Below are 70,213 nucleotides of genomic sequence, written 5' to 3' on the forward strand. Positions count from 1 at the left end.
TAGGAACATGGCTTAGGACTGTTTGTAAGGGAGGCAGAATTTAGTGGGTGCAACATTTCCCCTACACAAAGTTGCAGCGATGGGAAGCCTGTTGAATTTTTACCCGTTGTGCAAGAACCTTGCTAGGGTGAAAAAAGAAAGTTGGCAGAGAGAGACAGTCCTGCCTGTGGGCATGGGATTCGCCAGAAAACATTGCTCTGGTTCCAGCAGCTGTGGCCGTTCTCAATCTTTGCTACCTTAAAGAAGCTCTGAACAATTTCCTGTAGGAAAGGGAACCCGGATCCCGAGAACAGTCTTCACAAGTACAGGCCTGCAGTTCTCCAGAAGATCAGACTGCACCACTCCCTGCAAACATAGCGGGTTTGGCTCCAGTCGTGCCTAAGTTGGCAACTTCTGATTAAAATGAAATCGAACCATCATGCCTGGGTGGAGCCGATATGGAAAAAAAGGATGCCTGTTTGCCATCGGGACTAGTGCTGGCAAGCACAATGGGCTGTGCTGAGTCGTCTTTCAGTTCAAGCTGCCCTGCTTTCCCCAATGAATCATTCTCTACCAGCTGCCGCCTGTTACAATGAGGCTCCCAGGATATGGGACAACCGTGGACCTTCCTTCTGTGTGGATTTCTAAGGTCTCTGTGTAGCAGGGGGAGGTACATGTCGCCCTCCCGATGCTGATGGACTACTGCAGCTCTCATACCTGGGACCAGTTTGACCTACGAGATCACCTTACCATCACGTGTGCCCCCGCTACGGCTTCAATCAGTGGAATTGGCACTGCCACTGGTGCCGCATAATACTCGTGCCGCATTGGTAAGAACTCGATCATTTGGCATGGCAGCACCAGAAGTATAGGCGGGTTCCCACGAGGCAAGACACAGTGATAACAGCAAGAACCTCTATTGAACTAACAGAACTGGACAACAGGGGCAAAACAACTCCTTATATACATTTCTGAAGGCCTGGGCCACTCCCATTCCCAACATGATTGGCTGTCTAAACATCCAAGCTGCGAATCATGACTCAGAGTTTAAGGGCCAATGGCAGAGGCCCAAATCCTGAAATGTTCTGGGATTGGATATCATGTATCGAATCAGAACACAGGAGCTCCGATTCCTTAGTCCAGACTCAAGCTCAGGCCACTGAATACATAACAGCACCGACACTTTGGAACTCCCTGCCTATGGATATCAAGCAGGCATCTTCACTGCGTTCTTCTTAGAGGCAGCTGAAAGCATTCTTATTTAGACAAGTCTGCCTAAATGCTTAGAAAGCTGAGTCAATCTGCTTTGCTATTTTAACTTTTGTATACTTTAAAGCGTTGTTGCAGTTTTCAAAATTGATTTTATTGTTTTCTCTTTTTGCAAACAATTTGAGGTTTTGTTTTGTTTTCTTACAATCCAGCAGTGTGTAAATTTTATTAAATAAGTAAATGAGCCCTGAAGGTTGCTCATGCCGGCTAAGGTTGAACATTAGTTAAAATCCAATGACATTTGGCAGCACACGTGCCTGGTTCTGCCCAACTTTTCGTGGGGCTGCCGCAGCCTTGGGAAGGCCCAACAGGGTCCACCACAGCTGCAGAATATTGCCTCCCCCCAACGGCACCCCTGTTTGGCAGGCCTCTGTGGTATAGCCACAGGCTCTTGTGGTCCTTCTGCCAAGCGTTATAACATAGCTCTGCTTTTCAAAAACTGACAAGGAGTAAGGGCAAGGCACCATATACAGTGGTACCTCAGGTTAAGAACTTAATTCGTTACAGAGGTCCGTTCTTAACCTGAAACTGTTCTTAACCTGAGGCACCACTTTAGCTAATGGGGCCTCCCACTGCCGCCACGCCACCGCCACACAATTTTTGTTCTCATCCTGAAGCAAAGTTCTTAACCTGAGGTACTATTTCTGGGTTAGCGGAGTCTGTAACCTGAAGTGTCTGTAACCTGAAGCGTCTGTAACCTGAAGCACCTGTAACCTGAGGTACCACTGTATTTAAAGCGCTATGATACTATGGCTTTCCCCAAAGCAGCTGGGTTTCTTTCTGACAGCTGTGGTTTCTTAAGGGGCCTGAGAGGGTTTTTTGAGGGGAGATGCCTGTCCTCCACACAGAATTACAATTCTCTTTTTTAATATTATATTTTTATTAGTTTTCAAATACAAAAACAAATTTATACATTCCATACATCTTAATTACATCTTACTTCTCTTTTTTGACTTCCCTCAATTTGTCTGCCATTCCTTCCTATTGTTACTTTTTACACATTTCTGCCCTTTTAACCCTTTCCCCTCACAGAGCTTCCTTAAAACTTACAAACGTAATTTTGTTATCACTCAGTTTTTGCATATATTGGATAAACCTTTCCCAATCTTCTGTAAATCTTTGATCTCGTCGATTCCGGATCCTTCCTGTCATTCTGTCCAGTTCTGCATAATCCATCATTTTAGTTCTCCATTCTTCTATCGTAGGTAATTCCTCCTGTTTCCATTTCTGGGCCATCAATATTCTTACTGCTGTCACTGCATATAAAAATAACTTCTTTTCTTTCTTATTCATCTCATTACCTGTAATGCCTAGTAAAAATGCTTCTGGTTTCTTAACAAATGTATATTTCAACATTTTCTTCAATTCATTATAAATCATTTCCCAAAAGCATTTTACCTTCTTACATTCCCACCACATATGAAAAAGGTACCTTCTTTTTCTTTACATTTCCAACATTTGTTATTTATCTTATACATTTTTGCTAACTTTACAGGTGTTACATACATCATTTTCTTTTATAACTGTGCATGCAGTGAATCTTAAACCCAAAATTACAATTCTCAGAGTGCTTTCGCAGTCAATCCCTCTTCCCAGGAAACTCTGGAATTTGTAGCTCTGAGGGGAATAGGGATCTTCTTACAGCCTCTCAGTACTCCTAACAAGCTACACTTCCCAGGATGCTTTGGGGGAAGCCATGGCTGTTCAACGTGGTATCATGGAGACATAACTCAGCAAGGCAATCCTTCTGTGTTTTACACCCACCCACCTGTACCTGAATCCCATACTCCTTGAAGATAGATTGAAAACAGAGGCCACTGTTAATCAACTTTCTCTCATGAGCTGAGGAGCTTGGAGGCAGATAATAGCCTTTAAGGGAGCTGGAAGTGGTTTAGGAGAGGCTTGGCATGATCAACAGCCTTCAACTGCGTGATGCCCAGCAGATGGAAGGCACCAGCTGGCATCTGTGGTGGCTGCTGCACAAGGCAGCCCTCTCTTACCACTGCCTCTTGCTAAACCAGTTTTGCAGCTTTTCAAAACCAGTTACAAAACCTTGCAGCAGCTGCTTGACTGAAAACAAGGCTGGATGAGTGTTCACACGCAGGAGCAGCAACTCCTCATTCAAACCAACTTCCGTCCCTCTGGAATAGTTGTTACCTGCCTCCAGTTCTCTCCCTCTGAAAACATCCAATTTCTTTCTCGCTGCGTTATCTACCCACATCCGTCCACAAGAAGGCAGCAGTTCTCTTTCAGTAGGAAAGAAAGCATCGGTTTATTGCTGGTTCAAAGAGGCAAAGAAGAAGCAGAGCTGCTCTCTTTGCGATTGCTAGGCTAGAGACTCTCGAAAAAGGGGACGTGTGTGGCCCTTCTGCACACCCTCACGCTCCAGGTTTCGCAATTACAGAAAGTGGGTTGGAATTAGTATTGTGGATTTATTACATTGCGGAAAATTTCCTATACCATGCTAATTATTCCAGATCTCGAGCAAGTGAGTCAACTCACAAACTGCAAAGGAATCCAGCTCCCCCACTCACAAACCCCCAAAACTTATTTTAAAAAGACCTCGATTTTTTAATGGAATGTATGTATGCATTACATTTATATCTCACCTTTCCTTCAAGGAGTTCAAGGTAGTATCTCTCTCCTTTCCCATTTTATCCTCACACAACAACCCTGTGAGGTAGGTTAAGATAAGCACCTGTGACTGGCCCAAGGCCACCCAGGGAGTTGCACAGCTGAGCGGGGATTTGAACCCTGGTCACCCTAATCTGACACGCTAACCATGCCACCACACTGGGCTAGATGATTCTGTATGTTCTGCAGAGCCACGGGTGCCCCATACCTGCAGTATGGACTCCCCCGGTTGGATGGTGTTTCCCAGGTAGAATAGCCAGGTGATGGGGTTGGGTGGGGAAGGTCAGGGTTCCTGCACACCCCTTTATTTCTTGTGTAGGAAGGGGGGTTTAGCAAATCCCCTTATCCTCTCCCCTCCATCCCCCATCCCCTAATCCCAGGGCTGATATTTTAATGGAGATATGGGAGCAATCACTTTGGGAAGCAGCAGATTCTGTGGGGCCCTGCCTCATTCCTGCTCCTGATCTGCCTCTCTTTGTGCTGGTGAGCTAGTCCAAAACAGATGTGCTTGTGGGAAACCTCACTTTGCAGTTGCGTAGCGTGGGGGGTGCAGGGGGGGGCCGGCCGCACCGGGCGCAACATCTGGGGGGTAGGGTTAGGGGGCGCAAATCCACAGGTTAAGGGGTGCAAATTACTTGCCTTGCCCCGGGTGCTGACAACCCACGCTACGCCACTGTCACTTTGGGTGTGTAAACACTTAAAGTTGGCACTGGGGCCACTTATGGTGGTTCTGTCTCTGGCAGTGGGGAACCTGTGGCTCTAGCTTGTTTCTTGACTACCATCAGGCCTGTGACTGTTGGGATTGGGGAGTCCAGCAGCATCTCAGAGAGCCAAAGGTTCTCCAGGGCTGATCTATCAGACTGGAGCTGATGCGAGTCAGGTTGGCAAAGGCTGATCTGAGGCAACCCAGGGCTCAAGACCAAAGACCCCTTTTCTGTCCTTCACAACCCTTTTTGGCCAAAGCCATAATATTTCTTTACTCTTCCCCACAGAGCTCTGCAGTAGCACCAATGTCCCCGAGGTTGAAATCATCAGCCTGCTGGGAGAGCAGCTACCCCTGTACCAACTCCGGGCAGACACCGTGTTTGGGTACGACCACGGCGATTGGATTCACACGCCGCTCATCGCTCTCGATGCTGCCAGCAGCCTCACGCCGCAGCAGACTGAGGAAACCCTGGAGTATTTCTGTAAGTGACCTCCAGGGGAACCGGGACCCTAGGGGGCGTACGCACACCGTGGGATAATGTGAACACAGTACCAGATGCAGGCGACTTTTCGGGGTACTGTGTGCATGATGTCACCATCTCCATGTCAACCCTGTCCCATGCTGTTTGTCAATCTAAGGCTCATTCTGCTGGAATGGCTATAATTTGTCTGGTGCTGAGAATGCCCTCACTGCCTCCATGTGTATGCAGGGTGCTTTCTCAGGTCGCTTCCTGGTAGGGCAGACCTACTGGCTCTGCAGAGATGTGCCACTCTCCCTCACCATGTTTAACTTGTCTAAGAATCCAATAGGCAAAAGAGAAAGCCGGACAGTAACTTGGCCACCTCTGCAAAATACAGACACAGTATAGATATGAAGGCCTGTGTATACGTGCATTGAGGGGATTCGAATAGAGAATACGGTTGCACACTAGTCTGAAAACACACCTCCCCATGTGTACAGACAATCTTGAGAGCCTGTGTGGTGCAGTGGTCAGAGGGTTGGATTAGGATATGGGTAGGCAAACTAAGGCCCCAAGGTCTGGATCCGGCCCAATCGCCTTCTAAATCCGGCCTGCAGATGGTCCGGGAATCAGTGTGCTTTTACATGAGTAGAATGTTTGCTTTTATTTAAAATGCATCTCTGGGTTATTTGTGGGGCCCAGGAATTCTTTCATTGTTTTTCCCCCAAAATATTGTCCTGCCCCCCACAAGGTCTGAGGGACAGTAGACTGGACCCCTGCTGAAAAGGTTTGCTGACCCCTTCAAATCCCCACTCGGCTCAAAATTTGGAGAGATGTGCATTTCAAAAGATGGCTGCGTTTTGGTTTGCATATTCTTTTGGTAAAATGCGAATTTGGTTGGTTGGCCTTTAAATGTGAACTGAATCAAATTTCTCCCTAAGCCCTAGACACTTTTCAGTCTGGCTTTGGCACTGAAATGGCCTTGCTCCCTCTGGTTGATTACCTTTACTGGGAGGGTGTGACCTTGTTGATTCTCCTTGATCCCTCTGTGGCTTTGGGTACCATTGACCCATTGCATCATCCTGGATCCGATCTGCCGGCTTCTACATATTTTCCACAGGCTTCCAGCTTGTTTCCAGGGCTTTTCAACATCTCTGTGTGTGCAGGCACCAGCCATCCAGGTGTATGGAGTTGAGTGTTGGCAGCACGAAGATGATACCCAACCCTATCTCTCAATTCCACCTGAGTTAGGAAAGGCCATTCAGATGCAGGACCAGTGTCCAAAGGCAGTAATGGGGGCTTTGAGACTGAATCCCAGTGGCTCCCGGGTTCAGGAGTTGGGTAGGCAGCCTTTTGTGGATAGAGCTGTACTTCTCCTGAAGAGCAGGTGTGCGGCTTGGGGTGGGGGGGCGGGGAACCCCTTTTCAGCCTGAGGGCCACATACCCTCATGGACAATCTTTTGGAGGCCACATGCTAAAGGTGTGGGGGGGGGGACCAGAGACAAGACTGGGCATGGCCAGATGAAAAAAAACGAGCACAGCAATAGCTGTCCCTCTTAGCTTTGTACAGCAGGTGACATCCCAGCTATGAACAACTGAGAGGTTTCTCCCTCTACTTGCCAGCCCCTGCTTTGAGATCTGCAGGGGAGGCACTGCTTGCGGTTCCACCAGTGGGAGCGATCCATAGGGTGGCGGCACATGCCAGGGCCTTCTCTGTGGTGGCCCCTATATGCGGAACTCCCTCCCTGGGGAATTTTGCTTCTTCCCTCTCCCTGATGGCTTTTCAATGTCAATTAAAAGCATTGCAGTTTATTTAAGCCTCTGGCACGTAGTTTGAGGAATGCGAGTCTACCCAGGTCTGACTGCTAGATATTGTGCTTATGTTTATATGCAGTGGATTCTGCTATAGGTTTTTAACTAATGCTTTATAGTTTTGTTGTGATGGCTGCTTAGGGGTGGGTGGGATAACTTTGTGGGTGGCTCTGAGTTTTCGCGGGAGGAAAGGAGAAAACAAGGAAGCCCAACAAATGAATGGATATTCACTAGCATATGCCTGGTTAATTCCTTTGGTTGGCCTCTGGTTGGTAATTCTGAGAAGAGAACTCTGGGCTAAAATGGTGGTCCAGAAGGAGCTGTTCTTATGTCCTTGCCTGGGAAACTCGTTCTGAGGTGGAAGCGCCCCCTCCAGCTCAAATGAAGGCCAGCTGGCCAGCTCTGCTGGTGGCCCTAAATCAGTATCCACCCTACTTACCCTCTGGACAAGGTCACTGAGAGCTAATCGTGTCTTAACAAGGTTGGCCGGGGAGATTTCCGGACTCCTAGAACATCCCTGCTATTTCTGAGTCTGAGCTGCGGCATCTTCTTACTATCAGCTATTAAATACACACACCCCACCACCCTCCTGCTGTTCTGCCCTTCCTGATTCCACAAGGGACTAGGAAATTGCATTAAACGGGGGGGGGGGGAGAGCGTGCTCTGAAGGACAATGAACAAGCAGTTCCCCCTTCCCAGCTGTCTAAAGCACCCTCCCCATTCAACAAAAGTGGCCTGCCTTCCTATAAATGGAATTCCAGATGAGCATATAACGGTAGGTGGGGTTTAGCAATGTGTGCCTGGACTGTGCCACTGTGCTCACATAGAATCATAGAATTGTAGACCTGGAAGGGACCTCAAGGGTCATCTAGCCCAACCCCCCACAATGTAGGAATCTCATTCAATCATGTGAGCAGACTGAAGTGGCACCACCCAGGCAGGGAGACACACGGGACTCAGCTATACAGCTGCAAATAGAACGTTTTAAGTGTGTTTAAAGTGCATTATACAAATCTGACACTAGATGGTCGATGGTGAGCTAATGGCAAATTCAATATAAATTTCAAAACTTTTTTTATTAAAAAAAAAGCATTTCCACAGCAGGGTTGTTGTTTTTTTGTTTTGTTTTTTGCATATATCTAGATTCAGCCACACACCCCCAGTCCGTGCACACAATAAAATAGTGTGTCAGGGAAAAGGCTAGAACACCCTGCTACATTACTGTGTGCGAGGACTTTTTTGTATTAGAGGGTTTGTTTGGAGGATACTTTTTTTGCTTTCGCTATGACATGACCTCCTACCAGCAGTCTGAAGTAGTACAGCTCAGACACAGACTGCTAGCTGATGCGTTTTATATTGTAAACCGCCCTGAGACCTGTGGGTACAGGACGGTGTTCAAATAAAGGAGGAGGGGGAGGAAGAGGAAGAGGAGGAGGAGGAGGAACGGCTTGAATTGGCATTAGCTTCCCATGTATGACCCATTGTCTAGAATCAGTACAGTGGTACCTCGGGTTACATACGCTTCAGGTTACATACGCTTCAGGTTACAGACTCTGCTAACCCAGAAATAGTGCTTCAGGTTAAGAACTTTGCTTCAGGATGAGAACAGAAATCATGCTCCAGCGGCGCGGCGGCAGCAGCAGCAGCAGGCCCCATTAGCTAAAGTGGTGCTTCAGGTTAAGAACAGTTTCAGGTGAAGTACGGACCTCCGGAACGAATTAAGTACTTAACCCGAGGTACCACTGTAGTTGCCTTCTTACCATTTGGGGGGCTGTTCACGCAGCACTTTCTGCATCCGCACGAGCAGTTTGGGGGACTTGCTCCTTGGGAGTAAACTTGTGGCGTGCGGGGAAAACGAGTTGTGTGAACAGCCTTCCACTTACAGGTATGTCCAGCAGCATAATAAAGACCTGCTCCTTTCTCCAGTTGCCGCAGTCACCAGAATTGCCACCGGCTGCCTCTGTGCCAGGAGGGTTCAGCCGAAGATGTATTGCTACCCTAGGCCAAAATAACCTTGTCCCTCTCTCTCTCTGCATTATCTTTAGTATGCTGTACATGTTCTTTTTCTCTGAGTGGGTGGGCGCATTTGAGGCTGTGCATGTGTAGGATCGTGTGCTTAAAAGCATGGCTTGCATTGTGACACCCCCCTCCCCAAACTGAGCTCTCCAACTAATCTTCCTCTGCAAAGATCTCCCGGGTAGCTAAGCAGATTGCAGGGTAACCGAAACAGCACAGCTAATTATGGAGGAGGATTACCTGCCTCCTGTGCGCCACTTACCTCTGTCCGTATTTGCTTCTATCTATAGCTGTCTCAGCCACACAGGGCCTTCTGCTTCCCTTCTGTGCAGTGCTGGGGAAAGGTTGTAGCTCAGCAGGAGAGCATATGCTTGGCATGCAGAAGGTCACAGGTTCAATCCCCAGGGAAGTTTATTTGGCACCTTCATTTTTGATCCCCTAGAAATCCAAACCTCCTTCTAAAATAGAGGGTGGCTAACCCATGGCCCTGGATCCACATATTATGGGACTCCAGCTCACATCTTCCTTAACTAGCAGAGCCCAATGGTCAGGGATTATGGGAGTTGTAGTCCAGCAGACACATAAAGAGCCACAGGTGAGCTGCCTCTTCTCTAAAATGCAAACCTTGGTGATGTTGCTGTCTTTCCTGCTGCCCTGTCATTCTCCACAATCCTTGGCAAGAGCTCCCTTCCTCCTCCTCCCAGCAAAAATGTCTTCCATTATTAAAGCCCCTACGTAAATTATTCAGGACTCCCTCGAAACCTTTTCACGCTGCCTGAAACGCCACGTCTGATGGAAGCTCTGCAGCTGCCAAAACCCTTCGCTATGCAATATGTAGGTGACCTGGACATAGGGGACTGATATTGAGCCAACAGAACCATATAAAGTGATAGCAGCAGTACTAGCAGTTCTCCAGGGGTGGGGGGAAACTGATCATGATGGATTACTTTTATATAAAAAGGTGGGGGCGCTTAAATAATTCCTAGCTAACTCCAAAGGCAGATCCTTGGTGAGAGTCTGTCTAGGGTTTGCACAATGGGCTGCAGTGAAGTTGCAGCAACAAGCACACCAGCTTGACATGAACAGGCTCTTCCTAGAGACCTCGATTTAACCACTTCTCAAATGCTTAACCTGATCACACTGGGATCTGCTTCAGTCTCCTGCAACTGTCCCTAAAATACATCACAGGAAAGTTCCAGTCATGCCACCCTGAATTATTTCACTCCCCATAGAGTGCCTATGGAAATCTGATTGCTCTCTTTTGAGAAACTACCCTAGTCCCTCTAACGCAGATTGAAATCCTTCTCAAGAGGCGCTGCCCATATGCTGTACTGTTGTTAAGTACCACACCATGCATTCACACCAAAGTTAGGACCACCAACTTTTTTTTGTTTTGTTTTCTCCAGCTCCTTTGCCTTTAACAACAGCCCAAACTGCACGCAGTAGCAGGTGATAACGCTGATCAGTATTCCATTAAAAGACTCCTCTACATACAAGCGCAGGAAGGGCTCAGAGACTGGAAACTACTACCAGATCTCTAGTCCTTGACAATTTCTAGTAAAGGCAGACTGCCAAAACCTTATGTGTGTAAACATGCTTACATAAGTCCTTACACACTTTCCGGCATCCTTTGCTCAGACGCATGTAACACTGAGACGATTAAATATGACTATCTATCTATTCCTCCCCTCCCCAATGCATTGTTATGCATGGGGCAAAGATTCCGACTAATCTAGGCTACTGAGTACAAAATCAGCATGTGGTGGTTATTTTGGGTGAATTGATCAAGAGAGAGAGAAAGCGTGTCTGTGGTGAAATAGCTGAAACCACACCAACCCACACCCTCCCATTCAGAAAAAAATACTGCATAAAGATGGAGCTGGGAGTGGGATAGACCATTCTGCTGCATAACAACAGGGGGAGGCTAGCTGCTTCTCCCCCCCTCGTCCCCCGCCCATTCCCCATTTTCCATTTGCAACTCTACTACTCAAGCCTTTGGTTCTCAGCTAGCAAGCTGCGCCCTCTGTGCTTTGCGCCGCTCTTTTGACGAGATGCTCTGAGCTGTGCTAATGGTCTATTGCCGTCCCTCCCTCCTGTAGACCCCCCCATTTGTTGAGGCCACAGTGGACTCTTCCCAAGCAGGTGGACAGCAGACTCTATAAATAGGGGTGGGTAGGGGCAAGTAGAGGCTGCATTGCAAAACAGCGCAGGAGGGGAGCGTGGGTTGTGTTTGTTCCGCTTATACACGCGTTTGCAGCCCCTCTGCTCGCTTTGCACAACTGTTTGGCCTCTCGCTGGGAGGAAGGGAAGAGGCGCGTGTCCTCTTATTAGATTCATGTTGCCCACGGAGGTCGGGGAATTGCTGGTCTCGCAGGGGATGGAATTCTGGACCAGCCCTGCCTCTTACGACGAAGTCAACGGGAACACGGAGCTGGCTGATAACACGGACTTGATATCCCAGGAGCTGGAGGAGGGTAAGAAGGCAGGGGGATAAACGGGAGGTAGGGTTGGGAAGAGAGGGCAACGCGGGTGCGAGGCTTGGGCTCGCAGATTGATCTTGCTGTCTCTGACCTTCAGTCTCCTTTGAGCTCCTGAAGATGTTTGTGAGCAGACGACCTGGCTTGGTGGTGGTGGGGAGATTGCAAAGCATTGTCCCTGGACCCAGGCGCTATATGGTAGGGATTGACGATGGGTTTCTGGTTTTGTTAAGATAAAAATTATCCACCTGTGTCCTGAGATGGAACAGAGTTATTGGAAGGCTTGCCTGTTAGTCTTTTACTTACTGGACTTACGCATCACTTTTTTTCCTCCCTTTACAAAATGTAAAGCGACTTACAATATAATGCAATGCAGAAATTAAAAGCGAGATGAAACCAAAGGAAAACTAAAAACAGTGATAGACGTTTAAAAAGCAGGCCAACAAATCCCAGCCACCCAGAGAGGCTGGAGTGTCTGGACCCTCCTATACCTGACTACAATAGATGGTGGGGCAGGTGTGTGTCTGGGAGAAGCTGGCAGTTACTGCCTGTAACCCACTTTTCTTCCAGAAGGTTATCAAGGAGGTGTGACTGTTCTTTCCTGCTTTCTGTAGGGCTGGCATTCCCAACCCCACCCAGGCTCGGCCCCTGTGGCTTCAGCATCCACCTGACACACACATGCAGGTGTGTGCTTTCTCCACCACTTCGTTGTCACGGCTGAAATAGCCTCCCCGGTTTTGCTTTTCAGGGATGCTCTTGAAGGCCCCAGGAGCGCAGCCAGTTTCAAGGGACAAAGCTGGCTCCCAGCTCGATGGTTTAAACCAGTTTGTTGGAGCTTGCCTCTTCAGGCTGAGAAAAGAACCCAGAAGTCCCAACTGACTCTCACTTTACTCCTCTGAGTCTTGTTGGTTTTATTTAGCATTGCACTTCTATCCCACTCACAACCATCCTGTGGGGGAGATTGTGTAGAGAAACAAGGCCTGGCTCAAGGTCACCCAAGTGGCCAAGTCAGGATTTGAACTCTGGTATCCCAGGTACTGGTTGGACACTCTAACCGCTACACTGACACCTTCCTCAGTTGGGAGTAGAGAGAAATCTAGAGTCTGGGATCACCATTGTAGGTAGATGGTCCGTCCTGCCTTTCAACAGGTGAATTAGATCAAATGACCTTTGCAGATTTTTCCATCTTAATTCCCACTTCCTTCTCTTCACCACCCACCAAAACAAAGCTGGAAGTGAAACTTCATGATATTTGGAGTTTAAGATCCCATGCAGACAGTTAAACAAAAATTATATGGGTGTGTGGCAATTCATGACTGTTTACTGGCATCTCATAGGGAGGAATGGGGCAAGGCCTGATAGTTTAAAGAGCTCTGGGAGTGTTTTTTTGGAGTGAGGGAGGAGGAGAATAGCTGTTTTCTTCCCCTCAGAGTTGCCTCTCTATTAAAATGACAAAGAAGCGTTCCTATTAGACCCTTGTTTAAATGTAATTAAGCATGGTGATTTTGAGGGGCTGGGTGGTCTTGTGTGAAAAACAATGAAATGTTTGTGTGAAAAACAATGAAATGTTTGAGGTGAGCAGAGGGTTCCCTGATCTATAGAGAGAGAAGTTTTGTAAATAAGAGTTTTAATTAACATTTCCTGTAGAAGGATATTGGTCCTCTAAAAGCAGGGTAATCAAGGACAAGAGACTTCGAAAAGGGAGGCGCTCTGTTTTCTGTTAAAAAATAAATGAGGCGTCTGAGGATCTGCACAATCTCTGGGCCTCCTATGTTCTTTCATACATGTTTGTATAGGAATAAGACCTGGCTTTGGGAGAAAAATGTATTATGCAGGATCACTTGCCAAGAGAACTGGGGACAGACTGCAGGTTCCTTTCGTTGTTGAATATATATACATTTTTTCCCCCTGTGTTCATATACAAAATTGTCATGTGTTCAATGGGACGCTGGGAGTTCAATAGAGCTGAATTCACATATGCCTCTCTCGATGACTCGCCATTAGATTTTTCTGCACCTGCACTTATGGCTGCCTTGTAGGAAAATAAATTATCTTGTGGTTGAAAGGATTCCAGGTGATGGGGGAGCACCGCCTTTGAAGTTTGAAATGCAATGGCTCGTTCCCGCATGCAGTGTCATGGTTGGGTTATGACCGAACCGTTGAACTTGCTTGTATGAACTTGGCTTCATATTATTTTTTCCATGGGTTTTTAATAAACTTGGGGGTGGGAATGTCCACTCGATGATTCATAGGAATGCTCTGCAAAAAGCAGGTGTCCTACCAATTGTGTGATGGTCCCTGGGCAGCATAAGGTAGAACAGCCTTGCAGATAAGACCAGGAAACTCACTAGTCGAAGTCTTGGGTAATTTGTCTGAATGTGCTGCATTGTTTGCTAGGTATTGTAGTGTATCAGCCTTGGTGTGACCAAGGCCCCTTGCACCTCCAGTAGTTTAGCATCACTGTTAGGTTTTAATAGCTGACTTCTTTCTTTCAATTGGTGCTGGCTGGTGTCCTTTGGGGACAGGTAGAGCAGAAGACAGGGAGAAGGTGGAGCTGGTGCAAATAGGGACTGGTAGGGTGGGAGGCAGGGAGACCAACAGTAGGGGGCGCCAGAGCTAATGCCACCACGCCCTGATTGGTTGCAAGAAAGAAGGCAGTCAGGTAGCGGCTGGCTGAGCCTGAGAGCAAACTCAGGTGGGTGGGGCAGGCTCTCATTCACTCTAATGCACCATCCTTCTCTGCTAATTTGATGGCATGCATGTGTAAGATTGGTTGCTCTTTTTGTGTGTGTGTAAGCTGCCTTGGCATTCTATCTATATCATCTATATATCTATATATATATATCTCAGACTACAATGTACTGTTATTATTTTCTAAAACATCATTGGGGACAGTGTTCATGAGATCAGCCAATATGCTCATACCTATGTAGGATCAATACGTAAACCAACATCCAAACAATTCTGTTCCCAGCTACATGTTTCCTCCTTTTCTTTGGGCCTTTTGTGTCTCAAGTCAACCTGCTTCGTGGGCCGAGATTTGGGTTGACCGTCTGGCTGCGAAAGGGATCAAGGATGCCTTCTTCCCCCATCCCATTTTGAAGTTTACCTCACAGTAGCTGCCCATTGTTTCATTTATCACTATTAAGCTCCTGGATTAAGGCCTAAAGGCCTTAATCCGAAAGCTCAATAAAGATAAATACTGATTATTTATCTTCCTTCTGAAGTATTGAGGGGGTATTTTCTCTCCAAGGTATTTCAGGACCGTTACAATGAGGGACAGGAGGACAATATTTCTGTTTTAGTGCTTATTGATTTACTTTTTATATATAGAGAAAATGTCGGTTTTATTGCTGTGTCCTGCCCTGAGATCACTTGACAGTGAAGGGAGGGAAGGAAGTTTTGTAAATAAACTAAAATAATGCTGCAACAGAAATTGATTTCCTTTTGGGGAGACCTAGTGGCTGTGTTTTTCTTGATGTTTAAGAATTCTAATTCTGCTTTATGTGGGGTGAGGGAGTCATTTTCCTTCCAGCACACTGACTCTGGGTTTGGGGCTGCAGTTTTTTTCCCCAGCTTGCTGTTCCTAAGCCTATTGAAAGTGTCCTGGCTTGCTTGAAATGTATGGTGTTTCGTTATCTTGTGCTGTGTACTATATAGATTATTTGGTGTGATGTATGCGGGGGCAGGAAGGATGTGTGAAGGATTTAGCCTGGAGGCAAGACTTGAACTTGTTGATCTGAGCTCTGTGGACCCATTGGAAGCCATATTCCACTGTGGCTGCAAGGATTTCACCTTGATGAAGTGCTTAAAAAACAATGTTATTCATTAATCACATGCCTTTCTTTCAGGCTTGGACAGTTTTCGAAATTTGCCAGGTGCATTTTGCAATTGCCATGGGTCCAAATGTGACCACATGAAAATCTCTGGATGCCTCGGTTGGGAAAACAAAACTGTCACCTAGAGGATCTGAAATATTTTCCTTGAAGCTTGAACTAGTTTTATTCTGGATTGTTTTGTTTCATGTTTTAATGTGTTGTAAACCACTTTGAGATTTGTTCCTTAAAATATAAAGAGGTATAGAAAGGAAATGAGCAATATTATCAATGTTCATCCAGCGGGGAGGCAAAATGGCAGCTGGACGTTCCATTGTGGTGACTGTAACCTAGGTTTAAGGTACCATTTGGCGCCAACTAACATACCCGAGTTTCTAGCATTGCTACCTGGTGATGCCAGGGATTGAACATTCCTGCATCCTCCTGCAGACTGAGTGGTGATCTATGGATCACGAGTATTGCCAGCACTCTGGTCCTTGTTCATCAGGTCTTATCTCTCCTGTGCACCAACCCCACCAGAAAGGGAGCGACTTGTAATAGCAAAATTGTCGGGAGCAGACATGTCTGAAAGCTGGGGGTGTACCAATGTTTTAGAGTAAATAATGGAAGCTGCCTGATACGTGTAACGAACCACCCTTTGACAACAGGGTGCTCTCGATGCGCTAGCTATAATGTGTAAACCAGCCTTTCTGATGGAGGGCAAAAAATGGAAGGGGATAAAAGTGAAGCCTTTTATTAACATGCCCCTAAAGACTTCAGCTTTGGAAATCGCACTAGCAACAGCGCTTCACATGCCTTGCACTTAGTGATCCTCACCACACCCCTGCAAAGTAGGTCAGAACTGCTTACTTTAATGTTACGGCTTAGAAGAGGAGGCTGCCTGATGTGTTTTCAAAGGGAGCATATTTTGTAATGCTAGACCCGGAAAGACTGGAATGTCTGAATCCTTAAAATCTTGGACACTGACTTATTTCCTATGTTTGTGGTACAGAAGTGAAGGATTTGGTAGAACTGCAAGTCCATGCTGGCTATGCAGGGGAATAGCTAGGTGAACAAGGGCCACGGGCAACTGCGCAGCTGGCTTGTTTATCCCTGCTCTGCTGGAATTCATGCTCCAATTATTTCCAATTATGGCTCACATGGATGATGAGGTGCCAAAGGGAGGGGGTCCCCGTATGGCACGAAGGGGGCTGGGCAGGCGGGCAGGCAGGACCATCATGGCGTCTCCCCGCTGTGCAGACATGCCACTAGGCACGCACGCAAGAAAGGAGGCGGGGTTAGCTGGCTTGAATGGCAGCTGGGCAGGGAAGGACTGGACGTCCCGCCTGGCTGGGGGGGAGGGAGTGGACAGGGATCATAACCACTTTGACTGTGGCTCGACTCCATTGCGTAACAGCCTCATCCGAGAAGTGCATAATGGGATTTGATGTCGTCTCCGATAGTTCCAGCTAACCTACTTTCCTTGCGTCAGACGGACGTGGCTGGGAACAGATAGGCTTAGCTCTGCAGGGCAATGATCTGCAGTTGCTTGAACCCAACAGCGTAAGGGTGAGAAGCCGAGGTGAGCAGGAGGACTTATTTGGGACCGTGGCTCTGAGGGAAACTTTCAGAGCGCCTTCTGGATCTCTGGCGTCCCCTTGCTTGAACATTTCTCTGCTCCCTTTATTTCAGACTACAGTGGTACCTCAGGTTACATACGCTTCAGGTTACAGACTCTGCTAACCCACAAATAGTACCTCGGGTTAAGAACTTTGCTTCAGGATGAGAACAGAAATCGTGCTCTGGCAGCGTGGCGGCAGCAGGAGGCCCCATTAGCTAAAGTGGTGCTTCAGGTTAAGAATAGTTTCAGGTTAAGAACGGACCTCCGGAACAAATTAAGTACTTAACCCGAGGTACCACTGTATTAGCACAGTGCACAACTCCTGTTGGAACGGTTGCAGGGGCAAAAGCCCCCAAGCAGGGCAACGTGGTTCCTGGATCTTAGATCTCGATTTGATCCAGTGGAATGTGAAATATTCGTTCCCCCCCACCTACAGCAGATTGTGCTTGAACAAAATGGAAATTTAGAGGCAACTGTTTACATTCGATTTCCTAGTGGGATGGGTCGTATCTCTGAGGTGGGTCACATGGTTTGGCTGAATAAGGTCTCAGGTGGAACCCTGGTGTTTCCAGGCAAGGCAGCGAATCACTCCTGTCAGTCTGCATGGGCCGGAGGTAGCCAATGTGTTTTCCTCCACATGTGGTTGGACTCCAGCTGCCATAATCCCTAGCCATTGGTCATGCTGGGAGTCAGGAGACCAACGTCAGCAAGACAACAACTATCCTTGATATAGACAATATTGAGGTGGATGGATCAGTGGTTTAACTACGCATAAGGCAGCTTCCTAATACAGCCGAGATCTAGGCCCTCAAGCTACAGTTCCCCCATCAGCTTCACCCAACATGGCCGACATCCAAGAATAATGGAAGTTCTCCGCCATTGTGGAGAAGGTTTCTCCAGAGTTCCCTAACTACCTACTTCACGCATGACCTTGAGTGCCTTTTAGAAACAAAACAGTTTACTATTGTGCTGAAAATTTTGGAGAGTAGGTTGAATCACATTGGATGAAGCATTCATCATAAAGGCGCTTCAGCCCAACAGAGGCCATTGTGGAAACATATTCTTTTTGTTTTCTTCTGACAAACATATGTTGAATTCTTCCTGTCCCTCATTAACATACATCCACAGGGTGGATAAAAATAAATGTTGTTTTTTTAAGGTTTTTTTTTATTTAAATCAGATTTTTTTGATTTACATTGGATTTCTAAAATAAAATGCTTTTGGAGGAAAAATCTTTCTAAAGATAGTTTTCTATTTACGTTACATTATAGTCCAAAGGCTATTCAGCAGGAAATAAGGATTTGTTTTAAGTTTTTCATGTGTGCTAAAATTCAACAAACATTATACATTATACATATGCTATAATGTTACTGTTTTAATTAAATAAATTGTTTAAATTGTTTTTAAGGAAATGATTATTTTTCTCCTTCCAGTAAAGTACAGCAGAAAAGTTGTCCCAATATTAACAGTTAACTTATTAAACCTCACAATAATTTCATAATTATCTGTCAATGTATTTCTAATAGTATAACCGAACCAGCAATTTTTTATATAACTGTGAAAACTACTCTGAAAATTTATTATTCCAAAAATGAAACCTTCATCTGGTTGTAAATATTAAGATAATACCAGCAAGAATGAGTCTTCCTGTAAAAAAGAAAGAAAAAAGAATTCAATCAAGTCTTACTGACTAGTGATTTAAATCATGATTTAAATTGATTTGATTTCAATCAAACCCACCCTGTACTTCCATAAGACGCCACACTTATAGATAACCATTTTGTAATTGACATCCTGTTGTCGGTCCCTTTCGGTGGCTCTGCTGCACAGTTATTGGCTTTAAGAGGGGAGAGAGGTCACTTCTTTCAGTCTCTTGTATTTGGAGATGTCAGATTTTCCCTTGCAAAGAAAGACCATGAAGCCAACCTCTGTTAAGGAGCCTTGGGCAAAAGGTGTGTGTGGGGAAGTGATGCAAATCTGATTGGAACTGACACTGCCCTTAGAGAGAGGCTAAATAGGGCAAGATTGACTCTGTAGAGGAGCTTGTTTGAGCACCGGAAATGTCTCCTTCAATCCCATCTTGGCCTGGCCGTGTTTTTCCTTTTCTTCTCTTTTCCAGCTCGAGACAACGTGCATTTCACTTAACACCAACACGCTTCTGCTTCGGAACGGGACGTTACTTGTCCCTGCCAGGAACCAAATTTAGTAAATGCAATTTATACCATCTACTTGGCCCTTAGGCTAGAGCGGAGTATTTTCACACACTGCATTATAAAAACACCTTTGAAGCATTTCTTGTGTTGTATGTGAATATTGTTAACTGGGGGCTGGAAAGTGGGAAGAGAGCAGTTTATAAATGGAGCAAGTCTTCTGGCCTACGTAGCTGACATTGTTGTGTTACAGATGTGAGGGAATGAAAAAGGTAATTGTTACCTGGAAAAAGCTTAGGATCTGGAAAACCTGGGTTCAAATTCCCGTAGTCTTGAGGGTTCACTGAGTGGTTTTAAGCAAGCAGAGAAAGCGGGAGTGTCTGTGACTGTTACTCCTTGCAGAAAACCGGTTTCCTGTAGTGCAAGTTTTACAGCCACAAGCCCTTTTTTTGAGCTGCATGGTCTTGGCTAAAGAGGTGGAAATGTGGTTTGGGGTGAGTGTGTGTATGCTGTTATTGTTGTTAAAAAATAATTCAAAGGACAAAATCAACCTTCTAAGTTGAAACAAATGAGACAGGCAATGCAGCTGGCACAATACTGGCATAATGCTAGCAGAATGCTTGACTCTGTTGTTTTCACAATAAATTTGTGCGCTAAGCTTTGGGGAGTGTTCCCTCCTCCTGGAATAAAAGTTATCTCATGGCTGGGTGTGTTCTATGCCAGCACCGAAAAACGACTGATGATGACGACTATTATTAACAACAGAATTCAGCATTCTGCAAATCTCCACTTTCATGATTTAGTTGTAAGTCTCTGCCCATAATGGCTGAAAACATATGCTTTGAATAGTATGGGAGGTGCCTGCTGAACAGGGGTGATGATGGTGCAAGTTTCTTAAAAAACTTGTGTCATCGCACAAATTTGCATTATATTTGCACCTGCTTCTTTGTAAGTGTGAATGCAGATTTGGGCTGAATTTCAGACTTGTGGGGTGGAGGGAACCTCAAACTCTGGCTGTTGTTGTCAGGGCATAGGAGCCAACTCCTGGGGCTAAGGGGGCTTTGTCCCCACCTGTGGGTTAAACCACAGAGCCTAGGACTTGCCAATCAGAAGGTCGGCGGTTCGAATCCCCACAACGGGGTGAGCTCCCGTTGCTTGGTCCCTGCTCCTGCCAACCTAGCAGTTCGAAAGCACGTCAAAGTGCAAGTAGATAAATAGGTACCGCTCTGGCGGGAAGGTAAACGGCGTTTCCATGCGCTGCTCTGGTTCGCCAGAAGCGGCTTAGTCATGCTGGCCACATGACCCGGAAGCTGTACGCTGGTTCCCTCGGCCAATAAAGAGAAATGAGCGCCGCAACCCCAGAGTTGGCCACGACTGGACCTAATGGTCAGGGGTCCCTTTACCTTTACCTTAATAAAATATTTGAGGGGGCCGAACCACCCTAAAAATGATGGGCATTGCCATTCAAATGGTGTGTGTGTGTGTGTGTGTGTGTGTGTGTGTGTGTGTGTGTGTGTGCCGCATCATGTGATCAATTATATGTGGCAGGGCTTACCTGCCCCCCCAATATTTTATTCAAGTTGGCACCCTTGTATCAGGGCTTGCTCTGAAGAGCAATAACAGGCTTTTCTGAGCCCAGTGAATTGGATGTGGATTAGGCCCTCAGCCTTGCCTGAAATCTGTTGGCCACAACAGCTTGAGTACATATCAAACAAGCCTGGGCAAGTAAAGATTGCACATGTCTTGGGGGTCTCACTGGCACTCTGGTATGCAGTATGCCCAACAGCACTGTAAGCAAAGGTTGTTTTTTTAAAAGATCGTTTGTGTTTGTGAGTGTGTTTTCAGTAGACTTTCTTCTGGTGAAGGGGATAGATAGCACAGCAGCTGAGCCACTGCTTTGCATGCAGAAGTCTCAGGTTTAATCCCTGGTATCTCCAACCTCTTGCCTAATATCCTGGAGAGGTGCTGCCGGCTAGTGTCCACAGCGCAGAGCTCACTGGAACAATGCTCTGATTCGGTATAAGGCAGCTTCAGGCTAGGACCCTCGTACCTACGGGACCGCCTCACCCGGTATGCCCCACGGAGAGCCTCAAGGTCCATAAATAGCAACACCCTAGTGGTCCCAGACCCTAAGGAAGTTAGATTAGCTTCAACCAGAGCCAGGGGTTTTTCAACACTGGCTCCGGCCTGGTGGAACGCTCTGCCTCACGAGACCAGGGCCCTGCAGGATCTGATTTCTTTCCGCGGGGCCTGTAAGACAGAGTTGTTCCGCCTGGCCTTTGATTTGCAGCCAATTTGATTCCCTCCCCCTCTTTCTTTTTTCTTTTTCCTTTCTCCTCCTGTGATGCTGCTGCACTTTAATATTTTAATGTTTCAATATTTTAATATATTTTAATCTTGTTGTTGTATTCATTGCAACAACAAGTTGTATTCATTCAACTTGTTTTTATTATTGCTTGTTAGCCGCCCTGAACCCAGCCTTGGCTGGGGGGGGGGCGGGGTATAAATAAAAATTATTATTATTATTATTATTATTATTATTATTATTATTATTATTATAGAATGAATTAAAGGTGCCTCAAGACTCACTTTTTTGCAGGAGGGATATAACTGCATTTCCAAACTTCAGGTTTGCACCTTTGAAGTGGAATAATGAAGGACTCTATTGCCCTAGTGCAACAAACCCACTTTAAAAAAATGACCGGACTATTTGCTGCATGGAAATGCTGATGGGGTGTGTGTGTGAATGAACGATTGACTGAAAGACACACAAACACCCCAAAAGCAAATTGGGACGAATGCAGGATGAATGTTCGTTATCGTGCAACTGCCCCGTACGGATGCTCAGTAAAGGCTGGATATGGTCTGACCTCGTTGTAAGCTATGCACAAAAAAATCAGGGTGCATGTTGAACAATCAGGCCATCTTGAGGGGCCCTAACTTTTGCAAACTTAAGAAGATGCATGCAAAATATGTTTAATGTTCATAATTCATACGAATCATAGAATTCAGATTTACTTTGTTTAGGATTTTGCTCTTTGATCTTGTTGCTTTGTAGCATGAGGTACACTGCCCTAAGTTCTTCCTGCCTTAACAGGATTACTGATGTAGAGATGTCAACTAACTCTTTCCCCCCCTCTCTCTTTTCCCACAGTGCTCTGTTCTGAGCGGGTTAGCAGGATCACTAAGACCTACCATGACATAGATGCCGTCACCAGCCTCCTAGAAGAGGTAACCTTCCTTTGCTACTGACTATTTGAAGCTCAAACACTGTGCCAAGTCCTGTTCAAGTCATATAGTGGAGTAGGAGAGGTGAAAGAAAAAAATGTATACATGTATAGAAAAATGATGTATAGATGGTATTTAACTCCAACTAAATTAGCTAAGGGGACGCAGGTGGCTCTGTGGGTTAAACCACAGAGCCCAGGACTTGCTGATCAGAAGGTTGGTGGTTCGAATCCCCACAACGGGGTGAGCTCCCGCTGCTCGGTCCCTGCTCCTGGCAATCTAGCAATTCGAAAGCACGTCAAAGTGCAAGTAGATAAATAGGTACCACTCTGGCGGGAAGGTAAACGGTGTTTCCGTGCGCTGCTCTGGTTTGCCAGAAGCGGCTTAGTCATGCTGGCCACATGACCCAGAAGCTGTACGCCGGCTCCCTCGGCCAATAAAGCGAGATGAGCACTGCAACCCCAGAGTTGGCCATGACTGGACCTAATAGTCAGGGGTCCTTTTACCTTTACCTAAATTAGCTAAAATGTATAGAATGAGAAATAAGAATTGTTGGAAATGTAATGCTAAAGAAGGGGATTTTTACCATATGTGGTGGACATGCGATAAAGTTAAACTATTTTGGGAAAATATTTATAATGAGTTTAAAAAAATGTTTAGGTATATCTTCCCAAAAAACCCTGAAGCATTTCTGTTGGGTATGATAGGAGAGGAAATACCAAAAGTCGACCAGAAATTGTTCATGTATGCCACTATGGCAGCTAGAACTTTATTAGCCCAAAAGTGAAAACAGCAAGAATTACCGACTGTTGAAGAATTGCAGATGAGGATGATGGACTATGCAGAATTGGTAAAGCTAACGGGGAAAATCCGAAACCAGAGTGACCAAGTGTTCCAGAGAGAGTGGAGTAAATTAATTCAGTATATAGACAATCATTGTAAACATATAAAGACACTAGCAGGATTGAGATAAACCTCACAATGTTTAATAGAAGGAAACTTCTACATGTGCTTAAAGACTAAAATAATATTAAGGGAAAAAGCTAGAACTGAGATGGTAGAAATGTGTGGAAATATGATGTAGGTATACAAAAACCAGACGATGGGATGGAGGGAAGTTGAGTGGCTCAGTAGAGCTAAAAATTTGTAAAAGGAAATAAGATGTTATATTAATGTTAAAAATGGAAAACCAATAAAATATATATAAAAAGAAAGAAATCACATCTGGCAATCAATGTGCCCCTTTAGTTTCAAATAGCACATGGGTAGATGAGTCTAAAAAGCCCAGGACACAAATTTTCACATGCCCATCTAGCAGCTATGGTGGGTCATTTACCAGAAGTAATGTATTCAGCGTTTACTCTGGAGGTGTATACTCAATTCTGACCAAACTAAGCCTTCTGATGTATATTTTAATCTAGGAGGCTTAGTGCTCTGACATAGCTCAGTTGGTACAGCATGAGACTCTTAATCTCAGGGTCATGGGTTCAAACCCCACATTGGGCAAAATATTCCTGCATTGCAGGGGCTTGGACTACAGGGTTCTCCTGCTCCCTTCCAATGCTACGATTCTACAGCTCAACCTACCCATGAAACCCAAGGGGCACATTGGTTGCCGGAGGTGAAATATATTTGCATTATGTTTAGCTCTCCTACCCCACTAATAGAAGTGATGGCAGTCCCCAATAGATGGATAAAGTCAGCTGGCTATTCAACAGTCAGGAAAAGTCCCCCAAGAAGGATCTTGATTTGGAGTGGCATGGGCAAGAAGGGAGTAATAATAATAATAATAATAATAATAATAATAATAATAATAATAATTTATTATCTATAAATTATTGTTTGACCAAACTGCGGGAGGCAGTGGAGGACAGAGGTGCCTGGCGTTCTCTGGTCCATGGGGTCACAAAGAGTCGGACACGACTAAACGACTAAACAACATTATCTATACCCCACCCATCTGGCTGGGCTTCCCCAGCCACTCTGGGCGGCTCTCAACAAAATATTAAAAAGACAATAAAGCATCAAACATTAAAAACTTCCCGAAACAGGACTGCCTTCAGATGTCTACTAAAAGTCAGATGGTTGCCTTCAGATATCTTCTAAAAGTGGGTTAGTTCTTTATCTCCTTGACATCTGATGGGAGGGCGTTCCACAGGGTGGGCACCACTACCGAGAAGGCCCTCTGCCTGGTTCCCTGTAACTTGACTTCTCGCGGTGAGGGAACCGCCAGAAGGCCCTCGGTGCTGGACCTCAGTGTCTGGGTAGAACGATGGGATTGGAGACACTCCTTCGGATATACTGGACTGAGGAGCTCTTGAAAAGTGGATGTTTCAGAATCAAATTTCAGCAGGCAGCATGGAGCAGGGAAGGGAGAAGGAGGAGGCGAGAAGCCTGCTCTGTTATAACTGCTCCTGTGCTTCCCCCCCATCCCCACAGAAGGAGCATGACCTGGAGCTAGCTGCCCGCATAGGACAATCGCTGCTGAAGCAGAACCGGAGCCTGTCGGAACGCAACGAACTCTTGGAAGAACAGCTTGAATTGGCAAAGGAAGAGGTGAGGAAGCCCAATACGGTATCTGTTGCTGACCAGGGAGGAAGCTAACGCTACGTACGCGTACATGAAACGCAGGGAGTTTGTTTGCCCCCACCCCACCCTACTCGGGTTGGATAGAAAGTGGAGAGATAAGCTGAGGGCTGGGAGAAAAAGTGAGCTGGTTGTGTGTATGGCAGTAAATGCAGGAAGGCTGCGTGCAGGGAATATTTTTCTGTTGGGTGCATAGGGTATAGGGCGGTGCTTCTCAAGCTTGAGTCCCCAGCGGTTGTTGGGACTACAACTCCCATCATCCCTGACCACTGGTCCTGCCAGCTAAGGATGATGGGAGTTGTAGTCCAACAACTGCTGGAGACCCAAGTTTGAGAAACGCCGGTCTGTGAGCTGCAGCCAGCTGAAGTTTATTCAGAATAGGACCACTGAAATTAACGGAGCTAAGTTGGCCATGTCGGTGGGTCTGCTGTTGAGTAGAACTAGCATTGGTTACGATGCTGTAATTTACAGCAAGGGCGAGGACCCTCAGGCGTAGAGGCCAAAGGTGAGCTCCAGGCCTCTCTATCCAGCCCTTAGGACTCTCCCTAAGGGCCCGCCCCTCACCAACTCTAATTTGCACCCTCCTTGAGTTCTTTTGCTTGGCTGGAATGTGTCCTTGAACTGTAATAAGGCCTCTTGTTTGCCTGGATGGAGAGATGGGTGTCTGTGTATTAAAACTTCTGACTTTGCATGGCTGGAATGTAGCCTCCTCAATGAAGATAGGATGTATAGCTCAGTCAGTAGAGCATTGGCTTATTAATCTCAAGGTTGTGGGTTCAAGTCCCAAGCTGGGCAGAAGATTCCTGCATCAAACGGGGTTTAAGCAGATGACCCTTTTAGTCCCCTCTGATTCTTTGCTGTGCTCAATTTTGCCTCTGATACCATTGGTGTGCAGTCCCTGGAAAGTTGTCCACAAGGGAATGCAACCTTTGGGGCCTAAAAATGCCCCCCACCTCTGAACTACTATAAGATCTGAAGTTAAGGGGTAGAAGGGCTTTCAGATTAGAAGGTTTAACTTCTGCTTTTTTCTTCCATGGGACCCATTGTGCCTCTTCTCTCTCCCCCTCCCCACTTCAAGATAGCTCAGCTTCGCCATGAGATATCAATGCGGGACGAGCTTCTGCATCTGTACACCAACAGCACAGAAGAGAGCGAGCCGACCTCTGCCACCTCCACTCCGTGAGTATCTCAAGCTGGGGTGGAAGGGGAGACCTTCTGCACAAGTCAAACCGTGTAATTTCTGCTGCCGTCCTCCTGGCGAGGCCCTCCAGTGGCCGCAGCTGACTGCCCATCTTCCCCATGTAGTGAGATGAATCTGTAGTGAGACCAATCCATTGTGGGACGAGGAGAAAGAAACCCCACCTAGAGTCTTCGGAAATTCTGCAGTGTACATCGTTCACGCCAGCAGATCCGAAAAATAGCTAGCATCTCCCCTGTGCTTTTCTCTAATTGCATTAAATGCAAAATTAAAACAGGAAGAGCCATCTGTTTCTAACACGGAGCTGTTGTTCTTCATTTAACCACCAGGTGGTGTGAGAGATGCAATGGCCTTGCGGGCGAAGGGGGGGGAGGAAGCCGGAAGAAATACCGTATTTACTCAAATCTAAGGCTCACCTTTTTGGGCCAAATTACTTTGCGAAAACTAAGGTGCGCTTTAGATCCGATGGCACATTTACATTCGCCAGCAAATACTTTCTTTGGATTCAAGGTTCTGAAAATGGAGGTGCGCATGAGATTCGATGGCACGTTAGGTAAAGGGACCCCTGACCATTAGGTCCAGTCATGACCGACTCTGGGGTTGCGGCGCTCATCTTGCTTTATTGGCCGAGGGAGCCGGCATACAGCTTCCGGGTCATGTGGCCAGCATGACTAAGCCGCTTCTGGTGAATCAGAGCAGCGCACGGAAATGCTGTTTACCTTCCTGCTGGAGCAGTAGCTATTTATCTACTTGCACTTTGACGTGCTTTTGAACTGCTAGGTTGGCAGGAGCACGTTAGACTAAAGTAAATACAGTACTACAGTTCTCATGGTTGAACTTGAACTTGGGTGTTCCTCGCCCAACAATATCTTTTCTAGCTACATTGCCACTCACCTCAACTCCTGTGTTGTTGTTGCTATTATTATTATTATTATTTATTTATACTGCCCTTTATCAAAAGATCCCAGGGCAGTGTCCAACAATAAAATCACATTACAAAGCACCAATAATAAAAGGCACAATAAGAGGCAGCATAATAATAACAGCAACAACAGCCACCTACTCCCCCAAGCTTTAAAAGGCAATAGATTATTTAATGGCTAAAGGCCTGGGTAAAGAGGAATGTTTTTGCCTGGTAGCTAAAGGCATGTCATGATGGCTCCAGGTACTCCAACCATCTGCAAAACACCTCTTTCACCACTCTGTGATTGTATCCAGGCCAGATCCAAGCTAGGAGTAGGCCAGCAGAAGACTCTCCAGGTCAGAAGGCCTGGCTGCTGGGCGAGATTGAGCCCTGCAGTATCTCTGTTTCTAGAAATGAAACATTAATTCCAGGAGCCATCTCAGGCCACTGCTGTCTCCCCTCCCCTCTGCTCTTCTCATGACTACATCTCTTCCCCCCCCCCAACAGGTTGCGGAGGAATGAATCTGCCCTCTCTTTGCAGCAGTGTTTTCAGTATGACACCTTACAGCAGAAGCTCAAAGGGCTGGAGGAGGAGAACCAGAAACTGCGGACAGAGGTGAGGTTCTGAGCTGGGCTGGGCTGGGCTGCAGGTATATATGATGTGTATGTGAATTGTCTTCTCTATCTCATTGTCTGGTGATTAAGGAAAGACACTCAGCACATGCTCAGATGCTTTCACTCAGTTGTATTAACGAGCTGAAATCCTAGAATCTGAATTGGAGCTCAAAAATCATGCAGCGTCTAGCACAGGGTGTATTGCGATTGCTACAACAGGCAGGAAAATAATTAAGTGGTCTGTGAAGACCGCCAGCCATTTTGAAGTGGTTGATGGGGGGGGGGGCATAAAAAAGCTCAGGAACCACTGTCTTAGAAGGTTTTAGGTGCATTATCTTCCAGAGGGCTGCTACCTTTTCACAACGTCTTGGTGTAATATAAAGATATATGTCTGTCTCTTTGCACCCAGGTCACAAGCATTGCCACGGAAACCTCTCAATATGAGGAACAGGAGCAGAAGCTGATGATTGACTGCGTGGAGCAATTTTGTAGGTTCTTAATTTGGGGCAGGGAGCTTGAAATTAAAGTCCTATTAATAACAATAGAAGGTTGCTTTCAGGCATAATTCCAGGACTGGAGGGGTGATATTGCGGGGGGGGGGGGGTTCTGGTGGGGTGGGGAGGCAAAGAATAACCCAGTACTCTGTATCTGCTCTGACCTGCTTCTGCTCTGGAATTAAGTTTTAAAACAGTCCTCTATTATTTGTCTCTGTGTGTGAGAGAGGAGGTGTTTGTGTGTGTGCGAGGGCCCCCCCACATATTGACACATGTGTCTTGCCCTGCCCTCTTCTGGCATGTAGCCCTCGGAGGGTTGGCAAAGAGGGAATATGGCTCTTGGTATAAACAAACAAAGAAAGGTTCCCCATCCCTGCTATACACACTTACCTGGGAGTAAGTCCCCTTGAGCTCAGTGGCCCTGCTTCTGAGTAGATACACGTAGGAGCACATAGCAAGAGGTTCCATTAAAACACATTCATGCATCCTTTTCTCAAAGGAGCACAGGGTGACACACACGACTCTCCCCCTCTTCACTGAATCCCCACGACAACCCTGTGAGGTAGATTAGGCTGACAGGCAGGGACTGTCTCAAATACTTGAGGTGTGGGGCATATATGAAAGAAGGTGGCTTTTGACGTGAGAAAGGGCGGCTTAAAATGACCTCTGATTACAGATGTTCCTGACTTTCATGGATGCTTAAGGAAGGTGGGGCACACTAATAATAATAATAATAATAATAATAATTTATACCCTGCCCATCTGACTGGGGTTTTCCCAGCCACTCTGGGCGGCTCCCAACATAATATTAAAAACACAATAAAACATCAAACATTAAAAACTTCCCTAAACAGGGGCTGCCTTCAGATGTCCTCTAAAAGTCAAATAGTTGTTTATCTCCTTGACATCTGATGGGAGGGCATTCCACAAGGAGGGTGCCACTACCGAGAAGTCCCTCTGCCTGGTTCCCTGTAACCTCACTTCTAGCAGTGAGGGAACCGCCAGAAGGACCTCAGAGCTGGACCTCTGTGGGACAAAACATGTACTGGGGCAGCGGAGGGTGGGTGGAGTGGGCTGGGGTGGCAGAAAGCTTTGCCCCACTTTCTGGTCTGCTGGATCCTGCTGTGGGCATATTGGAAGCTCCATCCTGGTGTGTTGCATGCTGCTGGTGTCTCTTGAGTTGTAATGATCCTGTGTGTCTCTTCCTACAGCGGATGCTAGTCGAGAAGTGGTCCTGCTCTCCGAGGAGCTGGCCCGCAAGACGGAGGACACGGCACGGCAGCAGGAGGAGATCAGCCAGCTGCTGGCGCAGATTGTGGAGCTGCAGCAGAAGTGCCGCGCGGTAAGCATAAAGCAAAGGGCCGGTTGGGGCCAGAATGGGCACCCAGAGTGCACCCAGAAACAAGGCTGCTCCTTTGTGAAGTCAAGGGTGCCTCAGGGAGGTGGGTGTGATACAAGGGAACATTCCTGGCATATCTAGGAAGTCAAGATGAGCAGCTCTGTGTTGCAGTGGATGTGTCAATGTGTTCAGCACTCCCTTTAATTAAAAAACAACAACCAATTAAACTCTTGGATTATGCCAAAATGGCAAGTGACCAGGAAGCTCAGGAAACAAGAAGACTGAATGAATGAATGAATGAATGAATCTTCATTTGCATCAGCCATCAGCCATGGCAATAAAACAACAATACAACAGACAAAGAATAGAAGTAAACAGTTATATAAAATATATCTTAAGGTTTTGAATCAATAGTCAAATAGTGGATCTTATTCTGATTGCCCCAGCTAAAAACCTTGCAACCTTTGCTGTCACCTGCTCATCTTGATCTGCCAAGAGAAAGGACACTGTGGCAGTGGCTGGGCGACCCGGAATGGACAATAAAAGAGGGGTGATCTCATTCCTCAAGTCTTTATAAAGAGTGCAAGAAAAACAAAACCTTAACAAACAGTGGGGGGCGGGAATTATAATTTATCTTGGAGACCACTGTAAGCAGATGAAAGCATGAGCAGGACTGCAATAACTCTTGTAACGTAGCAAATACAATCGTGTCTCTGCTCCCGAACGCCTTCGGTGTTGAACGTTCTGGCTCCCGAACGATCGAAAACTGGAAGTGAGTGTTCCGGTTTTTGAACATTTTTTTGGAAGCTGAACATCCGACGGGGCTTCCGCTATTGTTTCCGGTATGCAATTGGAAACCGATCGGAAGCTGCGCCTTGGTTTCCAAATGTTTCGGAAGTCACATGGACTTCTGGAACGGATTCCGTTGGACTTCCAAGGTACAACTGTAGTATGGAGACGATGGAGTGTTACAAAATAGGGACTATTGAATAATACGCAGTTGAAAGGGTTGACAATAGGACCCATGGAAGGGAAGATGGGAAGTCCAGAGATCAGAGGGATCTTTAAATATGAATGTGTATGATTGTATTGCCATATTCTTATAATTGTAAAATCAAATAATTTTTTTAAAAAGCAAAACCCCAAGGGCACCGTGGATGTTCCTGGTGGCAATAACTCTTATCTTTCTTCCTCCAGTATGGTTCAGAAGTGGAGGAGCTGCAGCAGCATCTTGCTGCTGCCAAGGAGGTTCAGCAGCAGCTACGAACAGAGGTTTGTATCCTTGGAGACGGGGCGGCGGCAGGGGTGGTTGTGGTGGGTGATGGCCGGTTGCATCTGTCCAGTACAGAGAGGAACCTGAACAACAACAAGCAACACGTCAGCTAATAATATACTGGCAACATTTTTATAACGCTATGCTGTTTCAATATCCATAAACAGAAGACATATAGTATGTGCCTGGAGTCACAAACTAACAGCAATCAAATAAATGTTCCATGAACAGGAATGGTAGGATGGTTAAGTCACTGTCAAAGATCACGGAAACAGAAGCAGAATGCCTCTCCCACAGGCAGTATCCTACAGACGTGAGGTGGTGGGTGCTCCAAACGTCGCAATAGGGTGCTGCGAGCACAGCAGCAGACAGTACAGGATAACAAACTGTTTCAGTGATAAATCTTCATCAGCAAATTAATACAGTGGATGCTCAGGTTGCGAATGTGATCCGTGTGGGATGCACGTTCGCAACCTGCAGCGCCATGTCTGCACACGCGCAATTAGGCGCTTCTGCGCATGCGCAAGTGCTGAAACCCGGAAGGAACCCGTTCCAGTACTTCCGGGTTCAGTGCGGTGCGCAACCTGAAAACGCACAGCCGGGAGCGTCTGTAACCCTGAGGTATGACTGTAGTCCCCAAACGTACATCAAATGGCCAAGGATCAGCTATCACTAAAAAGTATAGTAAGCTGATGTGTTGCTTGTTGTTATTCTGAGTGTCCTGTTTTGCAACACGGGGGATTTTCTTTGCTGTACAGTACAGGGAGGAAGGCAGAGATAGAATTGTAGAGTTGGGAGAGACCACAAGGGTCATCTAGTCCAGCCCCCTGCAATGCAGGAATCTTTTTGCTCAACGTGGGGCTCGAAACCGTGACCCTGAGATTAAGAGTCTGACACTCCACCAGCTGAGCCACTGCTCAGCTTCTGTTGGAGGAAATGCACTTCTGAACACCAGTCGCAGGCAGTCACAGGTGGGGCAAACCACCATTGCACTCATGCACAGCGTACCATCTTCCCCTAAGTATCTGGCCAACTGTTGTGAGAATGGGATGTTGTTGGACTAGCTTGGCCTTTGGCCTGGTCCAACAGGGCCCTGTATCCGTTTTGTGCCAGCCTGCTTTGGCTCTCCCCACTCACATACGTTTCCCAGGGGTTCTCCGACGGAAGGGCATGACTGTTGAACAAGTTTTAATGCCAATAAATACCTATTGTAATGAAAAAAGGGGGGTAAAAAGGTCAGGAGGTCATCACTGTTGACTGATATCACAGCAAGTTCAATCTCATGTTTTAATTAAACCTGAACATGTAACTGGTGTATTAATAATAATAATAATAATAAATTTATTATTTGTACCTCGCCCATCTGGCTGGGTTTCCCCAGCCACTCTGGGCGGCTTCCAACAAAGATTAAAAATACATTGAAATGTCACACATTAAAAACTTCCCTAAACAGGGCTGCCTTCAGATGTCTTCTAAAAGTTTATTTCTTTGACATCTGATGGGAGTGCGTTCCACAGGACAGGCGCCACTACCAAGAAGGCCCTCTGCCTGGTTCCTGTAAACTCGCAGGGAGGGAACCGCCAGAAGGCCCTCGGCACTGGACCTCAGTGTCCAGGTTGAATGATGGGGGTGGAGACACTCCTTCAGGTATACTGGGCCAGAGTTGCAGCAGAGTTATGCACTGCAAATCAATTCTAGAGTAAAACAAGCTGTGCAGGGAGCCCCTAGTTTCTCTTCCCATTGTGGCTTGGCCTGATTAAGATGGGATGCCTCTCCTCTTGCACTTTCAGCTCCGAGACCTGCAGGAGAAATACATGGAGTGTGGGGCAATGTTGCACGAAGCCCAGGAGGAGATGAAAAACCTCCGGAACCGCAGCCTCCCCAACAGCACCATCCAGCGTCACAGCTCCCCTACTTTTTTGCCCCTGGTGAGTACAGCGCATCTTGGGGTGGGGGCTGCGTAAAGGAGGAGGAGATACCGGGGAAACAGAATTGGTTTGTAAAAGAGAGTACTCTTGATAGGAGGCAGAGCAGTGGGGATGGCAGAAGGTGGTTATTTTAGGAAGAGGCGAAGAGCATGTCTCCTTATTGGGAAGAGCAGCCAGGTTGCTTCCCTCACATTGCAACAGATGCATTTCAAGCTCCTAGTCCTCAGTGAGGGAGGAGTGGAAAGTGGGCTAAAGAAGGGCAAGCCTCGGGATTTCATTTTTTAAAAAATATTTTATTTTTTACTAACCACCAAAACACAAACAGTGAAACCCCCCAGGCGGCTGATACTTTGGGTATATATATTCAATAATATACATATTCAATAATATTCAATAATAACATATTCAAATCAACAACATGTACACTTCTATATACAGTGGTAACTCAGGTTACATACACTTCAGGTTACACACCCTGCTAACCCAGAAACAGTGCTTCAGGTTAAGAACTTTGCTTCAGGATAAGAACAGAAATTGTGCTCCAACGGCGCGGCAGCAGCAGGAGGCCCCATTAGCTAAAGTGGTGCCTCAGGTTAAGAACAATTTCAGGTTAAGAACGGACCTCCGGAACGAATTAAGTACTTAACTAGAGGTACCACTGTACCTCAACACTCCTCCCTCCACAAGGTTTATTTAACTTTTAACATTTTAATTGCCCGCCTCGGGATTTCATTTGAGTCAGGACTGAATTAATGGGGATTTGGTTTTTTCTTCAATGGGTTCTGTTCCATGAACCATACTAACAGTGTCTCTGAGCATGCACAGTCTGACCACTAAGCAGCTCCAGCATGTTTTCCTCGCTCCCCCATTCCCCAGTTTGACATTCCTGTCTGGTTTGAACACAGGCACAGAAGCCACGCCCCCCCCATGGTTATGGGTGAGGGTTTTACCCAGCCAAGTCTGCCCTGGTCTCTGTTCCCACCTCCTGGGGAAACACAAATGGAATGGAAGAAAAAGAAAATGATTCTGGGAATTCCCTGGGCATCTTTTACTAGTGAAAGACCACCTGCCCACTGTGACTTTTTGAATTGCAGGATTCCCTGGCTGCAGAGATCAAGGGCACGATGAGAAAGAGCGTGGACAGCTCTGGTTCCTCGGAGTGCAAGTAAGTGGGAAGGGCACAAGATACCTGGTGTGTGTGTGTGTTCGTGTGTGCAAGATAGACCCATAAAAATGAGTGGCGAGAGCAAGAAGCTGTCAGAGGATGGCGTCGTGAATGCAGCACAATCCCTGAGGCCAAACGGGGAGAAGGAGGAGCCTTTGGATCAGGAGGTGAAATTCAGAATGATGGCCGGGGGGGAGTGGCCCATGTTTTGTTAGCCCCGAAAATGGAGAACGAGTGAGGTCCCAACTAAAGAAGAATGACAACTTAAGCTGACAGAATATGCGCAGCTTGCAGACTTAAAATATAGAATAAGAGAACAAGAAGAACATACGTTTAGAGCAGATTGGAAAACGTTGATTGAATATATGGGGGAAATTGTATACACCTGAAAACGTTGGCAGCGTTAAGATAATAAATTCAACAGTGTAAGTAAGTTATGATGGATGCAATAATGGAATGCTGAATGGTATAGTTTCTGTAAAATATGCAGGGATTTATGATACGTAAAACGAACCACGGAAAGAGAAGAAAGAAGGGAAGTCATTGATATTTTAAGGATGTAAAAATGAGTACTTTAAATTGTAAAACAGAAAATTTAATTAAAAAATTATATACGGAATGATGGCAGGGGAGAACCTGTGTAGCTCCAGCTGTCCTTGGACTCCATTTCCCCTCAGCCCCCGTCACCAGTCCCTGGTTTAAAAACTGGGATTGGGGGCAGAGCTAGGGTTAGAAAAAGTAACTCTTGGGGACCAGAGGAGGAGGAACTAGTGCAAAATTTAGGGTGCTGTAGATGGTTCCCCCGCACAGGGCACTGAGCTGAGGGGGCACAAAATAACAACAACAACAACATCAGGATTTCCCAAGCTTGGGTCCCCAGCTCCTTTTGGACTACAACTCCCATCATCCCTAGCTAGCAGGACCAGTGGTCAGGGATGATGGGAGTTGTAGTCCAATGGGAAATCCTGGCCTATATTATTACCATGAGAAGATCCATTTAAGAAAGCAACTGGACCAAAAGGAATTACTGTGACAAGTTAAGAAATATGGGAGGGGGAGGCATGCTAATTTTGTCCTTGCTCAGGGCGCCATATTACCAGAGTCCTGCCCTGCCATGACCTCCCTTTGTTTCCCACTACTGACCCCGTCTCCGCCTTGTGTGTTGATCTCAGGGGTGTCCGTCGGGTCTTTGAGACGGTGAAGGCTGTGAACCAGGTGGCGAAAGCCAGATCGCGGGCAGAATCTCCCCTGAGCCTCCCTGTGTACTCTCCCAAATTTTCCTCGCTGGGTTGCAGCCGCCTGAGCACCCCGCGCACCAGCTTCTACGGTTCAGACAGCCCCATTGCTGGAGGCCTGGAGGGGCAGGACGGCCATGCTTCTGAAGGGCCGGACGAAGCACGGTGAGTCCTGCCGAGACACGGTATAGGCACCTTGCCACAACCTATTTTCACGTGGTTGTTTCCTCGGGGCGGAGACCTGTCTCCTGTACAACGCCACAGGCCTTGGTGGCAGCGGTGATCAGCGTGGCTAATTCCACCCCGTTCTTTGGTTTCATTTAGCCGGCGCGAGGCTGGCACACTGGGCACGCCCGGCCGGCATGACTTGGAAGCTGCTGTCCGGTGCTTGTCGGCCCGCCAGGAGAGTCACAGCACCGAGCGCTCATTCTTCGAGATGGAGAGGGAAAGCAAGCTGAGGCGGCTGGCGAGGGACGCCGAGGACTCCAGCGGGTTCCTCACGCCCAACGAAAGCATCACGTCCACCGGAACCAACTATTCGGGCAGCTCTGGCGGTTCCGGGTTCTCTCTGGGCTCTTTCTCTTGCTTCCCCGACAAGCTTCAAATCATCAAGCCTCTGGAAGGTCAGTGGGAGACAGCAGTCAAGATCTGGGGTGGGGGGGGGGGTGCTCCATTGGAGGGAGTGGGTGATCCGTGGGCACACTTTGGGCCATATTTTGCTGAATTTATTCCGATGCGTCCGTCTGTTGAATTAGCTTGTAAGTGCATAGGGACTGGAAGCATGTGATGGTTTTTAAAAAGTCATTTGGCAGCATTCATTTATTTTTTGCACTTTACATACCACTTAGGGTTTAAACAGATCTCTAAGCAGTTTTCAACATAAGCTGAAACATCTTAAATCGAGGGTGGCCAAACTTGGCCCTCCAGCTGTTTCTGGACTACAGCTCCCATCATCCTTAGCTAACAGGACCAGTGGTCAAGGATGATGGGAAACGCGGGGGGGGGGGAGTGAAATCTAGTTAAAGAATCCCCATCTGGTGCGCTGAGGGGCTGAGGCAGTTCCCCCCCCCCCCATGATTTTTTTTAAAGGGGCTGAACCCCTCAATATTCAGGGGGTGTTTGGCTCGGCCCCCTGGCTCCTTGCGACATCGTGCAACATTGGGTGCTTGATGCCATTCCATTGCACAGTTTCACACATGAGCCCCCTCAATCCTATTAAGAAGGTGGCGCCTCTGACCCCCTTGATCCCTTGCCCTGGAAAAGGGGGAAAGTGAAAACGGGGATTGCAAGGAAGAAGTGCCTGTCCATTGCTCTGGGATCTGCGTGAGGAAAATCCCCGTTTATGTAGCTTCTGAGTGCAAGAGTATTTCCAGTTTTAATGGGATGGATTGGAGCTTGGAGGAAATCTGTACCCTCAGCATCAAAAGTACAACTGGCAATTAGTCAAGCCTATGTTTCTGGCTATGTTTCTGAGATCCAGCGCCGAGGGCCTTCTGGTGGTTCCCTCATTGAGAGAAGTGAGGTTACAGGGAATCAGGCAGAGGGCCTTCTCGGTAGTGGCGCCCGCCCTGTGGAATGCCCTCCCTTCAGATGTGAAGGAAATAAGCATCTATCTTCTCTTTAAAAGACATCTGAAGGCAGCCCTGTTTAGGGAAGTTTTTAATATTTAATGCTATATTGTTTTTAATACTTAATTGGGAGCTGCCCAGAGTGGCTGGGGAAACTCAGCCAGATGGGCGGGGTATAAATAATAAATTATTATTATTATTACCGTATTTTTCGTCCCATAGGACGCTCCGTCCCATAGGACGCACCTACTTTTGGGGGGGGGGAAATAAAGGGGAAAAAATTCCCCTTTATTTCCCGCCCCCAAACCAGGTCGGGGAACAGTGGGATGGCGGTGCTGCGCCTCCCCGCTGTCCCCCGAGCTTGTGGGGCTGGCCGATGTCTGCCTGGTGCGAGGGGCGCTCTGCTTCAGGGCGCCCCGTGCGTCGGGCGGCAGGCTACTGTCCGCAGCATGGGTAGCCCTGCGGGAACTCCCGCAGGGCTCCCCACGCTGCGGATGTCTGCCCGGCGCCAGGGGCGCTCTGCTTCAGGGCGCCCCATGCACCCCCCGGTGTGCAAGGCTTGCCGACACTTGTGCGGAGCATGGGGTGTCCTCCGGAGGGCGCCCCATGCTCCGCACTGCTGGCTGCCGCACGCAAGCCCTGCGCACCCGGGGAACTCCCCCCGGGCGTGGAAGGCTTGCGGATAGCTTCCTGGAGCCTGGAGAGTGAGAGGAGTTGGTGCGCACCGACGCCTCTCGCTCTCCAGGCTTCAGTGAAAGCCTGCATTCGCCCCATAGGACGCACACACATTTCCCCTTCGTTTTTGGAGGGGAAAAAGTGCGTCCTATAGGGCGAAAAATACGGTATTCTCTGGCTCTAAAGATGTGGGGTGCAAAACAAAACTCCAAGGAGCTGGACCAGTCTTGTTGCAAGGTGTTTGATAATCTTGCTTCTGTCCAGCTTTGCTAACCTTGGCCAGCTGACTTTAAACGCAAGTTACTTGGCATAGCTTGCATTCCTGCCTACGCCCCTTTCCCTCCCGGTCTCTCTTTAGGCTCCATGACCCTCCACCACTGGCAGCAGCTAGCCCGGCCTCACCTGGCAGGGATCCTGGACCCTCGGCCAGGTGTGCTCACCAAAGATTTCCGGCAGCTTGACACAGACCTGGAGGAGGTCTACAACCTGAATGACCTGGAAGAAGACGATGTGGATGCAGGCTCCTTCCCGGCCCTTGCTACCTCGACACCTGCCAAGGCCAAGGAAAGGCCTAGTGGTGAGTCCGTTGGTTCATTTCTAAACGTTGTGTGCCAGTAGGAAAGCTTGGGGAGTGTCCCAGACAAGTTTCTGTCATAAGGCATCCCCGTGGTGTGATAACCACAATCTGAGCATATGCGCCACATCCAAGGGGCTGAGGCACTTTTGGCCCCCGCAAGGTCCTTTTTTTGTTCAGAGGGCCTTTGGCTCCACCTCCCAGCTCCTTGCAATGTCAGGATGTTGCATCAGGCCCCCTCAATCATCTTGAGAAGTTGACGCCTCTGCCCCCAAGTCACACTACTTTTGCAGTCCACTGGCAGCCATTTTGTGAACCAACTGTTGAGGTGCTCTGTAGCAAATTGGCAGCTGTTGTGTGTGTTTGTGTCTTGAACGGCTAGGGGCTCGCAGGCTGGGGGGCTGCTGTTCTAGTGACCCCCAGTTCTGCCAGACAGTCCCATCTCCCCTGTCCACTTGGGAGCAGGGATACTACAAACAAAACACCCATATATATATTTTCTGTGAGGTATACCTAGGTGGTGGTTTGGCAATCTCATTTAACTCTTCATGACTCCCTCAGTTTTTTTAAAAAACACGTATGAAGAATAAGTTCCACCACCTCAGGTTTGTGTGTTTTAACATGATTCCTGAGGCTTCAAAGCTGATGGTTTGACATCTCCTTAACTACCGACCACTCGTAAGCCATATATTTATAACTCCTGCAGTTGCCCTTTCTAATTTGAACATGGGAGCAAAATAGTATTTAGGGGCACAGATGATGGGGGGAGGGAAGAGGAAAATTCAGGAAGGTTGGGGAAAATACCCTGCTTATGTTGTCAAAAAACCCAGCGTACTGGCAATTTCCTTTCATTTTTTTTAATACTTCACAATAACTAGCATAAACATGGGGCAAACAGCCATTGCTAAGACCTGACCTCTGCAAAAGCACCTAGACCTTTGGGTTTGTATTCAGCTTACGTCCCACTCCATTAAAATGGAGATATGAGGACCATTTATTTGAGGGGGGTCTGTCCTGAGTAAAACTTAATTTGAATACAGCCCACACAGTCCACAAGTTGATGGTGAGGGAATGTCCTTTCCCACAGGAAAAGCATTTCCTGAAAATGACCTTGAACATGAAGGGGTTGGGGGCAGAGGGAGATGGCTTCATTCCTGTCGGTATTTACGAAAAACATCTTCCTCCATACCTCCCCCTTAGATAACCTGGCATTTGTCTCTGTCTGTCTCCCCGCCCCACCAACACCACCCTGCCCCACTCATTAACCCTCCGTTTTCCTGTCCGTTTCAGTATTTCACTCCGTTAACAATCTGCCCCAGACCCCGCCTACTTTCACCATCACCACCTGTTGCTTCTCGCACCCTAGCAACGAGGTTACCATGGTGACACCCAGGTAAGCATCCTCTGTGGTCCTCCCTACTGCCAGCTTTCCATCATCCTTTTGCTTCTGCTCCTCCATCATCGCCGTAAGGAGGATTTCCCTGTGTGTGTGTGTGTCTTGTCTGCCATTTTTAATCTGCAATCTCCATCCCCACCATTTTGGATCCTAGGCACTGCTGACCCCGGTATGGGCATCTCCTGCAACCCTTGGCGTATTGATGGGGTGGGCTCCGAAGTAAGAAATCTCTTCCCTGCCTCTTTTCTCTCTATCCTACCTGGGGAGAGCTGGGCATGGAAACCTCCCTCACCTGTTCACTCTCCTTCTTGAGCAATGCTGGCTTGAGGACAAGGGATCTCAAGGCCCATCTGCTGATGCCTGCAGAGGAGCACCAAGGCCTTTATCTAGGAAAACACAGGCACCCAAAAGTGGTCATGTGGCTCATTCTCAGGAAATAGAGGTGCTGTGGCTCAAACAAGTTCACCTGCGAGACCTTGAGGGTCCTGCCCTTTAATATAAGGCACTGGGGTGTTCATGTTCAGAAGGAAAGGCATTCTGTACGTGGTCAGAGGCACACTTGCTCCACATTTCCTGGAGCCCAAGCTGTGGCATCTTAAGAGCAGCTGGGGTTTGAAACCTTTTCGTTGTTGTGTTTCTGATCCATGTTAAGCCATAACCCAGAGGAGTCCTTGAACATCACGATGGCTTAAGAAGTCGGAGTGGGACCCTCCCAGATGATGTGGAGCCTTGCCTTGAACCAATGTCAAGTCTTGATGTGTCTGATAAAAATATTTCCACAGGACTCTTGGGTCAATTGGCAGCTGCTGCAGCAGCCTTCCCCCTCCGCTTGTCTCTCAGCCAGCCGTCTTGTATTTATGAAGGAGAATGGGAAGTTTCCTGCCCAGGGTTCTGAGGAATCAGAGGTTGAATGAGCTGGCCCTCCCCACCCGAAGGGAATCCAAGCCTTCTTATGTGCTCTTTTAACGATAAGATAACACTTGCAGCAGGATCCATTCCCTGTCCCGAGAATTCAGGGTGGCTAACGGCAATAATTTTGAGCAATACGAGAATAACAGAAAGAAAGAAAAGTGGCAGCCTTATAAACGCCACCTTCAAATACACTCTATTCATATACTAGTTATAGAATCAGAGAGTTGGAAGAGGACCCCCAAAGGTCATCTAGTCTAACCCCCTGAAATGCAGGAATCACATTGACCTGTATAACTGGAGAACCTTGTAAGTGACAGCATTAAGGTTTTTTTTAAATAATATTAAAGCCCACGTATCATAATATACAGTTCCCTTTTTAAAAAACAAGCTGTACAAAATTAAAAGCCTTTTTTAAAGCACCTGTTTAAGAAAATCTCCAGCTTTTTAAAAACTATTATTATTATTATTATTATTATTATTATTATTACTATTATTATTATTTTATTTTATTATTTATATGCCTCCCATCTGACTGGGTTGTCCCAGCCGCTCTGGGCGGCTCCCAACAAAATACTAAGAGCGCGATTAAAAACATTGACCATTAAAAACTTCCCTGTACAGGGCTGCCTTCAGACAACTTATAAAAGTCATATAGTTCTGCATCTGTTCAATATCTGGTGGGAGGGGCAGTCCACAGGGTGGGGCAGCCCTACTGACTTGTGAATCGACTTCCCAGCCCAAAACCATATGCTACAGGCCGTTGATGACTTATTACCCTTTCTTTCAAGGGTAGTATCCATGCTTCTTCCTCCTCCCCATTTTATCCTTGCAACAGCCCCGTGAGGGTAGGAGAGGCTGAGAGGCAGTGATTGACGCAAGGCCTCCCAGCAAGTTTGGTATAGAACCCCCGTTCTCCCAGCCCATCACTCCAACCACTGCACCGCACTGCCTTGCTTTGAAGAACATGAAAAGAAGAGGATTTGACGGTGGGGACAGGCAGCTACATTCAGCCACTGGGCGCAGCCACATCTATTAACCCACTAACCTTTCTCTCTAGCCTTAGCACTAACCCATCTGCTTTGCACAGGTTAAAGGGGCACTAATATTGCGGGGGTCAGACTCCATCTCCTTGACTGCACAGAGGAGTATGGAGAAGGGGGTAGGAAGAGGAACAGACAACTGACTAACTAGCGTGTCTGATTTATAACATGAACTTCTGATAGCGAGAGCAATGAATGGCAGCGTTTGTGAGCAAAGAAGTTATGGCTCAGTGTGTCTCTGTCCTTGTGCCGTTTTCAACCAGCAGGAAGCAGTGTCGCTACCTGTGCCTGCCCTTTTCTCCAGTCCCTTAAAAACAGATTCACACAGCCTGTTAGCATCTGCAGATGTGCCGCAGGGCCAGCTCAAGGGCAGCTGCCAGCATCCTGGTGCCTCCCAATGTCATTGTGACTACAACTCCCATCATCCCTGGCCACTGGTCGTGCTGATGGGAGCTGGAGCCCAAAAGGGTCCAGGATGGGGAAGGCTGACAATGGCAGTGCCCGGGCGAGAAAAATCCAGCCGGCACATTGCCCGCCCCACCCCCACCCCGCTTTGTCTCAGTAATGAGCAATGGGTCACAGTCCATCAGGGTAGGAAGAAAGTGCAGCCCCACATGTGTCTTTATTGGCACTTCTGGGTTGTTTTGTCATGCTGATGACCAGAATGAGGCCTATGGGGCTTTCCCCACAGAGATTACAAGGAGAGATGCCACTCTGCACCCAATAGAGGAACGTGGCCCATAGTGGCTTTCCATTTTAACCCTGGCAATTCCAAGCTATGTGGCATCTGCACCTCCCTCTCTGTGCCCTGAAGACGATCGGTGCAAATCCCTACTTCCTGCTGGATTGGGTCCCAATAGATAGATCAAATCCCTCTGGTTCTCAACCTGCCCAGGCTTAATGGCAACCCCAAAGCCACAGCCCAAGGCAGTCACATCATGGAGTACGGTTCTGTGCCTTCAGTCCCCTTGCAGGATGGAACAGGAATAAATTCAGGAGTCAACTCAAAAGGATTTGCACCACAAACAGCTTGTGATTTTTAGCGAGAGGGTGGCAGGCAGAGAATGCTGCATTCAGATGGAAGTGGCTCCTCTGTTCATTTGATTTAGTTCTGATCTCTTTGTGCTCTGAATGGCAGCAAACTTGGGGGAAGCTGCCTGTTCTCTGTACATGTTCTCTTAGTTCAGTCTCTTGGGTTGCCAACTTCCCACATATAGTAGGAGGTTCAGCATTTTCATGGCTCTGCTTGGGGATTTTCTAGTGAGCTGTAATGTCAGCCTGAGCCAACCTGCTTAGCCACCGATTCTGCACATTAAAGAATGCACCTACCGCTGCAGAAGGAAGCTGAACTTGTTCCTGAGTATCCTATGCGTGCCTTTAGTGACTGCAGCTACTCCTGCCTCCAGTCCATGGAACTGAATTTCTCTCCTCTTTTTTTTGTGTCTTTGTGTCCACCCTTTCCTTCTCCAGTCTTTATAATACAGTTGTGCCCTCTTGTGGGTCCGGCACGGGGCTGAGCCCCACTCACCCACCCCAGCTCCCCCTGCAGGAAGAGCCCAGCTGTGAAGAGCAGCAGCAGGAGGACCCCCCTCTTGGACTAGTGACTCTGCTGACGGAGCAAGGCATTTCTGCACAGAGAGGGGCAGCCTCAGCCTTGGCCCACTTCCCCAGAGGCTCAGGCACCCTGTATTGGCTGTCTCCTCCTTTGGGCTCCCTGTGGCGCTGCCGCTTGGGTGGCCTGGGGGACTGGGCTTTGGGATCACCTCGGTTGCGGCAGAGGGAGGAGGCGGAGGACAAGCCCAGCATCTTCAGCTTGAACCTGGTGGAGAAGCTGCAGCAGCTGGGGCTGGACAAGGTGGTGAGAAGAGGGGAGGTCTCATACGCAGCTTCCCACCTGCAGGGGCTTCATCGGAGGAAGAGGTGTCTGTCGTGAGGACTCTGCAATTTTGTGCTGCCCTCCGCTAGTGGGGCGTCTGTGAGACGGGGCTTCATGCGGACTGCCTCCTGGACAAAGCCCAACTGTGATCCTGAAGTTTGGGGTGTGGTTGTGGGGAGGGACCCTTGGCAGCAAACAGGGGGTCTGCTAACCACAGTGCCCTGTTGCCATTCTGTCCTCCGCTTCCTGTGGATCAGGAAAGTTGGGGAATAATTGTTTCGATGTCTACCCTTGCTGAGAAAGCTTTTCACAGCTTCCTTCTGCCTCCATCCTAGGAACCTGGGTGTTGTGGTTCTGTGGGCCCTTTTTTCTGTGGGGCCCTTTTGCAAAACTGCAATCCTCAATGTACTTTCGCTATGAAGGCTATGGGGCATGGGTAAGAGGAATGAGCCCTGTGAAAAGAGCTGACCCAAAGTCCAAAAAGCACACAGCTCCAAGCTCATCTTCACGGACCATGACTCTCCCTGCTTCCTGCACTATAGTCACTGCCTTCACTGCTAATTCCCTTAAGAAATGCACACCTTCTCTGTCTCTCTCTCTGTGTGTGGTATGTAAAGGCAAGTAGTGGTATAGGCAGGACTTGTGGGAGTAATAGGTTGGGCTTTTGTCCTTTACCTCTCCTGCCAACTTCAATTTTCTTAGCCTCGGGCAAACGCAATAGTTGGGTCTATTTCTCATCTGGATCCGGTGAGATTTTCTCCATTAAAAAACACCATCTCAGATCATTGAGGAAAAGGGACAAAGAAAGCTGACCAGGATCCTGTTGTCCCCCCCCCATGACACTCCCCTGTGGGACCCATTTAGTGCCCCTTCCTTTGCCAACACTTAGCCACCCAGAGCTGGCTTTGTTTACCCCACACCCTGAGCTCCCCTTTTGGGGAGGCAAAGCTCTCCTCTCTTTCTTGTGTTGCTGAGAATTCTGCTGCACTTTACTCTCCCCCTCCTCCTCCTCTCTCCACTGAAGTTTTTAATACTGCATTGCCCCTGCGGCCACGGAATCTGCCTCGGGTCTGTTTCATCCTTGCTGGAGCAGGGCAGCTCTGTTTGTCTTCCTCCAAAGCGTCTTCTAACAACAGTTATGGTAATTCTCAGACTTGGGCAGCTGAATGGCTGGTTTCCACAGATTGCTCTGTTGTGGGTCTCCCCCCCTTCAGTGGACGTTCGTATTTTCCCATTTATAAATGTTAACTTAAAAGTCCCACACCCATTCCTTGCACGCTTCTGTATGTGTGCTGCACACCACTTTGCATAGCCAGCCCCTCATTTTGACACATGCGTATTCCTGTTACGTTCCTGTGTCTCCTTTCGGTGAAATAAACATGGTGTTGCTGTTGCTCCTGAGCTCTGTCTCTTGTGTTTGGCCGGTGTACAGTAGCTCTGCTGTTGCCTCTCTCTTTCCTTCTCGCCCACCTCTTCACGACAGCCTGGGCTTGGTTTTCGTAACCAGCTGACTCGCACGGCAAAGCTTCTTTAAAGACCTAAACCGCTACAGGCAATAGGGGTGAGTAACAGGGTAGTCATCAAGGGAGCAGGGAATGAATGAAACTACAGCAACGTTTCCTGATGCTGAATGAAATTGAGGGGCACCAATGCGACAAATGAAGGTGGCACCATGCAAACACTGCGGGGAACGATTCTGCTTCTGCTTCACGTACCGTGGTGGTCAAATGGAAAGTAAGGTTATATCTAACTTGTGGCTGTTGGATCAATCCATCAACCTCTGATGGATGAGAAGGATTGGGTCCGGCATGACTTTGCTGTGCATGTGTGCCAGTATCCATACTTGGCAGAGTCACATCTCAACACAGCTCCTTCCTTGGAAGCACCTTGGAAGGGGTTGAAGTCACACACAGTAGGCAATAAACACTCATGGATGCCATAAAGTTTCAGTCAAGTGTAGAGGTTTACTTGACAAGCATAAAAGCATATTGGTCGTAAATATATACAGACATTCCCCACTGGTCATGGTCAAGGCATGCTTAGAGTCCAACAAGAGTACAAGGCACACTGCTTCTCTCACCGCAAGGCACAAGCAAGAGATTCACAACAAGTTGCACAGAACCATTGTCATCAGTACTTCCTGTCACACTGCGCATGTCCAAAGGACAGTTCCCACAGAAAACGTCCTTGCATAGACAAAACAACCTCAGCCTTCTGCTGCTTCTTGAAACTTCTTCTCTGCCCTTCTGTGTTTCTGGAACAAATGGTTCTCACACACAGAATATCCAACAGTGGCTGTATGTTTCTATGCAGCCCCCGCCACTTGCTTCAGCCAGTAGGTTTCGTTGACTTTCAGCAGGTTTTGTGCTGCCTCTTCGCTTCCTCGTTTCATAACTATTTGGAGCAAGGGTGGGAACCCAGGGCTGCTTCAGGCATCGGACTCCCTGTCGTACATCCATCAGCTCCAGCCAGCCTGACCAGTGTTCAGGGGTGATGGGGGATGTAGTCCAGCAACAACTGGAGGACCACAGGTCCCCGATTGGTGGGGATAGCCTTAAAATGTTGCATTAGGCTACCATCTCAGAACCAGTATCCTCATGGGGGAGCAAACCAAGTCATGTAGGTTTTTTGCAGTCTGTTTGTGCATCATACAGAAACAGGACTGGGCTGTGGTCTCATACATGCACACCAACTGGTGGATAAATCCTGCAGCTTTAGTCCATTTCTGCTAGAGCAGTGTTTCTCAACCTTGGGTCTCTTGCTGTTGTTGGACTACAGCTCCCACCATCCCTTAGGTAGCAGGACCAAGTGGTCAGGGATGATGGGAACTGTAGTCCAAAGACAGCTTTGGGAAACTGTGCTAGAGGCTGAGTGTCAGCGTGTTTAGGGCTATTCCTGGCCTAGAAGCAGTGGGATAAGGGGCTGCAGTTACATGGTTTTTCCACTAGAGGTAGGAATGGGCAAGTGGGAAAAGCTGAAAAGCAAGCAAAAGGGGGAAATGGGAAGTGAAATGGCTTCATCTGACCACCAGGTGGCTGCAGAGATGTGTGGCAAGCGCTGCCTGCATTGTGGAATGTTCCTTCCTTACTCAGTGGTACATGAATGTCCAGTCCAAATGCTCAGAAGCCCCCTTGTTGGATCCCACTTCATGCATTCCAGGTTGAGGTGTGTGTGTTTTAAAATAACTGGTTCTAGAATTCAGCTCTGGGAAGCATTGATTCAAACTAGGCACAAACTAGTACACCTCTGTACATGCACAAGACATTTGAGGTTCAGACCAGCCTCCATGCCCTGAGCCACTTGAAATTGGTTTGTAGTAGATGCATGTTAACCCAATTTAAATGCTGCTTGATGCCTTGCGGCTGAGCATGGGCACAGACTGCACTGAGAAGTCGGGTCCTGGAAGTTCTGTCCGTGGTGCTGGATCTGTGATGCTGCATCCACAGTCACAAGTCATTTCCTTCACGTGGTTGATTAAAATACGCACATCTTGCCTTTCAACTCTCATGTCTGTTCAGGGTGTTACGTGTGAAGCTGCCTGTTACTGCTCCACAGGGCATGGGAGCGGCCCACACAGACTTGCCATGTCATGGTGGCAAGTTGTGAAGTGTTGAGTAGGGGCTCGAGACATAGTGCTGGCTGAGCAAAGTGTGGTTGCTGCCCCCGACTCCATTCCACCTATTGAACAAGATGGACAGTTGACTCTTTGGTGATGAGGTACTGCCCTCCATTACAAGGGTGCATGTAGGACCCGTTGCTGTGTACACCAGCAGAGGTTAGGAGCTCAGGAGATGGCCATTTCTGCCTGCCCCCTCAGGATCCGCTGCCCGAAGCAGTTACCTCATTCCGCCTGATGGTAGGGATGGCCCTTCCCCACTGCCTGTTGTGCTACAGCAAGGGTGGCCATTTTGGCCGACCCATGCCCACCTGCCAATCACCTAACATTCCATATTACATATGTGGGAGGCAGTGGAAGATAGGAGTGCCTGGCGTGCTCTGGTCCATGGGGTCACGAAGAGTCAGACACAACTAAACAACAACAATGGGGCAGGCAGCTACAAAAGCATCTGCCCTGGAGTGGCTGGCTGACAGGTGGGTTGCCCTGCTGTCCACAGGAAGGGAATTACTCACATGGAGTGCTGCAGACAAATAACCCCTGTATCACCACCTGTCTATTGATGGGGACATCTGGAGAAGGGCATTAGGAGATGAGCTGAATACCTGAGCTGCCTGAAATGGGAGCAGGCATCCCTTTATGTACCTGTGTTCCAAATGTTTAGTGTTTTATAGGTAAGCAGACACTGCCCAGGAGATATTGTAGATGTCCTATCAGCCAAAGCTCTTAAAAAGCACGCTAAGCCACCAAATCTGCTTGGGCCTCAATGACAAAACTAGATCTAGGAGCACACTCAAGCTGCACAGCATCCCCTTTCTGGGGAACTTCACCTGGAATTAGGGAATTGCTCATCCCCCGAACCACCATCTTGTCAGGATTTGATTTGTTGTCTGGGCCTCATCCAGGCCATTACTTTTTTAAAAAATTGTTTTATTGATTTGCACATAAGCAAAATAAATAAATATTAATACTTTACTGATAACCCCAAAGAACGGCAAACACCAAAATGACAGTTTGGACTTTGGCAAACGTAACTGGATTGACCGTCCTGGAGAGGGGGAAGTGGGTCTTTTTTGTAATTGTTATATATTGGAAATCAGTAAAACTGCATTTTTTGGGGGGCGGGGGGAAGAAATCTCCCAAAGTATAATACAACATATAACAATATAACAAAAAAGGCCATAAGTATATTGTATGGTTTTTGTAATTGTCAAGGGAGACAACAAACATTAATAACAGTGTCCCCGGGTGTTCTGAAAAGAGTCACATAGTCTAGTCTGTAACTGATTTGGAGGGACCATTCGGCCTTGCTTGACTTACAGTGTCATGCTATAAATACCTCCTCAGAAATGGGGCCTATTCCCAGATAAGCAGGAGTGGGTAACAAGGAGAGACACAGCTGGCTTGTCACACATCACACCTGGACCTAGTTTGTAGTGTCCACCTGGCCCCTACTGAATTGGCCAGGCATGTCTTTTGATGGAAATCAGGCTGGTATAATTCCCATCTGGAGATCCTAATTGTTATGGGAGGAGGGCTGTTAGGTGAGAAATCCACCTGTTGAGTTTTGTTATTTGGCCGGGTAAAAAAAAAAAAGTTGAAAGGCGATTTGTAATTATCTTCCTTTATGGGGGGGGAGTAAAGGGAGGGGGGACCCAAAAAACGTTTGTACCTTGAAACGTGCTTTAGGAAGGGCAAATAAGGGTGTTCAGAGGCAATTTTTACCTCAAAATTCATTTCAGTGCAGTTTCCCAGCATACCTACCTGCCTCTTGGTATAGCACACCCTCGGTGCTTGTGGTTGCAAAGACTCAATTCTAGTGCCTATTCACACACCCACTTTGCTTTTTCAAGCACAATCTCGTCAGAGTGATAATTTCATGGCTTGCCAGGGGTCACAAGCCCCTCTCCATTCTGCCTGAGTTAATTAGCGGACCCCATGGCAGAAAGTGGCAAAATCCATCAGGTGACCTTGGCAAACGGAGGCAGTCGAAAGTTAATGTTCCTGGCACTCCCCTGAGAATTTTAATGAAGGTGGCCCCAAGTGGAGAAATGGAGGGGATCTGGTAATAATTGCCTCTGGCCGCATTGGAACAGGCCAATCCAAAGGTGTGAGGCCTTATTGATTACCAGTGGAGGGATTTTCGTCTTGGGGTTCAACAGAAAGGACACCACGTCCAAGAAGGAAACAGTTTAGTCCTGTACAGAGCTTTCGCTCCCTCAGTCTGCTTCTGGCCTCGTCTGGAAGTTTCTTAAGCTAGGCCGGCCCTACCATTTGGCAGGAGCTGCAGGTGCAGAGCAGCGACACAGTGTCAGAAAATGGAACTGTCTTTGCCGTTCAGTGTGATCTGCACCCCCTTAACTTTGACCCTTGCTTCTCATTTCCCCCATACCCACAATGCTTTGCGCTTTTTTTGGTGTTCTTTGTTTTTATTATAACCAGTCTCTTTAGTAATGTTGAGGTGGCCAAGAGGCTCCGGAATTTGGGTTCTCCTTTCTCTCCACTCAGTGTTTCTTTCCTTTGCCCCGGGACCTGGCATCTCGGCTCTTGCTCCTCTTCCGCCTCCCCCAGGAGCAGGATCTGATGAGGGAGATAATCTTGCTGGGCTTCCGGCTTGAACCTGTGGAGGAAACAGGAAAAGGAAGTAGACACATGACTCCCTGGAGCACAAGGGCCTGCTCATGGACACAGTGTGCAGGCAAACAAGGAAGTGGGAGAGATGGAAAGATCAGGCAGGGAGGGTTTGGAGCCTGAGTTGAAAAAGAGAGACCCATTAACTTAAACTGGGTTAATAGGCATTTCCTCCTCTTAAGAGAAATATGGGAATTGTAGTTCTGTGATGGAGAGGAGGGATAGTGTAGGCCTAATCCAGGGATGGGAAACTTGCAGCCTTCCAGATGTTGTTGGTCTCCAACACCCATCATCTCAAGCCAGCATGGTCTAGTGGGTAGAGAAGTCAGGAGCTGGGGGCCACCAACATCCTCAGCATGTGACAAGGTCTGAGCTGGTTGCTCCAAGCTCAGACCGCATAGCTTTAACAAGCCATTCTTGTGTTCCTATACCACTTGGCTTCTGTAACCAAGCCAGGCTTTCCTGCCTTTGCAACATTTTCTGAATGCTGTGTGGAAGAGCACATGAATCTGACCTTTGGAGAGTTTGTAAGTAAACCATTTTAACTTACCAAACGTGGTCTTTTTCTGTGCTGGGGGAAGAGGAGACTATTTTGTACCTCACAAGGGCATATATTAAAGGTTCAACAGTCTATATATCCATGTTTTCCTAGCTGCATATTTTGAGATTTTAAATCTCTGCTGGGGTTCTCCCACCAAATAATAATTGTCCCAAGCCAAGATCTAGGCAGCCAATGAATTCTCATTTTATATCTATTTCCCCCCCCCCCTTGTCACCAACAGGTAGGGTGTAAGGCAGGAAGCCAACAGTAGGGGGATCTAGAGTCAATGATGGGCAGAGCCAACTAATTCTGGTTTTGCCTCCATCTTCATCCCTGCTGATGTCTATAAGGACAACACTGAAACTAAGGAGGAGGAAGCTGATAGGAAACTGGTTGTAAGTAAGAAGGCAAACAAATGGAGTCCCGCTGAAGACAGACTGAACATTTAGCCTAAAGCAGCCTTTCTCAACTTGTGGTTGAGATATTGTTGAACTACAACTCACATCACCCCTAGCTAGCAAGGCCAGAGCTCAGGGATGATGGGAGTTGTAGTCCAACAACATCTGGGGACCCACAGGTTGAGAACCGCTGGGCCCTAAAGGATCAGCCTCCACTGTGGGGCTTCATAGTGGCTTTTGAAGGGCTGCATGGCCCAGGTCTGGCTTGAAGAAGAAGAAGCCTAAGAACAGAGACTTGATGTCGCCCATCAGCAGTGAACACCTGGGCAGCAGACTGAACCAGGGGCACTGGTCACACTACGGCAAGATGCATTTCTCTTTAAGCAACCATAATGACAAAACTGTGGCCTGCTTTATCCTCATCTTTGGCAATGCAAGAAGTGGCCATCCTAAAGAGACCAGTTCAGAACCTAAGCAGGGCTGGTTATCAGCTAGAGTAGGAAGGTGATTGATAGGAGCCACCAAACGGCAGAACTGTCAGCTCTCGACGGACGTTTAGCATCTCTTACTTCTCCGGGGAGACTTCCTTCTGCTACTTCTGCTCTTACTGGTTTTCCTGAAACGAGAACAGCCCGTCAAGACGACTCTATCCAATGACATCACACAATTCCCTACGGCCACCGTGGGAAATTTCCCCAGCTTTGGATCCCTGGGCAAATTTAGTTACTTTGCAACATTATTTTTTAGGATGCAAGCAGGCTTGCCTTCAATAGCTGCCCCCCTCCGGTCTCTTGGTTTCTTAACCCACTAGATGCACGCCCACAACCAGTAACATATGTATACTGGAGGTGAAACCTACCTAAAGGTTGTCCAGATTTCCTTTCACACCATGTTTCCAGGCACAGATCCAAGCTCTAAAGCTCTGTGATGGAAACGGGTGTTCTTCCGCCCTATCACTTTCCCCAGGAAAAAACACATTTTACCACTGAGTTGGAGCAAATGGCAATCAGGTTTTCTGGCAGTTGCCATTTGCTCCAATTCAGCATTAAAATGTGGGTTCTCAGGGCCTGGATAGCTCAGTTGGTGAGAGCATGCATGGTGCTGGTAGCACCAAAGTTGCAGGTTTGATCCCCGTATGGCTCAGCTGCAGATTCCTGCATTGAAGGGGTTGGACTAGATGATCCTCAGGGTCCCTTCCAACTCTACAATTCTATGATTCCATGAAAGTGCCGTGATAAGAACTGCTTGGACAGGGAGCTTTAAAGTGCAGGCCTGGGCCTGGAAAGCATGGCACAAAAAGAGGTCCAGATGAACCCTAAGTCCGAAAATCAGTTTCAACATTTGATGTGTTTCAATTTGGGGTGGTTGCAACTCAGCTTTCAGGGGGCCACAAAACAAACAACCCAACTCTGAAATCTGTTTTTCAAATTGCAGAGCTATAACGCTGTTTGTCAAATCCAATACTGAATAGTAATTCTGTTCTAAAAGTTGTGTTTTAGGTGTTGTTAAGACACCCTGGGATCTGTATGTGGAAGGTTGGGATAAAGAAATAATAATAATGAAAATAAAAATAAGCAATAAACTACATTTCACTGTTTGATTAAATAACCAATAGATACTGGTTTGCTAATCCCCAATCGTAGGGGCACGGGTGGCGCTGTGGGTTAAACCACAGAGCCTAGGACTTGACGATCAGAAGGTCGGTGCTTCAACTCCCCACGACGGGGTGAGCTCCCATTGCTCAGTCCCAGCTCCTGCCGACCTAGCAGTTCGAAAGCACCTCAAAGTGCAAGTAGATAAATAGGTACCACCCTGGCTGGAAGGTAAATGGCATTTCCGTGTGCTGCCCTGGTTCGCCAGAAGCTGCTTAGTCATGCAGGCCACATGACCCGGAAGCTGTACGCCAGCTCCCTCGGCCAATAAAGTGAGATGAGCGCCGCAACCCCAGAGTCGGCCACGCCTGGACCTAAGGGTCAGGGGTCCCTTTACCTTTTTAATCCCCAATCATTCCTAGTCCAACAACATCTCAGAGGCTTACAGGTGCCACTCTTCCCCGTTTACAGGCTGAAATGACTTGCATCTTCCAGGTTCCTAAAGGGTTTGGTTGGCTACCAAGTGATGGTGGTGGCTCTCTGTGGTATCCCCTGCAATCTTTTCAGCAACTTTATGGCTGCATACAAACAGCATACATTTAAAGCATGTGGCTTTCCCTCAAAGAACCCTGGGAGCTGTAGTTTGTGAGGGGGGCTGGGAATTGTAGCTCTGTGAGAGGTAAGTTGCCATTCCCAGGGGGTGCGCATGCGTGCCTAGGGAAATGCGCTTTCAATGTCTGCGATGTACGCAGCCTCTGTATGGCGCCTGGCCCCAGGGCACTCAAATCAGCTTCACGGTCGAGTGGGGATTTGAAGCCAGGTCTCCCACTGTCCTGGTCTGTTGCTCTGACCACTACACCCCACTGCCTCCCAGTAGTTGCTTGCTCTCTCTCTCCTGCTTTTCAAAACATTGTGTTTGAGCTGGAGCACTGCAAATTTCAGCTCCCTTAACACCCCTCCCCTCTCCCAAACAAGCCCTAACCCAGTACCTGCTCATCCTAGGGCTCCTCTCAGTCCTCTCGGGCTGACTGCCCCGACTCCTGGTGCTGGGCGGGCGCTCCAATGGCTCTGGCACCCCCAGGTCCTCAAACTCAGTTGTCCTTCCTTCGCTTTCAAATGGAGAAGGGCTGGGGGCTCTGGAGCTGGGCTGGCTCCCCATTGAGAAAACCAGGCTGTGCCTGCTCCTGACGTCCTCTTGGGCAGGGCTGCGAACTTCAGCGGGTGAATAGATACTATGGATGCTCACGGTTTCTTCTAGGTTTAAGGATCGCAGGCTCTGGGGCAGACAGATGGATCAGGACCGTTGAAAGCACCACCAAATAATTCTAACCCTTATCCTCACAATAACCCTGCCAGGTAGGTTCGGCTGAGAACCAGTGGCTGGCTCAAGGGAACCCAGCGAGCTTCGTGGCTTTGGGACTGGAACCCAGGTCTCCCAGGTGCTAGTCCAACACTCTGACCAGTACACCACACTGCCGGGGTCTGGAGTGGGCTGCAGTCTTGGAAGCAAGGTTCAGATGCAACATTTCTGTGCGCCCAATTAGCACATGAGGGTCCACACACTCCTGCCTCTTCCCTCACCATACTCATGTCTATTCCACCACTTTGCCATCTACACCAATGGGTAGAGCAGCACAGAAAATATCCGAGGTGTGTGTGTGTGTTAGTGTGTTTGTGTGTGCATTTTTTTTTGGTCCCTTTCCACCAACCATCCCCTCCACGCTCCACCCAGCTTACGGAATCAAACTGCCTTTTTTCTCTTTCTTTAAAAAAGCAGAAATGTTCATACAAATCTGATTTAACAGACTACTGCAAGAGCTGTAAGGGAAGCAACCCGATTTGGGGCCTGCTTCGTGTTCTTCGTGATATGTGAGTGCATGTACCAAGCTGTTTGTAAATTAAAAGATAACTCCTCTCTCTCTCTCTCTCTCTCTCTCTCTCTCTCTCTCTCTCTCTCTCTCTCTCTCTCTGCCTTCTCTCCAACGGATGTCCAACCAGCTTAAAGCATCCAAGGATCGAATTGTGTTGCTAAGAGGTAGGAGGGGAATCCAATCAGTTCTGAGTCTCTTCGTACTGCTTCTCCCTGTTTTTCCCACCCCAGACCTCTCCCATGAGCTTCCTGCAGCATCGGAGATATTGGTATGGGGCAGCAAGGGGTGCATGAAGAAGGCAGAAGACAGCAAGGGTAAGGTTACCAGATGTCCCCGTTTTCCAGGGACAGTCCCCAGATTTACAAATCAGTCCCCTGGCAAAATTCATCTATTTAGTAGTGTCCCCGGATTCATTGGAAAAAATCTGGTAACCTTAAGCAAGGGGGCATGGAGACATGGGGAAGGGCTGTAGCCGAGTAGCAGAGCATCTGAAGAAGGTTCCAGGTTTGATCCGTGGCATCTTCCTGCAGGCCTGGGAGAAACCCCTCTCCGGAATCCTGGATAGCTGCTGCCAGTCAGTGTAGGCAATACTAAGCTACATAGACCCATTTCCTGTGCTCATGCTGCCCTGCAAAGTGTCTTGTATAGCGATTACGCTATATAAACAGAAGGAGTTGCACACCTGTGCCCTATCGGTCATAGCCTCCCCAGACCCCCCCGGGTCTTCGCTGTTGCTGTGCAATAGGGGCCCTTGGTCCGAGGGTGGCCGCAGCATGTTGACCACCTTGACCCACAGTTTGAAGACATCCTCTTTCGCGCCAGGCTGGGGGCAGAGCTGCAAGTAGAAGGTGCGGCCGCTCGCCAGCTTGAATCGCAGCTGCTTCTTCTCTGCGTTGTGGAGCGAGATCTTGACAAAATGAAGAGGGATAAGCCTGTAGGTGGTGGAAAGGAAGAATTAGGGGCATGATTCCGTTTGGGCGCTGATTCAGCACGTACAAAAACAGCCCCGATTTGGTCCAAACAGCTTCAGAAAGACATGAAGTTTTTGTGCCTCCCAGTTCACTATTAGTGAGGAAAATGAAGAAATGGTTTTAGCCTCTCTCTTGTTCTCTGTTTGGCAGAACTGGATGAACTTTGCAAGCATAGCCTGGATGGATAAATCCCGCCAAATTCTAGACAAATAGGTCCAGGGTTCTTCATCTATTTAAAAAACCAACAAATATTTCTGCACTGTCAGGCTGCTCTCTGCAATCCCTTTCAAGCAGGTGAGGCTTGTCTAGTAGCCGGTAGCCAACAACCATCAAGACCACTGAGTAAACACCTAGCAAATGATACAAAACCCTCCAGAAATGGTCACGGTGCACATTCAAAGCAGGTGCTTGTAACAATACAAAATTGCCTCTGTTTTTCCTCCCTTTACCATACAAAACTGACAACACACACACACACACACAGAGAGAGGCTCAGCTCCACCTGCCACCTTCCATTCCTAGATGGCTTTGGTTGCTCATTAATCAGCATTCATTGTTAGTAGCCAGCCCACCAAGAAGGATTGCAAACCCTTCCAGGAAAAGTTGGCCAAGAGGGGTGGGAGACAGAGAGCCTCTGCCAATCAGTGTAGACAGTCCTGGGCTAGACGGACTAATGGTCTAACTCAGCATGGCAGTTTGCTGTGGACTTGGGGACTGAGGAATCCAAATAGGACAGGAAGCAGAGCTGAATCGAAGCCACGCTCAGTCACGGAAGCTGTCAGCGGTGCCAAAGCTACTAGTCTCCTACCTGCCAATAGCTGCCTGTCTGCCCACGGTCCTTGCCTGCCTTTGAATCTGAGTATTAAATTAAATCAGTGCTGTTCACCCCACTTCTCCAAGCAGCGAGGATGTTCCAGAGATGCAATGCTTACCTGGGTTCAGTTTCCTTTGGAAGGAGGTCACTTGTTGCATTTTTTATTATTATAAATGTACAGGTTGAGCATAGGTGGAGGAGGAACAGACAGCCAAAACTGTCCTCCTCCAGTAAGGCAGTTAGCACCCCAAAGCGCTCCTAAAGTTTTCAGCTCAATTCTCTTTCCCTCACCCCATTCTGTCTCATTCAAAACTTCAGTCTGTTGCCCAAAATGCTTGTCTTGTTCTCCACTCACACATAGCATACCTGCTACCTTTGACTGGAGGGGGATGGATAAGGATAACACAACTTCTCCAGGCATCACCTAATCACCTAGGACAAGTTTCCCTGTCCAAAAGATGAGCCTGACAACTTGCAGTACACAGTACACAGTACACAACCTGCAGTACACAGAATCATAGAATTATAGAGTGGGGCGGGACCATGAGGGGCATCTAGCCCAGGGGCCAGCAAACTTTTTCAGCAGGGGCCAGTCCACTGTCCCTCAGACCTTGTCGGGGGCCGGACTATATTTTGGGGAAGAAGAAAAAAAAAGAACGAATTCCTATGCCCCACAAATAACCCAGAGATGCATTTTAAATAAAAGGACATATTCTACTCATGTAAAAACATGCTGATTCCTGGACCGTCCAGATATAGAAGGCGATTGGGCTGGATCCGGCCCCCGGGCCTTAGTTTGCCTCCCCATGATCTAGTCCAACACCCTGCAATGCAGCAATCATTTGACCAATGTGGGGCTCAAACCCACAAATCTCATTAAGAGATGGCTGAGCCATGAGCCATGATAAAGGACACCACCATCATAATGAGTACTGTACTTTTCCGTGTACAGTGGTACTTCGGGTTAAGAACTTCATTCGTTCCGGAGATCCGTTCTTAACCTGAAACTGTTCTTAACCTGAAGCATCACTTTAGCTAATGGGGCCTCCTGCTGCTGCTGCCGCACCACCGGAGCACAATTTCTGTTCTCATCCTGAAGCAAAGTTCTTAACCCGAGGTACTATTTCTGGGTTAGCAGAGTCTGTAACCTGAAGCGTATGTAACCTGAAATGTATGTAACCTGAAGTACCACTGTATAGGACTAGGTTTTTTTATTTTAAAATTATGCTGAAAAGTGGGGGTTGCCTTATACATGGATAGTGCATAGGTTCCTTCCGCGGCTGTCAGTGGCTATTGGGCGTGTTACTGGTTGCTGCGTCAATAGCTGGTGTTGATTGGCTGACACTGCGGCAATTGGGTGGGCGATTGGCAGCTTCTGCTGGCGAGGGGACAGACGAGAGGCGGATTTTGCAATGCGTGCGGGTGAGTGATTTTTGGCATCCCCCCCAAAAAAAACCAACTCTGTGCCATCTTCCCTCGTTTTCTTAAATTGGAGTCCCCCAAAATACATGGGGGACTCTTATACATGGGGGCGTCTTACACATGGAAAAATACAGGTGGAAAACCCAGCAGGTCCCAGGGCACCTGACAACAAGGATTAAAAACAGTTAAAACAAAATTCAGAAGTCATAGTGTGGTCATTTGGGTTCTACAACCCTACCCTGTCCACCCCTACCCCAAACTCACCCTTGTAAGATTGCCAACCTTTTAAAAAAAGGATTGCGAGAGTCTTCAGTCCAGGAAAAGCTGTGGCGTAACAGGCAGAAATGAACAGGTGAAGCTTTTTCTTTTACAGCCCAGAGATACCATGAACACTTCACCTACGAGTTTGACCTGTTCAAGTTGCAGCATCTCCATCCATTAAAAATGGTGGCCTGTCTTACGTTACGAAGCCTTGAAAGGCATTGCAGCATCTGCAGGATTTTCTGTATGGAGCTGGGAGCTGGGCTTACCTGGTGAGCTCTAATCCCAGCGACGAGGAAGACTGGCGGAGCAAGGTTTTAAACTTCTGGGGCGTCTCTTCGGGAGGGCAGGTGGGGCGAGCCAGAAGCAGCACGTTGGGGACCGTCATGCTGGATGAGGTGCAAGCAACCCCGACAGTCACGGTCTGGACTTGGTTGTGCACGTCAATCACCTCTCCTCGTTTGTTAATCTGCAGAGAACAGGAAAGGGCAGTGGCAGATATACAGGGCCTCATTCAACAGAATGAGCAGGCACTGATGGTCTATCACATCATAAGTCTTTCATAAGACCATCTCAAGAAGGGCGGTGCCTAAGACCTCACTGTGCCACTCAGAATGCTGTTGGCATCAACAAGAGCATAAAAATAAATTCCTGGAATGATTTGTTTCCTCAGTTTTCTGACAGGCCAACTCAAACAAGCTTTATGAAAGCTGCTCAGCCTAAGCAGCCACATCCCAGTTATTTTGGGTTCTTCTTGTTTAAATACTGTGTGGAAACCACCATCGATTAACTGAATCTTTGGTGGCCACCAGTGTTTTAAGAAGTCTAGCTTATGGCTGGGATCCAAAGGATTGCTTCAGATATGACCAAAAGACTGGCAATTATGCCCAGTGAAGTTGACCTCTTTTAAGCAAGTTGGTGCTAATCCCATATTACAAGCCTTATGAGGAATGGTTGAGGGAGTTGGGTATGTTTAGCCTGGAAAAGAGGTGAATGAGAGGAGATATGATAGTCATCTTAAGAATGGAAGATGGAGCAAGCTTGTTTTCTCCTGCTCTGGAGAGTAGGATTCAAACCAATGAATTCAAGTTACAAAGGGAGATTCCGACTAAACATCAAGAAGAACTGTATTGACAATAAGACTCCCATGAGAGGGGGTGGACTCGCCTTCACTGGAGGCTTTTAAGCAGAGGTCGGATGGCCATCTGTCACAGATGCTTTAGCTGAGATTCCTGCATAGCTTCACCATTAATTTTTTGGGGGTGGAAGATGTCAGATCGATTGTGTGTCATTTATGTTTTAAGTAACCTTAACATTCAGTATGGCAAGTTCCATTTAAAAAGCGATAGAGGAAAGAAAAACAGCTTTGGACACACTGCTTACTATTGGCATTATTCAGCAGATATTTGCTGAACAAATAAAATCTTACAGATCGGAGACGAATGAAATGAGGAATGAAATTAAGCCAGACATGAATGAAATGGGTAAAGGTATCAGAAATGATATAGATGCTCTAGACCAGTGTTTCCCAACCTTTGGTCTCCAGCTGTTTTTGGACTACAATTCCCATCATCCCTGACCACTGGTCTTGCTAGCTAGGGATGATGGGAGTTGTAGTCCAAAAATAGCTGGAGACCAAAGGTTGGGAAACACTGCTCTAGTCTAGACAACGAAGAACTGGCAGGACACAGAGATGAAACCATGGCAAAACTAGAAGGAGCAACTGATGAAATGGAAGAACCCACTATACAAGTGTATGGAGAAATGAAGCAACCAAACGATAAAGCTGAGATTTTGGAAAACAAAAATAAAGTTATAGATGGAGAGATGCAGAGTTATCTGGATAATCTGACATCAATAGAATTGAGAGAGAAAGAGTTCTACCTATGACTTGGAGTGGTGATCCCAAGGGATAAAGCTATTAAATCTCTGGCAATTTTTCATTTATTTTTTTTGGAAAAAGAATGGAAGAAACACAAATGGAAGAATCAATACTAAATAAGGCTGGAAGAATATAGCAAATTCAACATGAAGTGGAAACTGAAGATACAGAACTGGGTGTGGACCAATGGATAATAAGAAAAGGGTTATGGAATATTATCTCAATATATGATCACAACGGAGAGACTTTTACATGAGCAAATAGGGAAAAGTTTGTCATTAGTTAATAAGGAGGCATGGTTGCTGAAATTGTTGGAGGCAAAGTTGATATGTCTTTCCAACAGAGGAAACCAAAGCGTGTTGCATTCTCAAACCTATTTAGGCCTCTCTTGTAGGCAGGTTTTCAATTAAAGTCTCCACCTGCTTAACAACATATGGAGCGGTCTTAATTTGGAAGCTCTCTTTCCACAAGGAGGATCTGGACAAATTTCAGTGAGTACTGCCTTTAATTTAAATAAATGAATAAATAAATAAATAAATAAATAAGCAAGCAAGCAAGCAAGCAAGCAAGCGTGCTTGAGAAAGAGAGGGGAGCTTCTGAAAGTAACAACAAGCCGAAGCTGATATGCTTAAAAAGAAGAAGAATCAGAATAAGGAAATCTAAGCTGTTTTGCAGAAACATAACACAAATTACTCTTGTCCTGCATGTCAGGCACTCGCTCTGAAGTCTGAAATTGCTGCATAGGATAATAAGGGCCTATAATGACTGCCAGTTACGGTAACTGTTTTTACATCTCCATAAGAACAGGGAAGATAATTTAAGGGATGTGAGTAACGTGCCACCCTACATTTCACAAATGAAAGCAGGGACACACTTGGAGGAGGACGGCTGTCGCTGAGTGGGTAGAGCACCTGCTTGGCATGCAGAAGGTCCCGGGTTCAATCCTTGGCAAATGCCACATAGGCCTGGGAAAGGTGCCCTTTGTGATACCTCAGAGAGCTGCTGCTAGTTGCTATAAATAATAACTACCTGGATGGACCAGAGGTCCAATTTGGTCTATTATTTGATTGATTGATTGATTACCTGCCCTTCACCCTAAGCTCCCAGGGCAGGTTACGGCATAAAAACACAATATAAAAACAATTTCATTTCTCTGACGAAAATAAGGTAGGTACCCCTGCCTGTACGGGCTAGTCGTGTCCGACTCTAGGGTTGTGCGCCCATCTCACTCTATAGGCCGGGGGCCAGCACTGTCCGAAGACACTTCCGGGTCACGTGGCCAGCGTGACAAGCTGCATCTGGCGAGCCAGCGCAGCACACGGAAACGCCGTTTACCTTCCCGCTAGTAAGCGGTCCCTATTTATCTACTTGCACCCGGGGGTGCTTTCGAACTGCTAGGTTGACAGGGCTGGGACCAAGCAACGGGAGCGCACCCTGCCGTGGGGATTCGAACCGCCGACCTGACGATCGGCAAGTCCTAGGTGCTGAGGTTTTACCCACAGTGCCACCCGCGTCCCTGTGATGACATCCTATTCCATAATAATTTTTTTACTATTTATACCATGCCCCAGCCATTCTGTGCGACTTCTAACGTATATGAAAGCATACTAAAACATTAAGCATCACAAAGATTCCCTATACCCTATACCTTCAGGTGGCTCGGGGGTCGGGTAACTCCATACCCTCCAACATTTCTCTGATTAAAATAGGAATGTCCCAAGGAAAAGTGGAATATTCTGGGATCAAATCAGAAACCAGGACGGCTGTAAATCCAGGACCGCCCCTGGAAAATCAGGTGAAAGGTATAGGACCACTGGACGATTAAGTCCAGTCAAAGGCAACTACGGGGTTGCGGCGCTCATCTTGCGTTCAGGTCGAGGGAGCCGGTGTTTGTCCACAGACCGCTTTCTGGGTCATGTGGCCATCATGACTAAACCACTTCTGGTGCAACGGGGCACCGTGACAGAAACCAGAGTGCACGGAAACGCCATTTACCTTCCTGCCGCAGCAGTACCTATTTATCTACTTGCACTGGTGTGCTTTCAAACTGCTAGGTTCGAAGATTTCTGAACCTATTTCCCCTGGAAAATAAGGATATTTGGAGAGTTTGATCTCTGTGGAGAGGGAGTTCCACAGTTTGGGGGCTGCCGCAGAGAATATCTTCTCCCAAGCTGCCACTCTCTCTCCAGCCCAAGCAACAGAACTACCGAAAAGGCCCCCTCTGCCAGTCTCAGCACCCAAGAAGGTCTATAGGGAAGGAAGGCCTGAGCCCCCAAAGCAGCTTCGTATCTATAAATTTGCAGCTGCCATATTCCCACACAGAAAGTACCTGAGGTATTGCCACAGCTCTCAACTCTGCATTGGTTTTTCTTTTTCATTTTAAACCCAGCTATATTCAATAACTCTGCAACAGCTGGTTCTGCACTAGCTTCTAAAGCAGGGCTTGTTAGTAAACTGATCAAAGCAGTGTCCCTTAAACAAACAAACAAGAACATTTCATCTCCCGTGGATCTGGCCGTGTTAATTGCAGAAGAAATTACAGTCAAACTCATTCAGCGGCAATCTGACAGGTGGTTTTGTGTGTGGCACCGGGGGCAAGCATTAGCATTTTGCATCCAGGAAGAACCAACTTTGTCATAGCCTGGAACTAAGTCCTATCGTATGATTTAATATTAAAATCACAAAGATGTTGCACTAAGGGGAAAACATCTCATGATTGCTGTTTGTGATAAATGGCTGTGTTTTGTTGTTCAAAACAGGCCTCCTCTTTCCTTTTCTGAGCCACAGTTCAAAATGAATTGCATCAAATGCAAAGTGTGAAGTGGGAGACAGTGCGCTCAATGTTGCCTTGGTGTTTGTGAATGTGCGTCTGTAGGCAAGTGCACCAGGGATATGACTTCTAGAGCTGTGGGGAGGGAGTTCCATAGCTTGGGGGGCACCCCAGAGAATGTCATACACACCATCCTTCACATTCCTGGTTGTGTTGTTCAGCAGGGATGCTGGCAGCACCAAGAAGCAGGAGGGTGGGATTAGGGGCTGCACTGAGGAAGGATAGTCCAGGGGCAGATGAGGCTGGTCCATTTGGGTATATGGAGCACTGCCCCCCACCAACCTCAGTCTGGCCAGATGCCACCTGTGTATCAGTTTCTTTCTCCTTAGTCTCAGTGCCGCCGCTTGTGGAAGGGTGGAAGAAGGGCAAATATATAATTAGTTGATTCTGCCTCTCATTGGTTCTGGCTCGTTAGCGCCACCTACTGTTGGTCTCCCTGCCTTCCACCCTATCGGTACCAATGGGCATCAGCCATTGCAGGTTGTGGGTTCTCCACCTATATTCTAGTGGTTTGTCATTCAGGAACAACAGAAGTTAAAGGCAGGAATAAAAGAGGAACCATCCCTAGGATTTAAGAGTCATTTGGGCATCTGTAGTATCAGTTCCTCTGCTGTAGACCACCCCTTCCGTAATGTATGTATGATGTGGTCTTGGGCTACAGGGTGGCAGTTTCAAAAGTCTATACAGCGGTACCTTGGGTTAAGAACTTAATTCGTTCTGGAGGTCCATTCTTAACCTGAAACTGTTCTTAACCTGAAGCACCACTTTAGCTAATGGGGCCTCCCACTGCTGCCGCACAATTTCTGTTCTCATCCTGAAGCAAAGTTCTTAACCCGAGGTACTATTTCTGGGTTAGCGGAGTCTGTAACCTGAAGCGTCTGTAACCGGAGGTACCACTGTATAAGAGCTTGCACACCTTTGTTCTGGGTTTCTCCTCCCTCCTGCATGTGGTGAGTGAGGACCCTGTTGCAACAGTTCAAGAAAGATCAGACTTACTAGCTGCTTTGCTTCTCAATATTCTCTGGTTGCCCTCTGTTATTTTCTCCTACCAAAAGGGAACCCACTTAAGGTCTCTATACAGTGGTACCTCTGGTTAAGAACTTAATTTGTTCTGGAGGTCTGTTCTTAACCTGAAACTGTTCTTAACTTTAGCTAATGGGGTCTCCCGCTGCTGCCACCGTACGATTTCTGTTCTCATCCTGAAGCAAAGTTCTTAACCCGAGGTACTATTTCTGAGTTAGCGGAGTCTGTAACCTGAAGCATCTGTAACCTGAAGCGTCTGTAACTCAAAGTACCACTGTACGGGCTCTTGGGTACCCCATAAGGGAAAAGGAGCAGCTTTTGTTTACATCATTGTTAAGACTGCCAGCTTTCAAACTCCTCTTGTAAATTATGCTTTTAACAGTCAATTACCCTACAATAGGTGCAGTTACAGATAGGTAGCCGTGTTGGTCTGCCATAGTCAAAACAAAACAAAATTCCTTCCAGTAGCACCTTAAAGACCAACTAAGTTAGTTCTTGGTATGAGCTTTCGTGTGCATGCACACTTCTTCAGATACCTGAAGGTATCTGAAGAAATGTGCATGCCTACAATAGGTGATCATGCTTACCATCTCTTAAAAAGATTCCCTGGCCGTTTTCTGAAAATCATGCCCATGCTAAAATCTCAGAAGTTGTCTTAGATGTTTGCTTACTTTTTAGAAACTGGTCATTGGGCAAGCCTATTTATTTTCCTGTCAGTTCTCCGTGCAAAGGCAGAAATTCAACCAGTGAAGCTTTTCCTGGCCTGGAGGAGGCAAGAATGAGAGAGAGACTTCATCCATTCAGGTTCTGTCTGCCCAGGAGCTATTATAGGCACAGGAGCTGCTGCTGCTGCTTCTGTTGTTTTTAAATGATAAATGCCTAATAAAGAACAACCATTTCATGCAGCCTTGAGCCCCATAATTTCTCCCTTAGGAGACGAGAAGCTGCCTTATAATGAGTCAGACCATTGGTCCGTCTTGCTCAGTATGGTCTACTGTGACTGGCAGAAGCTCTCCAGGGCTAAAGACAAGGGTCTCTCTCAGCCCTCCCTGTCAGGGGCTGAACCTGGCACCTTCTGCATGCCAAGCATGTGGACCTACATCCCTTCCCCTATTACCTGAGAGATTAAGTCATCAGGAGAGATGGGAAGAGGGGGCGGGCCTAGAGTGGCCATCTTCTTCCTCTTCTTTTAACTTGCTCTGTCCCTGTGCTTTTAGGAGCAGCCTGCCAGGAAGGAAATGAAGCAGCTTCGGTTCTTCCTGTCCTTTTTAATCTCAGCGCTCAAGATATGGCTGCATCTGCTACACTTCTGGGCAGAGAAACACCTCGCACATTTCCAGGGCAGGCCTGAAGGGCAAAATGGCGCGTGCAAGCCCCTTTCCACGTACAGAAGCCAAACAGACAAGCAATTTAATACTGAATAATAATAATCAAAGCCAGATTAGGACCTTTAGAGGCCTTAAGCACTTAAAAGATTTTAGTGCCCCCATATATATCCAACTCAAAGTATAAATAAAATAAAATAAAATAATATTTTTCAAAATGGAAAAAAACCCTACAGTATTGTGGAAAATGATTATTATACTTTATATTTGAATTTTTTTTCTCCTACTTTTCCCTAATTGCAAAGTCTTTGATTGGCTCCTCAAAACTAATCTCACATAACTCATCTGCTTCTATACTTAGTAGAGATAAGGCTAGCCGGCAGGTCTTGTCGCATAGTGGTTCTGCTGGGATTTTTTAATAGGCTTCAACTGAGAAAATGAATGCTCAGCTGAACAATCTGTGACCATTCATGTTAAAAATCCAGCCATGGAAAATCTCTGTTGCAACCCCCTTCCCTTGATTCCTTAAGCTTGTGCTTATTTTGCCAACCCTAATACCGTATTGGCCCTTATATAAGCTGCACCCAAATATAAGCCACACCTTGAAAATTGGAGGGGGGAGAGAAAAAAAAGAAAAAACACCTGAAAATAAGCCCCTCCATTCCTTGCTGCTCCTGGCTGCATACTTGGGGGGGGGGAGCTGCGCTGTATTGCCAGCAGCCTTTCTCCCTTCCTGGCCTTGGGGGAGAGGACGGGGGACTACATACATGGTGGGTGCCACTTTGCCACACTGCTGGTGCTGTTTGCCCCGGGCTCCTGGCTGCATACTGTAAGGTCGCGAATATAAGCCGCACTTTAACTTTTCACGGAGGGAATTTGGGGGAAAAGTGAGGCTTATATTCAGGCCAATATGGTAATAATAATAATAATAATAATAATAATAATAATAATAATAATAATAGGTTTATTACCTGTCCTTCACCATCCCTGTGAGGGAGGCTTGCGACAATTTAAAATGCAACTTTAAAAACAGTGTTACCCAGCTTACAACTGCAAGTGTAGGGTGGGTTTTAAAACATACATTGCAGGGGTCAGAGGCAAGGGTGGAAGCGAAGACACTTGATTCAAGCAGTGGATCTGAGACTCCCCCCTCCCCTGTCTTTGTACTGCTGCTGTGTTGTGGCCGCAGCCAGCACAGCCACAGGTGTGGTGATGGGGCGGGCAGCAGTGCCGGGGCAGGAGCAGGGTGGGGACCTGGATCTGTGGGGTGTGGTGGGTGTTGTGGGGTGAAGATGGCAGCACTGGGGAGGGGGGGTGTTGGGGGCTTTTGCCTACAGCAGCAAAATGTCTCAGGCCAGCCCTGGTCAAAGGCTGGGATGAAGAGGTGCATCTTCAGAATTTGCCGGAAACTTCTAATTAGAGCCAGCGTGGTGTAGTGGTTAAGAGCAGTAGACTCGTAATCTGGGGAACTGGGTTCGATTCCCTGCTCCTCCACATGCAGCTGCTGGGTGACCTTGGGCTAGTCACATTTCTTTGAAGTCTCTCAGCTCCACTCGCCTCCCAGAGTGTTGTGGGGGAGGAAGGGAAAGGAGAATGTTAGGCACTTTGAGACTCCTTCAGGTAGTGATAAAGTGGGATATCAAATCCTCCTAGGAGGGTGCCACCCTCCTATGCCCCACCACTGCTTCTTGCCGCCTCGTATCCTTCAACTGACTCAGGCGTCTCACTTGGCAATAGTAGGGGCAGCCCCAGCTATTTCTTCCCTCTGCCCGCTTTCTAGGGAAGAGGTACCCTTGGGGAAAGGGTGACGAGAACAAAATTCACCTGGCAACCAGAAGGGTTATTTGATCTTGCTGCAAGTTACCTGCACAAAGTCACTTTCCAACATGGGAGCAAGCCTGAGTAAAGCGTATTCCCCTTGACTAAGCTGGCTCTGCAATGGTCCCATCTCCCTGTTGAAAAGTCCTTTGCCGTAGTCGCCTCCCGCTGAGACGCTGGGCAGCTGGGATCTCAGCGTCTTCCCTCGTCCTGAACCCACAACGACGTGCAGTTGGGGGAGAAACAGGGAGGAAGAACCTCTGTGAATTAGACATGCTAAATAGGCCAATGACCAGTGGGCGAGACAACTGTGAGCCAGTGTGGTGTAGTGGTTAAGGGACTGGAGTGGGGACCTGCGAGACCAGGGTTCAAATCTCCACTCAGCCATGAAGCTCACTGGGTGACCTTGGGTCAGTCACAGCCTAGCCTACCTCATGATTTGGGTTGTGAGGATAAAATGGAGAGGGTGAGGAACTTAGATTTCAGTTTCACATGCTTGGCCCAGGAGAAAAAATGGGGTTGGGAGAGTGGGGGAAAGCCGTCAGCAATCTCACCCACTATTGCACTCAATCTGGGAGAATGTTTGGGTACAACTGGACACCATTTTGAATCAAGATGGCAGATGGAATCTTTCAAAACTGCACTGATTTTAACCACTGATTCCATAAGCGCCCAGATTTCTTTTTTAATTCCTGAGGAACATATGGCACTATAATTCCTGAAGCTCATAAAAAATAACTAAGTTCTATGTCTGCCAGAGAGCCCATCTCCAGCTTTCCCAGAAAGAGCTGGTTGATTTCTGGAATGTACTACTGCAGGGGGAGGAGCTATCGATGATTCAGCCTGCTAAAAACACGCACTGCATTCTGTAAATGCAGATGTAGAGTAATAGCTAAGAGACTCAGCTACCAATAATGAATTTCCCTATTTAATCCCTTCCAATTCTACAATTATATGATTCTATGAACTCACCAGGAGGCCTTAGGAAAGCCATTCTCTCGCTTTGTTTCTTCCAGAGTCCCTTCATCTGCAGTATAGGGAAATAATACTACTTCTTTATCTCACAGGGGTGTTATAAGGATTACAATGAGGAAATTCATGTGCTTTGAACAGCACTGTACAAATGCTAAGTACATGAGGTTGAAAACTCAGTTGTAGTAGCATCCCCCCCCTCCCTTGTTTATGGAATGCTCCCCCAAGGGGACCTGCCTGGCTCCAACCTTGTGGTGGTTTTGCATTTTCATTTTTCTGGGCAGCAACTAATGATTTGGAATTGTTATCATTGTATTGTTCTTTTTTTTTTAATGGCTTATAGCCTGCTTTGGGACTTCTTAATGAGAAGCTATATACAAATTTAATAAACCTAAACCTAATAATGAGGGAGATGGGGAGCTTTGAAAAATATGACCACTTCTGCTGAAGCCCAGAATTCTGACATCTCATTCTGAGCTCAGTCATTCTCACCCAGGCTCAGTTTCCCTTTGATAGAATAGACTGAAATGATGAACACTGCTTTGAGCTTTTTGGGCGAAATGAGGGATACAGGAGTATTGTTTGGGGGGGGGGGTGTTCCAGTAGGCTCTAGAACTTCTGTTCCACCCCCTTTTAAGAATGTAAAATATACTTTGCTTACAGGGCAGATTTCCCTCTGAAACTTTGCCTAAATTTGCATCTAAACTTATAAAGGAGCATATGCACAAATTTGGCCCTTAGTCCTGTGTCTTGATTTGTTTAAGGATCTTGCAATGCTCATGGCAGGATAAACTACTGTTAGTACTGCTAATTGCATAATTTGCATCGATAATAATGCCACCAGCTTCTCAGTTCTATATTTTTGATCACATGACCAAAAGGGGATCCCCCCTTTCTATAAACAGTACACATACGCATGTCTGTCACTCACTGAGTGCAGCATCCGAGTGGCGATGTGAATGACCCATCACAAATCAAATACTTTTGCCCCACCTCCCATGACTTCAGACGCAATGGAGTTTTCAATGGAGTTGGGCCGTGCAGGTTCAGCTCTGCTTCATCAAGGATTGTAGACTCAAGTGATGTGCACAGATACACATTCATGTGAAGGGGCCCCCTGGGAAACTGTAACAAGCAGTGAGTTCTAATATCCTCAAGGGCACACTGGGAAATGCTCTCTGGTAAGAGAACAAATGTTTGTGCCTGGGATGCCTGTTGACTATTTCAGTAGCCTGGCACCTGTTTCCCCCCATCTCCTGCAACTGTGTACACACCATACATTTAAAGCATATGAACCACCACCACCCCCAAAAAAATCAATCGTGGGAACTGTAGTTTTTGGGTGTACTGTGAAGGGGTAACCTACAGTTCCCACGATTCTCTGAGGAAGTAATGTGCTTTAAGTGAATGGTGTGTCTACAGCCTCAGAGAGAAAGGCCTGTCCTTGCCGTTTATTTGTCTCTAGGGAATAGTCACCATTCATAGGACTTTACAGACTCCTTTATTAGAGGACCATCTCAGGCAGTAACTGCTTGTTGTAGCCTTGGTTATCACCCTCCCTGCCTCTCTCCCAGAGTCCCGCCAAAAATCTCTAGGTCTAGGAGTCACTGACCGTCTTTTTGTAGCTTGTAACATAAGGTCTTCAATGTTAACTCCCCACAGCTGCTGCCTCTGTGCTTCCCCCTCCCTTGGCTTGGGGGATGAATGTTGTGATGTCATCATTGCCTCTATGACCTTTTTAGCCCAGGCCTTAATGGGTGGCTGGGGTAAAGAGGAAGGGGTTAGTGGCTAGGAGTCCGTCTCCACTCCCTGGACTGGTAGGTTCAGGATCTGGGCTGGTTCTCTTCACGACACATGGTGCGTATGACCTTAGGAAGTGGCCTTATTGGAATCAAACCACTGGTCCATCTAGCTCAATATTGTCAACACTGACTGGCAGTGACTCTCTGGGGTTCCAGGCAAGAGTATCTCACCACCCCACTTGGAGATGGCAAGGATTGAACCGGGGACCGTCTGCACGCAAGGCTGAGCCTTGGTGGTGCCGTTCCCTCCAACGAATGCTAGAGTCAAAAAAGGTAAACAGACTGTGCTGCTGGAAAGCTGCAGCCAACGTTTCGGTTTCCCCTCTTCCCTCCTGGAACCCCAAACTTCCTCAGCTTCGTAGTCCAGCCCCCTTCTCTCCCCAGATCCCTTTCCTGCTAAGGTGGTGATCAGGTGTGATGGAGGAAGACAGAGCTCCTGTAGCTTTGGCTAGACAAAGGGATGAAAAGAGGTGCAGCCTTTATCCCCTCCCATTAGGCAGAATGAGGTCATAGAGTCATAGTCAAAGAATCATAGAGTTGGAAGGAACTACAAGAACCGTCTGGTCCAGCTTCCTGCAATGCAGGGATCTTTTGCCCAACAAGATTAAGAGCCTTGTGCTCTACTGCCTGATCTGACTGCCTCAGCCAAATTAGGACCATAGGAAATTACCTGACACTGAGGCTGATCATTGGTCTGTCTAACTGAGTGTTCTCTATACCAATGAGCAGAGGCTCTCCAGGGTTTCAGATTCGAGTCCTGGACCTCCTGTATACAAAGCAACATGGTTTGCCACAGAGCTACAGCACTTCCTTGAAATGATCTGCGTGATCCTTGCATGTTTGTTTTCCAGCGATGGGGAAAGGAGGGCTTTTCTGTCCAAGGTACTGAAATAACTTGGCCAGCCTTGCTGTTCTGCCTCAGGCAGCACTTCAGGGCCACCCTGTGCACCTACCCAAATGGCCTTGGAATACCTGTAGATATAGAAACCTGTGCACAACGGGAGATTTTGCAAATGGTCTCTGAGAGCACCCACTGCCCTAAGCCAGATGATGCTAAGGAGATCTGAGGAGAGATGGCCTGGGAACTTGAGGTCCATGGTAGAAGCAAGCTAAGATAGAGAAATGCTAGGTAACAATTAAGTAGAATAATCCTGCTGAAGTTATTTCCTCTTCCTTTAATGTGTGTTCAGATCCCTGAAGTGGAACCACTCTGAGAGCAACTTCAGCTGAAATGCAGCATCAGTTCCAACTGCAAATCGCTGCCCCTACCAAATTTCAAGGTGAGCGAAAAGGAACCTGGGTCAACAAATGGGCAGCAAATTAAGTAAGACTGAGCCAAAACCACTCCCCTTCCCCCTTTCCCAAAAATATACACCCCTTGCAAAAATGGTAACTGCTTTTCTGCTCCTTTGGGGGGATTGGGGGGATAAATTTATCTCACTTGGGGTGGGTGTGTTGTCACTTAACTTACTGAGGGCTTATCCACACTTCATTTTGTC

General features: G+C 47.4%; 2 protein-coding genes and 1 long non-coding RNA gene across 9 annotated transcripts in view; 2 read left to right on the plus strand and 1 right to left on the minus strand.

The window, feature by feature from the left end:
- Nucleotides 1-10,863: 10,863 nt before the first annotated feature.
- Nucleotides 10,864-44,346, plus strand: LOC309355094 (trafficking kinesin-binding protein 1-like). 4 transcript variants are annotated; one of them, XR_014162411.1, is made up of 16 exons: nt 10,865-11,350; nt 22,094-22,170; nt 24,607-24,723; nt 25,832-25,932; nt 27,363-27,471; nt 27,880-27,958; nt 29,176-29,306; nt 30,501-30,575; nt 32,367-32,504; nt 33,599-33,669; nt 34,842-35,069; nt 35,229-35,527; nt 37,506-37,724; nt 39,012-39,114; nt 39,272-39,336; nt 42,540-42,612. XR_014162411.1 is itself a non-coding variant. In XM_081885599.1 (15 exons), exons 1-15 carry the CDS (start codon nt 11,212-11,214, stop codon nt 43,000-43,002), a joined length of 2,349 nt encoding a protein of 782 aa, XP_081741725.1. In that variant the 5' UTR covers nt 10,864-11,211; the 3' UTR covers nt 43,003-44,346. The 4 variants fall into 4 exon arrangements, 1 of the variants encoding a protein (XP_081741725.1); XR_014162413.1 differs by adding an exon at nt 40,865-41,015 and having other exon boundaries at nt 10,866-11,350; nt 39,012-39,286; nt 42,540-42,650; XM_081885599.1 differs by lacking the exon at nt 39,272-39,336 and having other exon boundaries at nt 10,864-11,350; nt 42,540-44,346.
- A 4,623-nt stretch (nt 44,347-48,969) lies between these two features.
- Nucleotides 48,970-68,612, minus strand: LOC309355116 (Golgi-associated RAB2B interactor protein 3-like). Of its 2 annotated transcripts, XM_081885666.1 has the most exons (8): nt 68,525-68,612; nt 66,913-66,967; nt 65,987-66,150; nt 57,332-57,531; nt 54,277-54,526; nt 52,713-52,999; nt 50,701-50,747; nt 48,970-49,181 (listed from the first exon to the last, which is right to left on the minus strand). In XM_081885666.1, exons 2-8 carry the CDS (start codon nt 66,965-66,967, stop codon nt 49,066-49,068), a joined length of 1,119 nt encoding a protein of 372 aa, XP_081741792.1. In that variant the 5' UTR covers nt 68,525-68,612; the 3' UTR covers nt 48,970-49,065. The 2 variants fall into 2 exon arrangements, with proteins under 2 accessions (XP_081741792.1, XP_081741793.1); XM_081885667.1 differs by lacking the exons at nt 66,913-66,967; nt 68,525-68,612 and adding an exon at nt 63,915-64,021 and having other exon boundaries at nt 65,987-66,124.
- Nucleotides 68,613-68,788: 176 nt separating this feature from the next.
- LOC309355146 overlaps nt 68,789-70,213 on the plus strand; it is a 4,676-nt gene continuing 3,251 nt past the window's right edge. For all 3 annotated transcript variants that reach the window (XR_014162427.1, XR_014162428.1, XR_014162429.1), the window contains exons 1-2: nt 68,789-68,987; nt 69,905-69,994. This is a non-coding gene — a long non-coding RNA (uncharacterized lncRNA). The remainder of the gene's footprint in view (nt 68,988-69,904; nt 69,995-70,213) is intronic.

This window comes from Podarcis melisellensis (assembly GCF_964234715.1).
Source record: "Podarcis melisellensis genome assembly, chromosome: 13".
NCBI classification, from domain to species: Eukaryota; Metazoa; Chordata; class Lepidosauria; order Squamata; family Lacertidae; genus Podarcis; species Podarcis melisellensis.

Bases quoted from the DNA above. Each gene is read 5' to 3' on its own strand.
- LOC309355094 (XM_081885599.1), top strand. From the start codon at position 11,212: ATGTTGCCCACGGAGGTCGGGGAATTGCTGGTCTCGCAGGGGATGGAA. The intron at 25,933-27,362 runs GTGAGTATCTCA...CCCCCCCAACAG, and splicing joins ACCTCTGCCACCTCCACTCC to GTTGCGGAGGAATGAATCTG. The intron at 35,528-37,505 runs GTCAGTGGGAGA...GTCTCTCTTTAG, and splicing joins AATCATCAAGCCTCTGGAAG to GCTCCATGACCCTCCACCAC.
- LOC309355116 (XM_081885666.1), bottom strand. From the start codon at position 66,967: ATGAAGGGACTCTGGAAGAAACAAAGCGAGAGAATGGCTTTCCTAAGG. The intron at 53,000-54,276 runs GTGTGCAACTCC...TGTCTGCCCCAG, and splicing joins CTATGACCGATAGGGCACAG to AGCCTGCGATCCTTAAACCT. The intron at 50,748-52,712 runs GTACTGGGTTAG...TTCTCGTTTCAG, and splicing joins AGGAGCCCTAGGATGAGCAG to GAAAACCAGTAAGAGCAGAA.